General features: G+C 43.7%; 4 protein-coding genes across 6 annotated transcripts in view; 3 read left to right on the plus strand and 1 right to left on the minus strand.

Moving 5' to 3' along the window:
- The first annotated feature begins 376 nt into the window (after positions 1-376).
- On the plus strand, positions 377-4,599 carry LOC123726745 (alanine and arginine rich domain containing protein). The gene is made up of 2 exons (XM_045694629.2): positions 377-958; positions 2,655-4,599. Exons 1-2 carry the CDS (start codon positions 743-745, stop codon positions 2,778-2,780), a joined length of 342 nt encoding a protein of 113 aa, XP_045550585.1. The 5' UTR covers positions 377-742; the 3' UTR covers positions 2,781-4,599.
- A 67-nt stretch (positions 4,600-4,666) lies between these two features.
- Positions 4,667-11,549, minus strand: LOC145860367 (protein FAM167A). The gene is made up of 2 exons (XM_082961105.1): positions 11,052-11,549; positions 4,667-6,529 (listed from the first exon to the last, which is right to left on the minus strand). The coding sequence occupies exons 1-2, from the start codon at positions 11,274-11,276 to the stop codon at positions 6,239-6,241; spliced, it is 516 nt and encodes a 171-aa protein (XP_082817231.1). The 5' UTR covers positions 11,277-11,549; the 3' UTR covers positions 4,667-6,238.
- A 993-nt stretch (positions 11,550-12,542) lies between these two features.
- Positions 12,543-35,668, plus strand: LOC106570053 (proton-coupled zinc antiporter SLC30A8). Of its 3 annotated transcripts, none has more exons than XM_045694631.2 (8): positions 12,543-12,765; positions 26,288-26,454; positions 26,638-26,784; positions 27,416-27,569; positions 28,803-29,160; positions 31,957-32,062; positions 32,350-32,484; positions 32,745-35,668. In XM_045694631.2, exons 2-8 carry the CDS (start codon positions 26,307-26,309, stop codon positions 32,888-32,890), a joined length of 1,194 nt encoding a protein of 397 aa, XP_045550587.1. In that variant the 5' UTR covers positions 12,543-12,765; positions 26,288-26,306; the 3' UTR covers positions 32,891-35,668. The 3 variants fall into 3 exon arrangements, with proteins under 3 accessions (XP_045550587.1, XP_082817232.1, XP_045550586.1); XM_082961106.1 differs by lacking the exon at positions 12,543-12,765 and adding an exon at positions 16,375-16,690; XM_045694630.2 differs by lacking the exon at positions 12,543-12,765 and adding an exon at positions 17,058-17,189.
- Positions 35,669-38,866: 3,198 nt separating this feature from the next.
- Positions 38,867-72,089, plus strand: part of LOC106570051 (mediator of RNA polymerase II transcription subunit 30) — a 48,433-nt gene continuing 15,210 nt past the window's right edge. Inside the window, exons 1-4 of the mRNA XM_014141987.3 lie at positions 38,867-38,951; positions 42,261-42,482; positions 44,275-44,433; positions 48,539-48,649. Of these exons, the coding sequence (XP_013997462.1) occupies positions 42,330-42,482; positions 44,275-44,433; positions 48,539-48,649 (423 nt within the window). The 5' untranslated portion in view covers positions 38,867-38,951; positions 42,261-42,329. The remainder of the gene's footprint in view (positions 38,952-42,260; positions 42,483-44,274; positions 44,434-48,538; positions 48,650-72,089) is intronic.

Below are 72,089 nucleotides of genomic sequence, written 5' to 3' on the forward strand. Positions count from 1 at the left end.
ACTGGACGGCCTTTGTGCCTCTCAATCGGCTACACCAAGCCTATGTCCTTCCCCGGTCCCACCCAACCTGTCTCTTAAGCTGACAAGCAGGTCTTTTAGAGGGGTGAGCAACACTGACACTGAAAAGGTTTAACAGATTTGACACAAGCGCACACACAGGTCTACACATAGACACTGCACACAAGTGAGAGCTCCCCCACACAGCATTTCTCACACTGAAATTGTATGGAGGCGGGAGTGAGGGCGAGTGAGAGAGAAAGGGGGTGGGTGGGGTTGGGGGAGTCCTTTCAGTTCTTTTTGAGGCAACAATGGTCTTTGTCCAAGATCTTCCACCATTCTTATTGGGGTTACCAAAGGGGGGGCGGAGGGAGGGCTGGTTTTCCATAGTAACGGGGACAAAACAAGCCGGTCCCACACAAAGCGGGGAATGGGATGAGTGAGGCAGCTGAACAGAAGCACAGTAACTTCTACTGAGAAACAGAGGGAGGAATCCTGCTCCTGCAGCGAGGGAAGACAAGGAGGAGGACGACTAGATAGGACGAGGAAAACTGAGAGGACAGTGGGTCCAGTCGATTGAGACAAGTGAAGGAGCAAGGGGGGAAAAAGGAGAAAAAACAACAAAAGTAGGACAAAAAAATATATATTGGAGACTGGCGGTGCTGGAAAGAGAGTGCTTGACACGCGGGGCAAAGATACACAGACACATACTCACATCCACATCTGTGCCTCCTTGGAAGGCAGCATGAATCGAGACAGTCAAAGTGAGGACACTTTGTCAACCATGGTTCTGGAGAACATCAAGAACAAACTGATTCACGCATTCAGGACCACTGGTGAACCACGGGATGCCCCAGAGTCTAATACTGGGTCCATTAGCATTGGCAGGAGTTACCAAGCCAATGAGGAACTGCGGAGAGCTAAGATAGATGGAGCCATAACCTGGCTAAGATCTGAACTGGTGAGTTATCTGCATTTGGTAGAATACTGTTGACTCTTCGACAGTGTAGTATGTTGCTGTGCAGCATTGTAGAGTTGTGCATTATTGGATTGTATAGATGTGTAACCCAAAGTTAAGAATTCATTAGTGTTTTATTTATTGTTGCTGTGATTGTGCACTGTTCAGTCATAGTCCCTTTGAGTCATCTAGCCCTCAATGAACCAAATATTTAAACATTTACCTGAAATGTCTGTGTTGCAAAGGTGTGATTCCTCACGAAACTGGGGCAAAAATGTTCACAGGATTTAATCCATAGAAGGGTCCTTCAGAGGAAGATGGACATATATTTGACATTTGTATCTAAAATCATAATTGAAAAATAATGATTCAAAGTTGGCATATTTAGGACATTTTGGCCTTACCCCGGCCTCTTTCAAGACTACATCACGTTTAATCTGTTGGTGAAAAAAAAAGAATTGGTGTCATATGGAGATTTACCACTTGCTCTGTAATATGAGTAGTATTTTGATGTCTGTAACAATTTTCTTACATTCATTTATGAATATTGAAAAATATACTAACAATAAAGAAAATCTACCATTTTTTATTTGGAAATGTTTCAAAATATTCTTGAACATAATATTATCTACAGGCATATCAATTTTTTCAGAGCGGGGCCAAAGACAGTACAGTATGAAGGCTAAAACTGCTTCTCCAATAGAAATCCCTGATCACACTTGTAGACGATGTTATGGCGGCGTTGGCTAGCTAAGCTCATGCGTAGAACACGTCATCGGGTCTAACGGTCATCTCGCGCGGAACTGTGCATGTGCAGGCCATCAAATCAAAGGCACTCCTTCGATATAAAGTTGTTTTTGACAAAAATGAAAACGTTGCAGTTTGTCACTTTCATGAGGTTGGAGTAACAACATGTTCAACTACTTAAGACATTGGCTGGAATCTAGGTTGTGCCTTTAGATTATGAGAAAATTAAAAACTAAGGATGAATTTTTCACTTTTCTCATTGACTTCTCAAACCCCAAACCCCAAACCCCAGCCTAGTTTGTTTGGTCTGTTTCACAAGCGTTCCTGGAAGTCTAGCAATGTTGCGCCTGTTGGTTTAGAAGCTCTGTGATGGTGTCTCTGCTACTTTTAGAGTTATGATGCAATTCATAAGCATTACCAACAGAGTGAATGTGAAAAGGGATTCAAAATGGTCGCCCTGTGCTGGTAATTTGCACAATGTAGAGGAAAAAGAAACGCACACCTATTTAGGCGAGGTGCTGGCTAGCGGAGTGGAAAACTTGAAAATAAAGGAGAGCCACACACTCTAAGAGCTCAGATGCAAAAATGTAATGTCCAACGTTTCGACAGGCAAGCTGTCTTCATCAGGGTGTGATGAAGACAGGTTAGATACAAACTTAGATACAAACGATACAAACGTCTTAGATACAAACGTCAAATATATGTCAACAATCGATCCTCCAAAGTACCATTCGATGGATTAAATCTGATGATAATACCAAAATTCATGGTCTTTTTTTGTCCTGGTTTCATGAGGAATCACTCAAAGGCCTTGTTAAGGTGTGCCAATCTAGTGTAAATAAAGAAACAACATACAAATGAATGAAAGTCTGCCTGTTTTATCAGAATGAACTATGAATGTGTGTGTGTTTGATCTGAAAATATGATCTATTCTCCCATCATTACCATGCAGCTGGAAATGCGCTCTCAGGACCAACAGCTGGCCCAGACCCTGCTGGGTCTCAACAATGAGATCCAGAGACTGAGGCGGGAGAGTATGTCTGGGGCTCTGGAGCCAGAGGGGGATGAACACCACTAACCAACCCCACCCAGTACACCTCTCCTGGGGGAAACAGAGAGTGAGGGTGGAGGTATCCTGCTGGAATTTCCTGGAACCCTGTTTAAATCCATGACCAAACTATGTCTTTTGACATTTCTAAAACAGATATGTGGAAGTGTTATACAAAAGAGACCCTTGGAATGAGGATTCCCTTGTAAAGGTCACATGGCATGTTTGATGTTGGCTGTGAGGGACCCAATGGACTGGATATGATTTGATGAGTAATAGTCATAAGAATGTTTGAAACTTGTGAGGTAGTGTTCAATGTTGCATGCATACATTTTCAGTCCTGTGTCATTCACCAAGTGAGATCCAAAGTGAATATGTTAACTATTATTTAAGACAAAACAATCTGTATTTCATAAGGCCTTATTTTGAGGACCTAGTTTTACCTTAATACAGTGACCTGAAACTCAGGGTTTACAGGTCACATCAGGCCTATAAGTCGCATTATGCTGGTTTGCAAAGTGATGTGGTATTCCTATTGGAATTCTACCAGAATCCAACATTCAGAATTTCTATTCACCCACAAACTGCATTCAGAATGATTGCCAGTGTTAGGAAGACTAAGGGGGTATCACACTGAATTGGCTTGGAGCAGTTTTTCCGAACTCTGGTGCGTTTACCCCCTTAGTTTGGTTTGTTTGAACTGGTGTGAACACTCTAGCTGCACTAAACAACGCACCGTGGTTCGCTCAAAGAGGTTGGTCTCTATGCGATTAATTTCGTACCGCGGTGCAGTTTGCTGCAGGTGAGAACGCAGTCTGGACCAAACACAGGAAAGTAACCAGAGTCACGCAGTATTATTGGTTGTTTGACTGCAAGCATTTTATGAAACGCACGCCACATCATAACTTGACATATCTGAAACATTCTGTGAGTAGCAGCGCATCCGATGCAGATTAGTTGAGACCGGAGCTGTACCGGAGATATATGCTACTGAATGTAGTCTATTAATTTATCCTATTCACGTCACAGTTGGAGCGGCTATTGTGCTGTTTCCTCCCGCATGTTGCTGGAAGACCAAAAGAAAAGTAATATGAAGATTGGGACACACAAGCGATGCTTCATGATAATCATAGATTGATTTAACGTGAGCATTTTTGGCCTATAAACAATTGACTTCAATGGACACATCCCACTGAGCACACACTGGTTGAATCAATGTTGGTTCCACATAATTACATTGAACCAACTTGGAATAGACGTTGAATTTACGTCTGTGGCTAGTGGGGTGGTTTTATTTAGGAATGATAGTTAATTTGACATTTGGAAATGTTAAACCAACCGGACCAAAAAAATAAAAATACTATGTAACAAATAATCAAACTCTGATTCGAACTAAAGCTCAAAACTACTTGTGAAAATACCCAAAGATATGAGACTACCTAAATCATCTAAACTGGAACAACCGTTTTAGTAACGGGTGCAATGAGTAACAGATTGGATTAGTTTAGAAACATTTATGTTATTTATATTTGAGTAGCATAAGATTAATTAATCAATTAGAAAACATAGGTATTGAAACAAACAATAAAAAAAAAATCTAGCTGCAATAGAGCATGCTGGGAAATATGATAATAATGGCCGTGGTTTTGGTTTAACACTGGTTATTAACACCAACACTGGGTTTTTTTTCACCAATGACTGTTAATTTAACGCTTACAGAGGTAATTTAACTCCCTAATCAACACTAGAACTGTTACACTGAAAAATGTAACACTGAGTTACACTAGCCAATTTTCTATGCAGAAGCAACAGATAAAAAAAAAAAAAAGAATAAATCATGAAACTTTAAGTCTTGGTAACAGTTGTGCTTTTGACTTTGATGTTTTCTGATATGACAGAAATATATGTACAGTACATTTCAATTTTTAGATCTTTATTGTTCTGGCATACTATGTACAGTACCTGTCCCAAATGCAGTTACAGTAGCAAGGATAAACACATCCACTTGTCCACTAAACATTGACATAATAAGTGTTGTCACTTTATCACAGATGAACTCCTTTTGAACTCAGTTGAATTGGGAAATTCGGGAAGTATCCTATCTTGTTCACTTTGATGCCCTTTTTTCGAGATTTTTTGTTTTTAACTTGACCGTTCATTATGTTGTATGAGTCTGCTGGATCGGCCAACTTGAACTACTGCAAAAGGCCAACCGGTGTGCCATCAATAAGCACAGACAGATAAACCCAATCTAAGGCGTGTTTTCATTAATTATAATAAGTACATACACTGTATGTTAGTGACATTCATGTTTTAGTCTATTGACATCGGTGTTCAATTACAGCGTTGTACAACAAATCAATATATACGGTACGTGAGTGGATGATAACTGCATATTGATTTGACCTTCGAAAGTACTGTATTTCAGTAATGACAGACATTTTCAAGTAATATGGAAGAGTATTAGAGCTTATTGTCATATTTAAATCGCTCTTATAGTCACTATTACAAGAGTTTTTACAAATCCATTGTTGAGACATCACAGTCAATATGCTACTGTAAGTAATGGTTATTCTCTCTTAAATGTACTATTATACCGTTATGACCTTTGTACAGTGATAGCAGCTGTTGATGTTTCTTCCATCTAGTTAGAGTTGAAAAGTTACACTGCTTACTTAGTAAGTGTAAGCTCTGCAGTCTGTCAATATGCTTATGTGATTTTCTTTGCAAACATGTTGACAACAGAATAGATGATACTGTGGTATATGACTGTGACATTGACCTACACATTGACCACGGTTGGTCCATAAGAGACTACCGTAATTTCCGGACTATTAAGCGCACCTGAATATAAGCGGCACCCACTGAATTAATTTTTTAAATTTATTTTGAACATAAATAAGCCGCACATGTCTATAAGCCGCAGGTGCCTACCGGTACATTGAAACAAATTAACTTTACACAGGCTTTAACGAAACACGGCTTGTAACAAAAAATTTGCAGTAAGCTTTAGTTGTCTTTTTGCACTGAGTCAATTCCTCACGCTGCTGTTTCCAACGTCTTATCATCGACTCATTAAGACCAAGCACCCGTGCAGCAGCTCTATTTCCTTTTCCAACAGCCAGATCAATCGCCTTCAACTTGAAAGCTGAATCATATGCATTTCTCCGTGTCTTTGCCATGATGAGGGTGACAAAATGACTACCGTAATCAGAATGATGGGAAGTTTGAGAGTGCTCGATTTAATCTAAACAGTAAACCAAAAAGTTGTTTGACCTTAACCCGTTCGGCAATTTCGTTGGTCTAATGAAAGCTTCATGCCGCCAAAAAACTGAGCACGTCACAGAATGTGTTTTTTTTTAGAAAACAAAATTGAAAGCGGGAAAAATCCATATATTAGCCGGGTCATTGTTTAAGCCGCGAGGTTCAAAGCTGGGAAAAAAGTTGCGGCTTATAGTCCGGAATTTACGGTACTGTTTGTGATTTTATTAAGGCAAGGAGCTTCTTCTGCTGGAAGTCCTTCTAGGTAGAGATGACCCCAGAGGAGGTGGAGTCATTCTAGTGGACAGGGAAGATATGGAAAAACCCACTTCCCCTGAGCTGGAGTAAACACTACTACCACTGCCCCCTGCCTCACTACCAAAGTCCCAGCTCCCTTCCTCCTCTGTCTCCTCATCCTCCTCCTCTGCTTCAGCACACTCCAGCTTGAGCTCTTGTATTCCTGCGTGAAGGTCCATCAGCTGTCGTATCAAGGCCTGGTCCTGAGATCGCATCTCCATCTGCACAAAAGAGTTAGGATTGTTGAATTAAACAGAGTGACACAGACATAACAAATAAACAAACAAAAAGAGATATGTAGATACATACATAACAATATGAGCAAATAAAAGAGGCAGACAGACGTAACAGACACTGAAACAGACACAACACCATTTCAAAAACAGTTGGTTGGTTGTGACATACTGTCAAAGGTGTCATAAGAATTGGACCAAGGTGCAGCGGGAACGTGTATGCACATCTTCTTTATTAAATAAAAAGAAGGAAAAAACAAACGCAACGAATGACACTTACAGACCTGTCAGGCGAACATACACTAAACAGGCGACAACTACCTACAAATCCCAATACAAAAACACCCCTATACATAGGACCTTCAATCAGAGGTAACGAGGAACAGCTGCCTCCAATTGAAGGTCCATCAAAACCCTAAACATAGAACTAAAAGGACTAGACTAGAACATAGAAATAACTAACATAGAACATAAACCAACAAACCCCGGAACACATAAAGCAAACACCCCTCTACCTAAATACATAGCCCGAACCACATAAAACAAACACCCCCTGCCACGTCCTGACCAAACTACAATAACAAATAACCCCTTTACTGGTCAGGACGTGACACATACGGTATTCATATGCAAATATTAACTACTACAAAGAAACAAATGGCTATCAAAAATAAGACTAGATAGCAGTTACAACTGTCAAGTAGTATAGAAAAATAGCTCAAAACACAGAACCAAATGTTACGTAACAAAAAGAACCAGTGCAAGCTACTCGAGGCTACTAAGTTATAGGCCTAAATCTGTCTTTTGGAACTGCTCTGCAGCTTCCTTTAGTCTCTTTTAGATGATGAAGTTCATGTCTTTTCCCTGACATAACCTGGTTAAACCATTTCAGTTGAGCGCTGCCTCTTTCAGATGCAAATGCTTTTCTCTCTTTCTTTCTCTCTCTTTCTTCTCAATTTATGAGAGCCAGTCTAATTGCCCTCATTTTGAGAATAGAATACACAGAATTCCACCAAATTCGCCAAGTCCAAGTTTGTCCCAGTGAGAGGAATGTTCGAACAAAAACCAATCATGACCAGATCTGCATTTCTTTCTCTGTTAATTACAGCGTCAGACTGGGATTGGGCTCCGACAGAAAGAATGTGATGTGGCTTTAAAAGTTTTGTTTCAAAGAGGGAAAAAGGAAGAAACATCAACTTTCCTTTGTGTGAAGTTTGAGCAGTGGGCTTCCTGGGGGGGATATCCCCTCTTGATGTGTGTTTGTGTGTGTGTTCTGTCTGTATGTCCTTTGCCCAGCCATTGCAACAGATCGAACTATGTCTAATGTACCATGGTGGACAGTAAACAAGCGCTTGTTCTTGCTGGAGTTCTTGCTTTCTCTTTTATGAGAACAACTGAATACTGGGCCATGAGACTTGATAAGAGACGATGCTTCTAATTGGTGGAAGTCACTTCTATTTGTGCTGCGTTGTAGCTATGTTTGTCTGAATACTGGACAAAGAGACTGGACCTGGGAAGGTTCCCACTGCATCTGCACAAACCCACGTCTCATGACATCAAAGGCCAGCAATCTTTGGTCACTGGGAAGTGTAATAATTGGATAGAGTTTACATGGGTGTCTTTTATGTTGGAGGTTCGAGAATGAGAGAGGACGGAGACCTGCTGATAGTGTAGATGGTTTTATAACATGTCTCTTATGGACCAGTGGATCTATATGAAACATTTTGGCCATAGGGCAGCAGGTACAGTACCAGTCAACATTTTAGACACACCAAACTGTTAGGTCTACCAAGCGCAAACCAGATGGGATGGGTATGTCTGCAGAATGCTGTGGTAGCCATGCTGGTTAAGTGTGCCTTGAACTCTAAATAAATCACTGACAGTGTCACCAGCAAAGCCACCTTACACCATCACACCTCCTTTTCCATGCTTCACGGTGGGAACCACACATGTGGAGATCATCCGTTCACCCACTCTGAGTCGCACAAAGACACGGCTGTTGGAACCAAAAATCTAAAAATTGGACTCATCAGACCAAAGGACAGATTTCCACAGGTCTAATGTCTATTCCTCCTGTTTCTTGGCCCAAGCAAGTCTCTTCTTCTTATTGGTGTCCTTAAGTAGTGGTTTCTTTGTAGCAATTTGACCAGGAAGGCCTGATTCACGTGGTCTCCTCTGAACAGTTGATGTTGAGATGTGTCTGTTACTTGAACTCCATGAAGAATGTATTTGGGCTGCAATTTCTGAGGCTGGTAACTCTAATGAACTTATCCTCTGCAGCAGAGGTAACTCTGGGTCTTCTTTTCCTGTGGCGGTCCTCATGAGAGCCAGTTTTATCATAGCACTTGATGGTTTTTGTGACTGTACTTGAAGAAACTTTTAAAGTTCTTGAAATGTTCCGTATTGACTGACCTTCATGGCTTAAAGTAATGATGGACTGTCGTTTCTCTTTGCTTATTTGAGCTGTTCTTGCCATAATATGTACTTGGTCTTTTACCAAATAGGGCTATCTTCTGTATACCACCCCTACCTTGTCACAACACAACTGATTGACTCAAACGGATTAAGAACAAAATAAATTCCACAACTTAACATTTAACAAGGCACACCTGTTGATTGAAATGCATTCCAGGTGACTACCTCATGAAGCTGGTTGAGAGAATGCCAAGAGTGTGCAAAGCTGTCATCAAGGCAAAGGGTGGCTACATTGAAGAATCTCAAATATAAAATATATTTTACTTTTTTGGTTACTACATGATTCCATATGTGTTATTTCATAGTTTTGATGTCTTCACTATTATTCTACAAGGTAGAACATAGTAAAAATAAAGAAAAACCCTGGAATGAGTAGGTGTGTCCAAACTTTAAACTGGTACAGTAGCATAGCGGTTAAAAGCATTGGACCAGTAGCCGAAAGGTTGATGGTTTGAATCCCAGAGCCGACTAGGTTAAAAATCTGTCGATGTGCCCTTGAGCAAGGCACTTCACCCGAATTGCTCATGTAAGTCGCTCTGGATACAGTACTGTAAGTTTTCAAGGGTTCCCCCATGTAGTCCAACGCCTATAGTGTATGACTTAGATTACTTTAGTTGTTGTTGTTGGTTTGACAATGACCCTGTCTCTCTAGCTTACACAGCGTTCTCTAAGATAAGTCAAAATTAGAACACATTCAACTATTCGATTCTATTGAGCCAACTAAACCAGAGCTATACCAGTAAAGTAACCTATAGTCTCCAGTTTGCCTCTGTATCTCCGTCCCATCTGAGGTTTGGTGGGTTTTGTGTGCTCGTGACACTTGGTTTCCATGACGAGGCGCCGGGCGAAGACTAAATGCCAAGCGATATATTAATCATTGACAATAGGCCTTCTTTGAATTTCTAACCAACTAGGCCAATATGGAAAAGATATAGAATAATTTAACAATATGTTCTACCTGTAATTTGTAAGTAATACATATAGCAGCAAATAAACTTACAGGATTCATAGACGATTCTTGTAACATCTGCCTTGTATGGGTGATTAACGTTTAGACATAACAGAAATGTTGCATCATATAATTATATAAATAACATTCAAGAGACATGTCAGCTAAGCCTTATGAGGTCTCACATACCTGTTCATAGGACAAATTCATTTCAAAGCACTTGGATCATAGTAATAACAAGCTGTTGCATGTATTGTATAAAAAAAACATATGAGAGACATGTAAGCTAAGCCTTCTATGGTCTCACATACATGGGCCATACAAATTTCAAAGCAATTGCGTACCACTGTCTGACGTTACTGACGCATGCAATGTGACACACTGGAATCAAAGTCCGCCGCGAGGAGGAGCAGGAGGAGGGTTTTTGTACAAATAATCTTCTTCTGCCATACAAGATTCTTATTTGATTTTCATGATTATTTTCCATATGGGAAAGGGGGGGATTGAATTGAAGCTGGAAGGGTGACATCGTAACATCGCCTGCCGTCCGCACATCTCAATTACAAGAATGCAATAACGGGACAGTCCCACACACTAACAATTTGAATGACCAAGAAGGTAATTTCATTGGGTGACAGATGGCTTGACCTTAGCCCTAATAGCCAATAAAAATGTCTCCCTTTCCACAGAGCCAGAAGACCACACACAGGTCATTATTTTGGGGGCTTGAGTATTCATCTCCAGCATAGAATAATTTTAACATGTCATCTTTCTCTACAAATAGAAAGTAATGAAAGACAAGATAACCCTTCAGTCTCACAGTAACTCACAGTAAAAGTGATAAATAATTGCAATCCAATTTCCATTATCATCTGTTAACATACAGGAAAGATGAAATTGTCCTCTTTACAATATTCAAATACAAATGTGTATTTCTGTTGCAAATACAAAACACATCAATACATTCAAATACAGTAAATGTTGCCGAGTATCTTTTTACTCAAGCCCATAGACAGATTACACATTTGATCAGTTCTAGAGAGACTTCATCACAACCAAAGACTTTAGTCATTTGTCCAGTCTTACCAGTTCCCTGCGCAGCCAGGCCAGTGCACTCTCAATGTCAAGTTTGTAGGTGCTGCTGCCTTCTACTCCGGCCATGCAGCCCGCCATCCGGAGCCCTTCCTCTGGGCAGGGGTCTCTGATGGTCCGTGGGTCCCTGGACACAACGGGCCCGGTTGACTTACAGGCATCAAAGGTGGCGTCCTTAGAGGAGAAGTCTCTCAGTCTAGTCAGGACCACTTCCATCATGATAGGCTTCAAGTTATACAACCTGGGCTGAAAATCAATCAGTGTTCTTATAGAATCTATGTTTGGTCTAAGTTTCTCTCGGCTGTAGCAAGATACAGCGTTGTCTGGAGAATCCTTCTCGTTCTGCTTCACTACTCCCACTTCCTCGTGTCCTCTCTCATGTCAGTGGTAGTTCTGCACTGGACTGGAAACTTAAGAGTTTCTCCTCTGTTTTCCTCAACCCCCTCCTCTGTGGGACAGTGGAGTGGCGTCAGTCATGTGTTAGTGTGATGCAGCAGGAGTGATGTCAGCTCTTTGCCATTGTCTGAATGCCCGACCCGAGCTTGTTTACCATTTTGGGGTCTCTTTTTAACACACACACTCCCCCTATGGAGAAGGAAGAGGGAAGAGGAGGAAAAGAAGGAACGGAGAAGAAGGACAGTTGCCCAGGTTACCTCCATTGTGCTCTTGAGGATAACGGGGTAGTCTGTGGAATGTTCTTGGCTCGTTGTCATGTCACCCCTGTTAACAAGGACATAATTTAGTGTGGACTGCTTGTTCCTCAAAGCCCTAAAGCTGTCCCCCTTCAATACTCAGACAGACAGACAGACAGACAGACAGACAGACAGACAGACAGACAGACAGACAGACAGACAGACAGACAGACAGACAGACAGACAGACAGACAGACAGACAGACAGACAGACAGACAGACAGACAGACAGACAGACAGACAGACAGACAGACAGACAGACAGACAGACAGACAGACAGACAGACAGACAGACACAAACACCCTCTGTCTTAGCTGTCTGAGCTGCACCTAGCAACCCCTACAAACAAAGCTGCAGATCCAGACAAATTGACTAAAATAGCTTTGACACGTTTGCATCTATACTTAGAATTGCAGAAACAAAGGCATCTCCAGACTGAAAAATAAATACAAATATTGTGAGTGACATGAGGCAAATGTGCTTTTTTTTGTATACGAGATGATAGACCATCCCACTCCTGATACATGTACTGTAGCTCGACCGGGTTCGAACCCGGGATACCTGTGACTGTCAGTCTAACATATTTTAGCCATTACACCAAGAGGCAACAACCTCTTGATAAGGTGTTGTACTAATGTCACTGCAATGTGAATGTGAGATAACCAGTGACATATTGCGTAATATGAGGAACTAAGCTATTGCAAGTCACTGAACCACATTGAAACCCACCCCCATGCCCTCAAATGAGTGGAATGTGTTAGGCCACATGAGTTGCCAGCATCATTTGTTGCTTAACTCTGTTCTGGACTCTTACAGAACAAATACAGTTTAACGTGATAGCCTACAGTTTTACAGGATATAAGGGATTCTGTTTGACTAAACTAAAGCTGTGGTCCTGCACTGGTGAACAAGATCTAGTGAACTGTTAAGAAGACGCCGGTTCTCCAGCTGATCTGACAGAAATTACCAGGATCTTGAGGAGAAGAGTCCTGCTGCAGACAGCAGAACACTGGCTTGGTGAGATTACTGAAGAGTCTTATCACCACCTTTTGGTCATTTCTTGCTTTACACGCTGGAAAAGAACAGTTCTGGTCCCACTTCATTAAACTAACTTCAATTTATAAAGGCTTTATATATCATACATTACCAATAACAGGGTAGGTTAGCATGTCTTGGGAGTATGATCTTTGACCCCCTTTGACCCTGTAACTTTCTCACTCATCATTATTTATGATTAATTAAAAATTATCTGTAATCATGGTAGCATCCACATTAAAGTGTTTGGAAACATATTCTATTCTTATTTACAATAAAAGTGTCTCCAAAATGGCACAATACTATATTTACCATTCATTTCTTAAGACACAAAATAATCTTAAACACAAGCAAAACGAACTGCAATGCATCCAACAAGTGTGTAGAGTCACACGCTTCATGTAGTCATTGCGTGCTAGGAATATGGGACCAAAATACTAAACGTTTGACTAATTTATTGATGAGAATCTTGAAGGGTGTCAATAAGTTTCACCCCTACATTTTTGAGATTTTTTTGTTGTAATTGTTAAACAAAATCTCTTTCTCTGAGCAATTGCATTAGTATAAAATAGTATAATTTCCCAAAGTTTTCTTTTGCATACAATATAGCTCATTATTTGATTTATTTATTTTATACAGTCATTATTGCTCATCAGGGTGTCAATCACTTCGGACCCTACAGTATATACAGATGCTTTGAAAATGATCTATAAGCTTATGTCATACTTTCTTGTTTGTAATGACTCGTTATTATAACACTGTACTTACAGCAGTAATCTTAACCCTAGCTTCGTGTCCGCGACCCAGTTCAACCCTAACTCTAACACTATCCCTAACCCTAGCTTCATGTCCACATCCCTATGCAAACCTAACCCAAGCATTAACCACAACCCTAACCCCAGGTTCATGTCCACATCCCGGTTCAACCCTAACCATGGGGAAATTCTCCATTGGGCAAGAATCTGTCCTCTCCTCGACTCTTCCATCCTCCTCTCCTCCGTGACCCGGAAGTGGTTGCCATATGTAGGAGAAATCTGTCCCGTATGATGCATTTTGGATCATTTGAGGCTGCGTTTTGCATCATATGATTCAAAACACATCATAGGGGCCAAATTTCTATATTTTGAAAGTTACATATCTTGAAAACTTGATTGCTGACATGCAAAACGTTTTTGGACTATATCAACAATGGACAATTGAAACAAATTCAGAAAGAAATCACAATATTATCTTAGAGGAGCTATAACAGAACATCCACAGGCGCCATTTTGTCAAAAGTTATTATATTGGCTAGTCTAGCTTAGCAGCAAACCCATTCATCTCTATGGTTAGATCGCTAACCCTTTTCACTCGATAAATTTCCACATTTGAATTTTACAATTTCCACATAAAAGGTAAGCAGCACTCAGATAACCATTTCAAGTGTAATATTTCAAATCAAATTTTATTTGTCATATGCTTTGCAAACAACAGTGCCACGCTTACGGGAAGAGAGATTTTTTTTGGAAATAATAGAAAAATAATCTCACAAGGAATACAGTGCATTCGGAAAGTATTCGGACCCTTCGACTTGTCCCAAAGCCACTCCTGTGTTGTCTTGGCTGTGTGCTTAGGGTCGTTGTTCTTGGAAGATGAAGCTTCCCCCCCCCCCCCCAGTCTGAGGTCCTGATCGCTCTACAGAATGTTTTCATTAAGGATCTTTCTGTACTTTGCTTCGTTCATCTGTCACTCGTTCTTGACAAGTCTACCAGTACCTGCTGCTGAAAAACATCCCCACAGCATGATGCTGCGACCACCATGCTTCACCATAAGGAGGGTGCCAGGTTTCCTCCAGACGTGAAGCTTGGCATTCAGGCCAAAGAGTTAAATCTTGGTGTCATCAGACCAGAGAATCTTGTTTCTTATGGTCTGAGAGTCTTTAGGTGCCCTTTGACAAACTCCAAGCGGGCAGTCATGTGCCTTTTACAGAGGAGTGGCTTCCGTCTGGCCACTCTACCACAAAGGCCTGATTGGTGGAGTGCTGCAGAGATGGTTGTCATTCTGAAAGATTCTCCCATCTCCAAAGAGGAACTCTGGAGCTCTGTCAGAGTGACCATCAGGTTCTTGGTCACCTCCCTGACCAAGGCCCTTCTCCCCCGATTGCTCAGTTTGGCTGGGCAGCCAGCTCTCGGAAGTGTCTTGGTGATTGGAAAATGTCAGTGAGGACATTTGCTAGCTCTAGCTGGTCAGCGCATGCTCTATGTACACATCCTGGTAATCCGTCTGGCCCCGCTGCCTTGTGAATGTTAACTTGTTTAAAGGTCTTACTCACATCAGCTACGGAGAGCGAGATCACACAGTTGGCCGGAACAGCTGGTGCTCTCATGCATGGTTCAGTGTTGCTTGCCTCAAAGTGAGCATAGAAGGAGTTTAGCTTGCCTGGTAGGCTTGTGTCACTGGGCAGCTTGCGGCTGGGTTTCCCTTTGTAATCCGTGATAGTTTGCAAGCCCTGCCACATCTGACGAGCTTCAGAGCCAGCTTAGTAAGATTCAATCTTAGTCCTGTATTGATGTATTGACTGTGATTGCTCGTCGGAGGTCGTAGCAGGATTTCTTATAAGTGTCCGGATTAGTGTCTTGCTCTTTGAAAGCGGCAAGTCTAGCCTTTAGTTCATTGCAGATGTTGCCTGTAATCCATGGCTTCTGGTTGGGATATGTACACACGGTCACTGTGAGGACGATGTCGTTGATGCACTTAATGAAGCCAGTGACTGATGTGGTAAACTCCTCAATGTTATCGGATGAATCCAGGAACATATTCTAGTCTGTGCCAACGCTCCTGTGGCTTAGCATCCTCTTCATCGGACCACTTCCATATTGAGTGCGTCACTGGTACTTCCTGTTTGAGTTTTAGCTTGTAAGCAGGAATCAAGGGGATAGAGATAATTATGGTCAGACTTGCCAAATGGAGGGTGAGTATTGTTTTGTACCTTTTACCCCTTTTTTTACCCCTAATTTCATGATATCCAATCCGTCATTACAGTCTTGTCCCATTGCTGCAACTACTGTACGGACTCGGGAGAGGCAAAGGTCAATAGCCATACGTCCTCTGAAACATGTCTCTGCCAAGCCGCACAGCTCCCTTAACCAGCCACACCAATGTGAAGGAGGAAACACCATACAACTGGCGACCAAAGTCAGCGTTCATGCGCCTGGCCCGCCACAGGGAGTTGCTAGAGCGCAATGGGACAAGGACATCCTGCTGGCCAAACCCTCCCCTAACCCGGATGACTCGTAGGTTTCCCGGTCGCGGCCGGCTGCAACACAGCCTGGGATCGAACCCGGGTCTGCCTTAGAACGCTGTGCCACTCGGGAGGCTAAATGCGAAAGCTGAGGATTTGGTTGTAATAAAATAATCCATATTTTCCTTCATGTTCAATATGGGCGGCCTACATTCCTAAGATTAGAAGCAAACCTTATTTTTAAGGAATATTACTTTTTCGAAACAGAAGCTCCCACCCTCTCCCTGAATAAAAAACTTTTGCCCAAAGGTGCTGCAAGCGGCTAAATTTGCACACGGAGCGTGGTCACAAGGCTTCAAATACTAACACTGCTTGCATAGTCACTCAAACAATGATTAGTGGAACTTACCCTCTTTTGTGAGAGGATATCTATTTAGATGATGATAACGCTGGAAACATATAGTTTACATTAGTCCATTTAAAAAATATATATATTTTTGAGTGCATTTTTATTTTGTCTTCTGTTTTAATTTCTCCGTCTAGATATATTGGCTGGGGGTTAATAGTGTAACTAGTTTTATTTTGTTTACTGTCATCCCTGAAGCACGAAATCATGTTCAGAAAGGATTCAGAGAAAACTCAACTGGTCACCGAGAAAGGCACCATGTATAGCATCACCATGGGAAGGTAACGTATCCCGCTTATTTATTGTCTGAAAGTGTCAGGCTGTTGTTTTCAATGTTGTAATTTACATTTATGATATCTGAAAACAACTTGAGCAACTTGATGATGCGTTGATGTTTCTTTCACTTGAAGCATATCCACACGAATAGGACGGTATTATTATTTTATTGTGCTAATGAACGATTAGTCCTAGTTATCACATTTCATACGCAGTCACATTTATTTTGGCAGTTTGTTTTATAATGTTTTATATACAGCAGACAGCCTTGAGTTCACATTTTTAGGCGTTCTCTGTACTCAAACTCAGCCTGGGCTCCTGCTAGGCTGGCTGGTTTACAGTCTACAAAATTTTACACACGGGTCTAGTTCTGTGTTAGCTGTAGTGGTGAACAAAATTGGAGGGTTGAGAACACGAGAATCCCCCTCTCTTGAAACTTGTGACGTTGGAAAATAAAGTTTGGATGATGTCAATGGTGAACGAGGAGGGCGTTGAGCGCCCATGGTGAGTTTCGTTGACATATTATTTGAATTGTTCATTTATAGAATAAAACGTCGTATTTTGATCATCTAAAATAGCCTATTACCATTTGCTCCAGTCATGCGTAAAAAACATTTTGCGCACGGGTTCCAATTTTAGGTTTGCAATTGCTCTGCAGTAAGGATGACAGGAGTACAGCAGTCAGTTCACGCTCCTTCTGCGACGTTAAACTTAATTTAGGGCTAATTGTCATGCTTAGCGTGCACGGCATCTTTAGTTATTTAATAGCATCCACACCAAATCTGGCGTTATCACTCCCACAGTGTAGATTCTTGAAGAATATCATTTATAAATGCCTAATGAGCTTAGTTCAACTGTCACACCGCATCATAATCCAATATATAAGCTTGTTTTACTCCAATGTTTGTAAACAAAGTAAATGAAAAACAAACACTACATAGCCTCAAATCATGGTTAAAGCTATCATTTTGATATCATTGATGGTCAGTCCTGAATTTGAGAGTGTTTACATTTCTCCAGCCTCAACCTTCAGCTTTTTACCATATCAGGGGCGAGGAATAAGCTTTTTTAATTGTTTCTACTGCTGATTGCTAAAGTAACTTTGAAAAGGTAGTTCACCACACCCAAACTAATTTGTGATAAATTATCATATCTACATCTGATATGTCATAGACAAGAAATGGCAAGATTACTCTGGAGTCAGATGTGAACAGAATGTGTAATTTGGCCTATTAAACACAAAAACGATGTTTCAAGTGAAAATTGGGTAGGTCTGTTGCCCAAAAAGAAAGTAAATTCTTACCTACTTCACACATATTTTTTTGCATATTTTAGTTTAAAAAAAATGGTGTCTAGTTCTGGTAGTTAGCTAGACTGCTACATGGCAAATAAGTCATTTACTATTTAAAACACTACCAAGATTTGAATTAAGTTCAACTACTGCCAAGCTACTGCAAAATGTGTTTCGATTACTAGTTGAACTACATGTACTGTAGTTCACTACTCTCCCATCACATCCATGATCTGGTCCCTGGGTGGGGGATTTAAAGGAAGGATAGTCCTGGAGCTACAAGGTTGAACAAAGTCAGTTAGCCTAACAGATGCAACTGGTTCAGTGTTCAGTACTTAGTGGTGCAACGGATCACAAAACTCACGGTTCGGATCACGGTTTTGAGTCACGGATCGGATCATTTTTCAGATTAGCAAAAGAAAAAGGGAGAGAAATATAACTTTGCTTTCCATTTTTATTACTTAAAGAACACTTAAAGCAAGGAACTTTTCAATGTTTAAATAAAATCTTAAAATAAAATATTCAATACTCAATTGTTAAATTAAAGTGCAATATGAGGCATGATACCTTCTTCTTTTGAACAATAGTGAATGAAAAAATAGCCTGTGTCCACATCATCAAAAAAATGTAAAAAAAGGAAAAAAGCAAAGCAGACCTGAGCTTATAACTTCAAATTATTTTCCAAAAAGATGAGGATGTCTACATTGTCTGGGGAGAGGGTAGACCTCTTTGCGGTCACTATGTCCTCTGCCGTGGAGAACACCCTCTCGCTAGGAACTGAAGTGCCAGGCACAGCCAGGTAGCATCTTGCCATCATGGCAATGTGAGGGTATTCACACTCATTGCTTTTCCACCATGCCAGTGGATCACCATCCACTGGAATGCCACTTGCTGCCTTGTAGGATGCCACCTCCTCTTTGATGGTGTTGGCAAACTTTTGTCCCCGAAAAGCTCCTTCATGGACAAATTATTTTGTGGAGGAGATGCCTCTGAGTCTGCCCCCTGTCGGCTCTGTGGCTTGACCCTGCAGAAAAAAACTACTTGATCTATTAAACTAACTAATTATTTATTTTCATATTTCATAGAACTATAATTGTGGCAACAACATTTAATAAAAGCCATTATTATTCCAAATCAAAAATGGATGATTCTAATAGCAATAGCATAGACTAAGATTAGACTGCACTATATTTATTATTTAAGTAATTCACTCTTTCTTTGTTTTACCTCTTCAGTGGCCACAATCTCAGTGGTGAGATCACTCTATGTCCAACGGCATAGTGCAGGGTCTAGGTGAGACAGGGACTTGAACCTTGGATCCAGTGCAGTAGAACTATGAAGGTAGTCCTGTACATTAGGGGGTATCTGGGGTTCAGGTCCTCTCTAATGGCAGCCTTGACATCTCTAGTGATGGTGCCGTCTTCCTCACTTGGGACCATAGATTGTAGAATCTGTTTTCAGAGGTAGGATCATGGACAAAGACGGTGCAGTTTCAGTGCTCAATAGAGTTGTAACCGTTTTGAAGGGTTTGAGCACCTGGAGGACCTCCTCTGCCACGTCATCATCAGACAAGGTGACGATGTCTTTATTTTTTTGGACGGTCTTGTCTGTCAGGGCAGAGTATACAGCTGCCTGCTGCTCAAGATAGCTCTCCAACATGTCATAAGTGGAGTTCCATCTTGTTGTGACATTGTGTATGAGCTTGTGGGTCAGTAGCTGTAACATTTCTTGCTTGGTCTTAAGCACATGAGCGGCTGTTGTGCTTCGGTGGAAAAAGGAAACCACCCTCCTGATCCTCCCAAGGAGCTGGTTCACTGAGATTCCCCTTTAGGATGCTAAATTGATCACATGCACAAAGCAAGCTATGTGTGGCCCCAGTCCATCTTCTATCACTGCGTTTACTTGGTTCTTGGCATTATCTGTGGTGATTGGGATATTGCTATTGGGCCTCTCTAGCTTCCACTCTGCTACTGCTCCTAGCAGTACCTGCTTCAGATTTGTGCCTGTGAGACTCTCATAGAGGGGGCATGTCTGTAGCACCGGACTTCGTATCTCCCACTCCTCTGTGGTGTAGTGAGCAGTCACATAGCTTTCCGGTGCTCTGGAGGTCCACCCATCTGTGATGAGGGCAACAGAGGATGCCTTGGATAATTTGTCGACAATTTTGATACTGTTCATAAAGACCTGGCACGATCTTCATACTGAAGTGGGTGCGCCAGGGGATTTCGTAGCGTGGCTCAAGCACTTTCACCATATTTTTAAACCCTTTGTTTTCCACAACAGAGTATAGCCTCATGTTTGCAGCGATAAACATTCCAATAGATTTGGTGATGGCTTTAACCCGGTCTGATTCTGTAACAAAGGGCTGCTTAAATGCCGCGGTGAGAAGTTGTTGTCTCTTGGCTGAGTTGACTCCCGTCACTGACACACCAGGGTGATGACGCTTTAAATGTGTGGCCATGCTCCATGTATTTCCATGATCATACGGCTTTCTTGTGGCACAATGCCTACGCACCGTAATGGTGTTGTCCACTACCCTTCTTCCGTCATCATATTTGACAGGGAAGCCAACATGCTCCCATACATGAGACTTAAATGAAGCGGGAGGCTTTTTCAGTTCTTCAGCTCCTCCGCTAGCCATGGCTGTCACTGCTCTTTTTTCTTCTTTGCTTTTTGCAACGTGAGCATCCAGGATTGATTCGCTGGGATTCAACATGCTCCGTTCTCGTGAACAGTACACACAACTGCTTTTAAAAAATAATAAAATCAACCTTCAGGCTTCAGAGTAAAACAGAGCACGCATCTGTCTGGTCTTTATCTTTTCACTGCGACTCTGCATCGAGATTTAGGGAATTATTACTTTAAAAAGTTACAGCGTCAGTAAAACTGTATTTCACACTATGATGGTTAAACTTTGCAATTGATCCACGGTTCACATGCGTGCCGAACCGTGGGGGGGGGGGGGGGGGGGGGTGATCCGTACGGATCACGGATCAACTACGGTCCGTTACACCACTAACAGTAGTATATGGATCAAGCAAAATAAAAGTCCCCAATGTACCAATTTATGTCTCTCATAAGGCCTCTAGTTATAGATATAACCCAGATAATGTAAATTGTCGACATTGGCGCTTATAAGGCCCCCTACCAACCTGGTTTTCCTGAGGGGTGTCCTTTCATGTACCAAACAGGCTCTGAAATGGAGGTGGACTGTATATGCTACTGACTGTATTTGGTGACCGTATTTGGTGACTCTATTTGGGTAGTATTCGCCCTGGGGTGTTGGAAAGAAGGGGTCAACAGTTGACTTTATGGCAGACAGTAAAAACACTTGAGGCACTGGGAATGCTACGGCTTGTAACCACAACATACAACATTATTACAGTTTTAACGACTGTAATGAGGTCTGTGTGTAGCTTGTGTAAGGGAGTCAGGCGCAGGACAGCAGATATGAGTAAATAAACGTAATTTACTCAAAATAGGCAAATACACTACAATAAAGCAAGCCCACATAACAGACCGTATAACATACAAACAATCACTCACAAAAAAACATGGGGGAACAGAGGGTTAAATAATGAACAAGTAATTGGGGAAGTGAAACCAGGTGTGTAAAACAAAGACAAAACAAATGGAAAATGAAAAGTGGATCGGCGATGGCTAGAAGGCCGGTGACGTCGACCGCTGAACGCCGCCCGAACAAGGAGAGGGACCGACTTCGGCGGAAGTTGTGACAGTACCCCCCCCCCCCCTTGACGCGCGGCTCCAGCAGCGCGCCAACACCAACCTTTGGGACGACCCAGAGGACGAGGCGCAGGGCGATCCGGGTGGAGACGGTGGAACTACCGCAGCAACGAAGGGTCCAGGACGTCCTCCACTGGCACCCAGCATCTCTCCTCCGGACCGTACCCCTCCCACTCCACAAGGTACTGAAGGTCCCTCGCCCGACGCCTCGAGTCCAGGATGGCTCGAACAACATACGTCGGGGCCCCCTCAATGTCCAGAGGGGGTGGAGGAACCTCCCGCACCTCAGATTCCTGGAGTGGACCATCCACCACCGGCCTGAGGAGAGACACATGGAACGAGGGATTAATACGGTAATCTGGGGGAAGCTGTAACCTGTAGCATACCTCGTTCAGTCTCCTTGGGACTTTGAATGGCCCCGCAAACCACGGACCCAGCTTCCGGCAGGGCAGGCGGAGGGGCAGGTTTCGGGTCGAGAGCCAGACCCGGTCCCCCGGTGCGAACACCGGGTTCTCACTGCGGTGGCGGTCGGCGCTCGCCTTCTGTCGCCTCACGGCCCGTTGCAGATGCACATGAGCAGCGTCCCAGGTCTCCTCCGAGCGCTTAAACCATTCGTCCACCGCAGGAGCTTTGATCTGGCTCTGATGCCAAGGTGCCAGAACCGACTGATGCCCCAGTACACACTGGAAAGGGGAGAGGTTAGTGGAGGAGTGGCGGAGTGAGTTTTGGGCCATCTCTGCCCAGGGGATGAACGCCGCCCACTCCCCCAGCTGGTCGTGGTAATATGACCGCAGAAACCTACCCACCTACCCACATCCTGGTTTACTCTCTCCACCTGCCCGTTACTCTCGGGGTGAAAACCTGAGGTGAGGCTGACCGAGACCCCCAGACGTTCCATGAACGCCCTCCATATTCTGGACGTGAACTGGGGATCCCGATCAGAGACTATGTCCTCAGGCACCCCGTAGTGCCGGAAGACGTGAGTGAACAGGGCCTCTGCAGTCTGTAGGGCCGTCGGGAGACCGGGCAAAGGGAGGAGACGGCAGGACTTAGAAAACCGATCCACAATGACCAGGATCGTGGTGTTGCCCTGTGAGGGAGGAAGATCCGTCAGGAAGTCCACCGACAGGTGCGACCACGGCCGTTGTGGAACGGGGAGGGGTTGTAACTTCCCTCTGGGCAGGTGCCTGGGAGCCTTGCACTGGGTGCACACCGAGCAGGAGGAAACATAAACCCTCATGTCCTTGGCTAAGGGGGACCACCAGTACTTCCCACTAAGGCAACGCACCGTCCGACCGATGCCAGGATGACCAGAGGAGGGTGACGTGTGGGCCCAATAGATCAAACGGTCATGGACAGCAGATGGAACGTACAGACGCCCAGCTGGACACTGGGGAGGAGAGGGCTCTGTGCGTAACGCCCGCTCGATGTCCGCGTCCAACTCCCACACCACCGGTGCCACCAGGCAAGAGGCCGGAAGTATGGGAGTATGATCCATGGACCGCTCCTCTGTGTCATACATCCGGGACAGTGCGTCTGCCTTAGCGTTCTGAGAACCTGGTTGGTAGGACAGAGTGAAAACAAAACGGGTAAAGAATATGGCCCACCTTGCCTGGCGAGGGTTCAGTTTCCTCGCCGCCCGGATGTACTCCAGATTGCGGTGGTCAGTCTAGATGAGAAAAGGGTGTTTAGCCCCCTCAAGCCAATGTCTCCACGCCTTCAGAGCCTTGACAACAGCCAACAGCTCCCGGTCCCCTACCTCATAGTTATGCTCCGCCGGGCTGAGCTTCTTCGAAAAGAAAGCACAGGGGCGGAGCTTCGGTGGCGTGCCCGAGCGCTTAGAGAGCACGGCTCCGATCCCCGCCTCGGACGCGTCCACCTCCACTATGAACGCCAAAGAGGGATCCGGATGAGCCAGCACGGGAGCCGAGGTAAATAGAGCCTTCAGGTGACCAAAAGCTCTGTCCGCCTCAGCTGTCCACTGCAGTCGTACTTCAGCAGTGAGGTAATGGGAGCCGCTACCTGACCAAAACCCCGGATTAACCTCCGGTAGTAGTTGGCAAACCCTAGAAACCGCTGCACTTCCTTTACCGTGGTGGGAGTCGGCCAATTACGCACAGCTGAAATGCGGTCACTCTCCACCCCTGAAGTGGAAATGCGGAACCCTAGGAAGGAGACGGACTGTTGGAAGAACAGACATTTCTCAGCCTTGACATACAGGTCATGCTCCAACAGTCTACCAAGCACCCTGCGCACCAGGGACACATGCTCGGCGCGTGTAGCGGAGTATATCAGAATGTCGTCGATATACACCACTACACCCTGCCTGTGCAGGTCCCAGAAAATCTCGTCTACAAAGGCCTGGAAGACTGATGGAGCATTCATCAACCCGTACGGCATGACGAGGTACTCACAGTGTCCTGAGGTGGTACTAAATGCCGTCTTCCACTCGTCCCCCTCCCGGATACGCACCAGGTTATAAGCGCTCCTGAGATCCAATTTTGTGAAGAAGCGCGCCCCGTGCATTGACTCGATCGCACTGGCGATAAGAGGCAGCGGGTAGCTGTACCTCACAGTGATCTGATTGATACCCCGATAGTCAATACATGGGCGCAGACCTCCATCCTTCTTCTTCACAAAAAATAAACTTGAGGAGGCAGGTGAAGTGGAGGGCCGAATGTATCCCTGCCCCAGGGAATCGGAGACATATGTTTCCATAGCCGCCGTCTCCTCCTGTGACAGAGGATACACGTGACTCCTGGGAAGTGCTGCATCTACCAGGAGATTTATCGCACAATTCCCCCGTCGATGGGGTGGTAATTGAGTCACCTTCTTCTTACAGAAGGCGAGAGCCAAATCGGAAAATATTCTGAGGGGATGCGCACGTTGGAGACCTGGTCATACTTTCCACCGTAGTCGCACCGATGGAAACCCCTACACACCTCCCTGAGCACTCTCGTGACCCCCCCTTGAGAGCCCTCTGTTGCCACGAAATAGTGGGGTCATGACAGGCCAACCAGGGTAGGCCCAGCACCATGGGAAACGCAGGAGAACCAATAAGGAAGAGACTGATTCTTTCCTTGTGACCCTCCTGCGTAACCATGTCTAGTGGAGCGGTGGCCTCCCTAATCCGCCCTGACCCTAATGGTCGACTATCTAGGGCGTGCACAGGGAAGGGCATATCCACAGGAACCAGGGGAATCCCTAAACTATGGGCAAAAGAACGGTCAATAAAATTCCCAGCTGCGCCTGAAACTGGCCCCTCCTCCGGTCGCCCTAAGTGCAGCACCTCCCAGCTCCATGGGCGTCGGAGCAGAGGTGCTGGAACTGACAGGCCCCGATCCGGACGTCCGCGTGCAGTCAGCAGGTTGTCCAGCCGAATGGACAGGTCCACCAGCTGGTCCAACGTCAGGGTGGTGTCTCTTCAGGCCAACTCCCGACGGACGTCCTCGCGCAGACCGCACTGGTAGTGATCGATCAGGGCCCTGTTGTTCCATCCCGCGCTGGCGGCCAGGATCCGGAAGTCCAATGCAAAATCCTCCTCGTCCCCTGCCTCAGGTGGAACAGTCGTTCACCCGCCGCTCGACCCTCAGGCGGGTGGTCAAAAACTGCCCGAAAGTGGCGGGTGAACTCTGCATAATGGTCCAACGCCACATCTCCTTCACTCCATACGGCGTTGGCCCACTCTAGGGCTTTGCCTGAGAGGCAGGAGACGAGGGCCGACACTCTCTCACGTCCCGAAGGAGCCGGGTAGACGATCACCAGGTAGAGCTCCAGCTGTAGTAGGAATCCCTGGCATCCGGCAGCCGTCCCATCATACTCCCTCGGGAGCGTGAGCCGAATCCCGCTGGGACTGGGTGAAGGAGGGGTGGACAGTGGGGTTGACGGTAGTGGGGCTGGTGGAGGCGGTGCCCAGACGATCCATGGCGGTGCCCAGACGTTGCAACATGGTCATGGCGTTTTTTTCGCTCTGCCTCATGGCAACGTGTGGAATAGCAGGAAATTAGCTTTAAATCAGCAACATTTTCTCTCAGCCTCATGGCAAAATGTGTAGAATAGCATGAGATTAGCTATAAAACTGCAAATGTTTCTCTTTGCCCCAATGGCAAAATGTGTAGAATTGTAGGAAGTTTTTCTTTGCGACTGCCTGAGCGCCAATACTGAGAATTAATTCTGGTCTGTGAAAGTGCCCGAATGCGCAGCTGAGTGCAACAAGTAATGGCACACATAAGGCATGAGAGGGCCATCCTTTCATACAAACTCAGCCTCAGTCTTTCTCTCTTCTTTCCATTCCCCCTCCTCCTCCTCCTAATTCTTGGATGACTTTCATGACATCCATCTCACTTGTCTGGTCTTTCTGGGCACAACACGAGAGGGACAGCCATTCTTACAGGCTCTACCTCAGTCTCTGCGTTCTGTCCTTCTCCTCCTCTCTCTTGGACGAATTTCACGACGTCCATCTCTCTTGTCTTCCCGCCCATTCCCCTTTTCATCCCCCTCTCCTCCTCCTTTTTGGATAACCCATATGCCTGTTGTCTTCTTTTCCTGTCCCCCCCCTCCCCCACAGTGTGTCCACAGATGAGATAATGCAGAAGGAGAAGGACAGCAACATCAAGCATTGCCATGACAACAGCCAAGCTACGGAGGACAGGGAGCGGGAGAAGCAGTTGGCCAGGAAGAGGCTCTACGTGGTCTCGGCTGTCTGCCTGGTCTTCATGATCGGAGAGATCCTGGGTGAGGGGTCAAATGATACATGACTATTGGCTAGCCTGTCAATTAGTTAGTCAGTGAGTCTATGTGTCTCTCAGTCAGGCAGTCAACAGTCAGTCAGTTAGTTGGTTAGTCGTAAGTGACATACTCCTCGCTCTCTCGCGCTCTCTCTCACTCCTCTCTCGCTCTCTCTTTCTCTGCCTGTAGGTGGTTACTTTGCGGGGAGTCTGGCGGTGATGACAGACGCCGCCCACCTGCTGGTAGACTTCGCCAGCTTCATCATCAGCCTGGTGTCTCTGTGGCTCTCGTCCAGACCCGCCACACGCACACTCAGCTATGGCTGGCATCGTGCAGGTGAGATCATCATCATCATCATTGTTGTCATTATTTGTCTTTATCATTGTCATCATCACCTTCATCTTAATCATCATTATCATAAAATGCTCATCCTCATCATCACTGCCATCTTCATCAATAATCAATACATGATGTATCCCAATATCATGAGCCACTTAATGCGTGTGCTTTCTACTCTTTCTCGAACAAATAAGTTGAAGTGGAGTAATTTAATGTGTTTATAGAATAGCATTCCTAATGGTTGTTTTAGCGTTGTGATTTATGTATCATGGCCTTTACAATAGGAACCTGACAATAGATACTTAAAAAAATCAGATACCATTAGATGCATCAATTCCCTTTCAAGTGAATATTTGTGCATAGGACAATGGTTCATTTTTGAACTGGAGTTTTGTAAAACTAGGCTACCTGTCTCTTATTGGAGACCTTTCCTCTTGGCACTCACGATGTGGTACGTCTGGCACCGCATGGCTGTGCCGGGCACTGCTGGCAATATCAAATGGGTTTTTCTGCAGCTCTTTACTGTAATATATCTGTCCATCATTTCTATCATTATGGCCTCTGATTAAAAGATCACGTGTTCTCTTTCTCTCCTCTCCTGTGTGTGTCCTCTCCCGCTATCCTCTAGAGATCTTGGGTGCTCTCCTCTCGGTGGTGACCATCTGGCTGGTGACAGGTGTGCTGGTTTACCTGGCTGTGCAGCGCCTCATCAGCGATAATTATGAGATCGAGGGGACCATCATGCTCATTACTTCAGGCTGCGCTGTGCTGGCAAACATCATGTGAGTTCCACCGACGCCAAACGCAGCCCATTCGTTCGGCTGTCACGGTCAACAGGGCTGGGGTTACTTCCTTTTCAATGCAGTGGCTGAGCTGAAATTCACTCACTTCCTGAATTGAAGTTCACAATATCTGAATTGAAATATAATTTCATTTTAATAGAATTTTTTATTCAATTAAATTCCATTCATGAATTGACTTCATCTTTGGAATTGAAGTAGTCTGCTGTAACCATGACTAATGTAGTGTTTACAATTGACGACTACTGATGACAGACAAGCTGAGAAAGTGACGTGGATTTCCGTGGGCTTTAGTCCCTGTAAGTAGTATTTCTGGGTTGTTAATGGTTCCCCCTTAGGGCTAGATATTGGTGGATCGCAAGTGAAAATCAAACCACAGTAGGTCACACTTTATTTGGATAGTTTAGATTTTCCATCTGTAGATGCTCTACAGATGGTCATACTATCAACAAACTGTCTGTTATTAAGCAACTGCTTGCTAAGGTTACGGTTAGGGTTAGGTTTAGAATAAGGGCAAGGATTAACATTAGGGTTAGAGCTAGGGTTATGGTTAGTAGATAGTTAGTTGAAATGTTACTGATAGTCTGTAGAGCAGTGTTTGTCATAGGTGTCGTTGGGTAGAGAGGACCAAGGCGCAGCGGGTTGCGTGCTCATCATTATAATTGATTAAATAAATGTGAACACGGAAAACAAGAAAACAAACCGACAGTTTTACAGGCTGAATACTAGCAGTGCAAAATCAACTACCCACAAACAAACAGGTGAACACAAGCTCTTAAATATGGCTCTCAATCAGGAACAACGACGAACAGCTATTCCTGATCGAGAGCCACACGGACCAACAAAGAAATACACACACTAGAAAAACCTAGAATACAAAAACCAGAACATACACCAAAACCCCGGAATACATAAATAAAACACCCTCTACAATACACATAACCCCCGAACCACATAAAACAAATACCCTCTGCCACGTCCTGACCAACCTACAAATACAAATAACCCCTATACTGGTCAGGACGTGACAGTGTCACTCAACAGTAGCAAGTAGATATACAGGTATTGTCATGTAAACAGCCTACAGACATCTTCAACAGCAGGAGGCATCCATGTATAATGCTTCATAACTTGTTGTAAGCATATATGAGCATTTATAATGCCTAATAACAAGGCTTTTAATATGTTATGTCTTTCTGAATGTCCTGTGGGCAGTATGGCTTTCACCCTGCACCAGTCTGGGCATGGGCACAGCCACGGGGGCCTCAGCAGTGGGCACGGCCACAGCCACGGCACTAACGACAAGAGCAACCATGGGCACAGCCACGCGGCGGGCAATGGGCATGGGCACAGCCACAAGAGAAACCACTCGCACAGTAACGGTAACCAAGAAAACCATTCCCATGGAAATGGCGACGTGGAGCAGCACAATGGGGTAGACTGTCAGCAGCAGAAGTCGGCGGGGTCACGACCTCAGGCCAACGCCAGCGTGCGTGCCGCCTTCGTGCATGTCGTGGGAGACCTGCTCCAGAGCATCAGCGTGCTGGTCAGCGCCATCATCATCTTCTTCAAGGTCAGTGGTCAGAGGTCAACTGGGGTGACGTGGGAGATGGTGATCAACTGGGGTGACGGGGGAGGTAGTGGTCAACTGGGGTCATGTGGGAGGTAGTGGTCAACTGGGGTCATATGGGATGTAGTGGTCAACTGGGGTGATGGGGGAGATAGTGGTCAACTGGGGTGATGGGGGAGGTAGTGGTCAACTGGGGTGATGGGGGAGGTAGTGGTCAACTGGGGTCATGGGGGAGGTAGTGGTCAACTGGGGTCATGTGGGAGGTAGTGGTCAACTGGGGTGATGGGGGAGGTAGTGGTCAACTGGTGTCATGTGGGAGGTAGTGGTCAACTGGGGTGATGGGGGAGGTAGTGGTCAACTGGGGTGATGGGGGAGGTAGTGGTCAACTGGGGTGATCGGGGAGGTAGTGGTCAACTGGGGTAGAGAGTGCGATGAGGTGAGAAGATTAGGACTGAAGCAAAATGGTCATGTTAGATAAGGATGAGGCGGATGTTCGTGTTGACACACTCTTCCTGGCTTTCGTAAGATGTCCTTTTGATCTGGTCATTTAGATAGCTGAATACTCATTGCATTAGAATGAATCATACAGTATGTCACTGATACTGAAAGAGTGGACCAAATAGAGCCCCGACAACATTAGGTTATTAGTCTAATTTCATAGATTAAGTTAACCTCTTACATCTAGACGTTCCGCTAGCGGAACACCTGCTCCAATATCCAATGATAGGCGTGGCGCGAATTACAAATTCCTCAAAAATACAAAAACTTCCATTTTTCAAACATATGACTATTTCACAGCATTTTAAAGACAAGACTCTCCTTTATCTAACCACACTGTCTGATTTCAAAAAGGCTTTACAGCGAAAGCAAAACATTAGATTATGTCAGCAGAGTACCCAGCCAGAAATAATCAGACACCCATTTTTCAAGCTAGCATATAATGTCACAAAAAACAAAACCACAGCTAAATGCAGCACTAACCTTTGATGATCTTCATCAGATGACACACCTAGGACAATATGTTATACAATACATGCATGTTTTGTTCAATCAAGTTCATATTTATATCAAAAACCAGCTTTTTACATTAGCATGTGACGTTCAGAACTAGCATACCCCCCGCAAACTTCCGGTGAATTTACTAAATTACTCACGATAAACGTTCACAAAAAACATAACAATTATTTTAAGAATTATAGATACAGAACTCCTTTGTGCAATCGAGGTGTCTGATTTTAAAATAGCTTTTCGGTGAAAGCACATTTTGCAATATTCTGAGTAGATAGCCCAGCCATCACGGCTAGCTATTTAGACACCCACCAAGTTTAGCCCTGACCAAACTCCGATTTACTATTACAAAAGTTGATTACCTTTGGTGTTCTTCGTCAGAATGCACTCCCAGGACTGCTACTTCAATAACAAATGTTGGTTTGGTTCAAAATAATCCATTGTTATATCCAAATAGCGGCGTTTTGTTCGTGCGTTCAAGACACTATCCGAAGTGTAAATAAGGGTCACGAGCATGGCGCATTTCGTGACAAAAGATTTCTAAATATTCCATTACCGTACTTCGAAGCATGTCAACCGCTGTTTAAAATCAATTTTTATGCCATTTTTCTCGTAAAAAAACAATAATATTCCGACCGGGAATCTGCGTTTAGGTAAACAGATGAAAGAAAATAAAGCACGGGGTCGACTCGGGCACGAGCCTGAGTCTCACAGTACTGTAACCAGCCACTACCCAAACGCGCTACTTTTTTTCAGCCAGAGCCTGCAAAGCCACGATTCAGCTTTTTGCCGCCTTCTGAGAGCCCATGGGAGCCGTAGGAAGTGTCACGTAACAGCAGAGATCCCCTGTAATGGATAGAGATAATCAAGAAGGGCAAGAAATTGTCAGACAGGGCACTTCCTGCATGGAATCTTCTCAGGTTTTGGCCTGCCAAATGAGTTCTGTTATACTCACAGACACCATTCAAACAATTTTAGAAACTTTGGAGTGTTTTCTATCCAAAGCTAATAATTATATGCATATTCTAGTTTCTGGGCAGGAGTAATAATCAGATTAAATCGGGTACGTTTTTTATCCGGCCGTGAAAATACTGCCCCCTAGCCATAACAGGTTAAAGTATTTTTGAATTTGCATAAATTGTACATAAATACTATTGAAAACTCTCAGCAAAACACAATGGGATTTAAATAATTGAAAGAATCAATCAGTAATTGATGGAAGATGCATATAACCTCTAGTTAGTGGCAATTTACTGTATTATAAATTGTTGACTTTATCCACTTTGGGATTTATTGGCTTGTGCCCCATGCCGAGGCCGCAAAAATGACACTCTCGACAAATTAATTAAGTAGCATTGCAGTACACAATGGACCGCTCTGTTCCAGTACTTTACTGATAATTTCACAGTAAGCCCAGTGTGACTTTTAGACTCTTCCCCCTCTTCCTTCCTGTGTGTGATAATCTCTCAAAATCTTCATGTGCTGAGCATGCTCCTCCGTAGGCACTGAAATCTACTGCGTCATGTTCTCAAAGGTAACTCCAAAACTAGAGATTGATGTATTTTTTTACTGATATTGCTAGCAGGCAATTCTCAATAGAATGATCCCTTTTGTGATGCTGCACAAGCACAAACTTTCATGTGTTTCTAACGTGAGATAGAGATGTCCCCTGTATGTTTACCACAAGTATGTCTTTTAACTGAAGTTAAATATATTGGGTGGAAAATAGATAATGTAATGACAATGTAATGATTACGGTCCTTACGCTCTCTTTCTCTTTGTTTCCCACAGCCTGAGTATAAGATAGCTGACCCTATCTGTACGTTCCTGTTCTCCATATTTGTCCTGGGAACCACCATCACCATTATGAGAGACATCCTGCTTGTCCTCATGGAAGGTAATACAGGGTGTTTTCTCTATCGTCCCTGTTTCGGGATTATGTCAAAGTAGACGTCTTATTGTAGACTAGGAATAATTTATAGGGATGACAGCCGCAAGGATAGGATTTGTGCAACAGTTGACGATTGCAACATGTCTAAAACATTTATGATCACAAAAGTTGCCCAAGTTGCCCAACTTTTGTGCCCAGTCCCTCCTCTCTGTGTGCGTTTGCGTGTAATGAAATCCATATCTCTCTCTCTCTCTCTCTCTCTTTCCCTCCCTCCCTCTCTTATTTCTCCCCAGGTACCCCAGCTGGAGTGAAGCACGGTGAGGTGAGGGATCGGCTGCTGGCAGTGAAGGGGGTGAAGTCTGTCCATAGCCTCCATATCTGGGCCCTAACTATGAACCAGACGGTGCTGTCAGCACACGTGGCTATAGGTGAGTGTAGCTGGACCAGGCTGTCAGTAATCTACTGTTATGTTGCAACTCCCATATGTAATGATGATGGCTTTATTGTATCCACGACACTTTTTGTTTTGCTTGTCATGCATCCGAGAATGAAACATCCTGTGGAAATGCCACTGCTGTTTCCACTATATGTGTGCACTGCTTGTGACTTGACTTGATCAGACCGTAGTGACTTGCGAAATTGTCAGTTGGTCAGTGTCATCATAGTTGCATTTCCTTTCCCTCCACAGATGACGTAGTGGATGCCCAGCCAGTCCTAAGGGAGATGACCCAAACCTGTTTCTCCAACTACAACTTTCATTCAGTCACCTTACAGCTGGAACAGCAGGCCGACCAGAAGCCTGGGTGTAGCCTGTGTGAGGACCCCAAAATGTAGACACCCGTTTAAGCCCATGGGAGAGGCCAGGAGCACAGAGGAATAAGGCTAAGTTAAGCTACCTAACCAGGATTTAGTTGTAGCCTGGACATAGTCTTTTGGCCAGTGCTTGACTTGACCAGGAACATATTGGTTCCTGCACCTTTTATAAAATCTGGCCTTAAAATATTGCGGCATTCCGTCACCTTAATATAAACAGCCCTCCAAATAGAATAGAACGCAACTTTTTTGACTATATGTTACAGCAAACAACTTGCAGTGCAGTGTCTCTGGATGAGTACTGGCACATATTTCAGTCCACTTCAAGCTCTGCTTTTGGCTGATCAATCATGGATATTGGACCAGAGGGGTATACTACAAAGCAGGTTCAATGTTTTAGGGCTCTAAAACATTACTTTGCAATTTCATCATGTGAAAACTGGCATTTTCCTGCCCTAACGCCAGGTTTGGCAATTTACCTGTCTAACATCAGCATGCTTACGCATGATCCAAAGTACTAATTTTAGGCAGCACTGGTAGGGATATTTAAGACCAATCAAAAGCTGGTTTTAATGGTAACGCAGTTGGTTATGGTATGAATTTTGACAGCTGAAACACAGCCTATCCAGCCGTGACGCACACTGCCCACTTGAACATGGAACAAGATGTGATTTGGTGCCTGTATACTTCGTATTTAGAAACATAAAACATTTTTCCCCCATTTCATTTTATTTGATTAAAAACCAAGCATAGCCTCCCCTCTCAATGAAGGCTGTTTTCTTTTTGTCCTGCCCAATGTAATCAAGTAGGCTAGACAAGACCGTCGATAAAGGGTTTGGCTCGTGAGACTGCTTGGAAATAAATCCTAATCACCCAAGCTTTATTAAAATACTGTATCAAGTTTGAGAGGAGCAAAACAGTGAGCTGACATTCCCTTTTTATCTGTGTATTGTAGACAGGCGTAGATTATTTTAGCCATGCTTTGGACATGCGTAAGACTCCCTCCATGATATAGGTTACATGTCTCCGTGCCCATCGTGAAAGGAGAGATGAGAACCTCTGTGAATACCGGTGAACCTCGTATTTAGAAGTTATTTTCATGTAACAATTGCTTGTTTTCCATTTCATATTTTTTTATAAATCCAAGCCTTCCACAGACTACCCTTACCCTAGGACAACTATAGCGAAGGCTGCTTCAACAGCAATGCATTGTGTTTTTTTTTATGATGGTGATTTTATGATATCATGACATTTTACATGCATTTATTGTTGTTGAATTTTTTTTTTTAGCAAAGATGGGATAGGTCTACATTTAGTTATTTGTTTCTGTAAGCTGTTTAACAAACTATAGTGGACTAACATTAGAATTTGAGTTGATCCCAAGGTAATATATACAAGACTGTATATACACAACTTGAAGCAACCACATATTTAGCCATGGAGCATGTTCTGATTGGTCAGCGAGGGGGTCAAGCCTCAACACACCCACAATGTCATGGCTGTGATAAGGAGTGGACCAAGATGCAGCGTTTTGTGTTCCACATATTTATTATATTCGTGAAACTTAATGCAAATACAGAAAACTTGAAATACCAAAACAACAAACCGTGACGCAGCGAGGGGAAAAAACACACTACTCAAAATATAAATCACCCACAACGACATGTGGGACAAACATCAACTTAAATATGGCCTCCAATTAGAGACAACGACAACCAGCTGCCTCTAATTGGAGGTCATGCCAAACAACGACCAACATTAAAATACAAAAACTAGAACTGAACATAGACATACAAAAACAGATAAACACCCCCTGTCACGCCCTGACCACTCTACCATAGAAAATAACAACTTATTATGGTCAGGACGTGACACACAACTTATTTATTCATCAAATCCCAGCCCTTTCGAGCGCCAGCAACTGCGCAGATAATTGTGGTTGTAAAAATAGCATAAATATTTTGGACACACCCTTGAACCTATAGCGCTACTGCCAACGCTTAGATTGACTATTGCGTTAGGTTTGTTAAGATAGAGCCCTTAGAGTTAATTTCCTGCAATTCTACACATTCTGCCATGGGGTGCAGAGAAGATTTAGCAATTGTATAACACATTTCTTGCAATTCTACTCATTTTGTCATGGGGTGGAGAGAAAATGTAGCAGTTTTACAGCAGATTTCCTGCAATTCAACACATTTTGCTATAGGGTGGAGAGTTTTTAATAATTTGACCATGATTACAAGTTTTGATAAATGGCTAGACTAATTTAACCCCCTCCCCAATTCCTGGTCCAATTGACTCAACAACCAAAAACACATATCTAAGTTTACATTTCTTAATGAACCAGAAAATCAAGACGTTATTTGGGGTTGCTTATCAAAGATAGCTGGCTAACTCACTGATCCTGCTTTGTAGTTTACCCGTTTGTTGTGTGGTTAGTTTGTTTATCTCTGAAAGGTGAGGTGGTCATTCTACAGTCACAAGAAAGTGCCTCTGTGCCAACATTCCCAAAGAAGTAAAGATTGAAGAGATCAGGGATGGGGTGCCATAGCTGATCACAGGCTCGAAAGTGATGCACCATGTATTTTATTTATATATGTTTTAACTTACTGTAAGTCCACATTTTAAAATGTAATTTGAGTCCTTAATGGTTTAAGTGTCTATATTGAAATGCTGGTCACTGTATTGTTTAAAGAAAATTAGATGAAACAGCACGGTGTTAGATGCTAATAATTAAGAGAACAAAACTGTCCTTGTATTTACAATACTGATTTGAATAAAATCTACTGTTGTCAATAATCATGTTTGCCCTTTTGCCATCTGCTATAGTTCTTGATAAGGGTTGCTCAGCAACACAGCACTCAGTGGATCCATTGTCTCTTTGCACACCTTGATCCCTTTTAATTTCCCTGTCCCCTCCTCGACCTTCAGCCAGTCTGGTAGGCCAACAATGCCAACAATGTCAATGGATCAGTCATCTTGGGTCTCAAGGGTCCCTTAGTGTTACTGACCCAGTATCATATACACATCTCTGGTTTGGCCTCACCCTCCCTTAAAGGGAGACTTCAATCAGTCTGTCGAAAATCAGACCCTGATAACATTAATCGATCAAATGTACACAGGGAGAAGGTTCAGTTTGTGTACTGAAAGCTATTAGGGGGGTATTTGAAACATGTAGAATAAGTCAATTAAGGAAGGTAGAGTCAGTGATTAAGTATGCATTTTGTTTTTTGTTGTTTATGATTTCACAGCTAACTTGTTTTGTTGTAGCAAACAATTTCAGCAAGGCTATCACAAGCTCTCTAGAATGTGTGAGTGGATCAACATTTAACCTCTGCATTTGCACTCCACTCTGGGCTGTGTGAGCATGACTCGGCAGATTAGAGCAGCGTGTGTGTTTAACATCTGATTGATGGATTGTGTTTCCCTGAAACCAGCTGACCCCTGGCAGTATCCCATCTCCTGTGCACCCCATCCTCTTTGCACCCTGCTTTTGTCTGCTCTACATTTCTCTCTCTCTCTCTCTCTCTCTCTCTCTCTCTCTCTCTCTCTCTCTCTCTCTCTCTCTCTCTCTCTCTCTCTCTCTCTCTCACACTCTCTCACACACACACACACACACACACACACACACACACACACACACACACACACACACGCTTTGCACCCCACCCTAGTCAGCTCACACACACATAGAGACTTACACACAGAGAAAGTTAAGCCCTTTATCCAACTGCTGCTCTGGCAGTCACTGTAGGGCTGAAATTCGCACAAGATTCCACATGAGGCAGAGGGGCACAGAACCGTGCAATTTAGCCCTACTCCTATATTATCTCTCTCCTTGTCTGTAGCTTGGTCCATTCTCTCTTTTAATCCTCTTCAACGTGAGACACGGTCCTGGTTGAAGTGGGAGAGCAGACTATTGTGCACTCTGCCCCTCCCGAACCCAACCCTGGAGGAACAAGATCAGAGTGTTTTTAATTAAAGCACGAGACGGCTGAGTATGGTAGATAATCCGATTTAGCCTGATATCCCTCAGCAGTCATTATATGGTTCATGTTTCCTCTCCCCTCACTGGGAGTTTTCCCTTCCAACACTCTGGGGCCTTCAATCTCGCCATTGTTGAGGCTCTCTGCTGGTTTGGTGGAGGTGATATTGTCCAATACTGTACTGTACACCCTGAAATCACACCAAGGTCATCAATGTCAGTGATCTTAAATTTAAGAAGCTTCTAAGTGGTTAGTATATATGTCATAGAGCAAATCTCTCTTCTTAAATACAGTAGCCTATTTATTAAATGTTTGTATAATTCATGGTAATTAAACAGTATTTGAGAAGACTTCTGTATCAACTATGTGCTTTATCTCTGTCTGTGCTTGTGGGTGTTAAGGTAAGGTATGGTCATTGGAAACATATATTACGCATCTGATACAGAATCTATACTTAATTTGTCTTCATTTTTATGGACTTTGGATATTCATAATTCTGTTATAGAAGACTTAAACACTACAGGCACGACACAACAGAACCAGAATTGTGTCTACATATTTTGTGCAAATGCCTCAAAATAGAGCCACAGTCACAGCAGGCCTCAGTTATTCAATATTCATATGTGGGAAACAGATCCTAATTTCCTAGGTTATAATTTAACAACCTGTGACGAGCCAGATTTGAACTCATTCATCGAGGTGAACTAAACGGCACTCTTTTTCGCAATTAATAAGTTGTCAGCAGCCAAGTGAACTGACATGGCGTTTCTGTGTCAGTTTCTGTTTCAGCAGCTTACACAGAGGGCTTTAGAGAGAAGAAAATAAAACCTGTCTCAAGGTTTACAATTACCCAACTCAGCCTCCCACACTAGATAAATTGACATTTAAATCCATCCTGTAGCCGTATAACCCCACATTTGAATGAATAATGGAACAGGCATTATTTTCAAACTTCAGCTTCACTCAAGCCTGAAGCCTGAAGAAGCCTTTCATTTTTTCAATAAAACCCTCTCTTATTCTCCTTGTCACTCAGAGCAGCAATTTAGCACGGCAGGGCGCACAGGATGAGTAAGTCTCTATTTCAGGAACATCTTGTGTTTGATACTTTAATTTTAATAAAGATAACTCGTAACAGATTGCTTTGTGAGCTATGAATGGAAACCTAGCAAAAGGTGGTCCTCTCTTTGCAGAGAATTCTAGTTTTTGTCCATTCTAATCATTAATAACATAGGATTAGGGGCTCACACAAGTTTGAATGGTGTTTTTTTTATCCAAAGAGGGAGATTATGATGACACGTAACACGTTAGGGATGATCCCAGCTAAATCGTATACAAATACAGTAAGCCTTTTCGCCAAAAAGTTAAAATAGACCAGAGGGTTCAAAGATAAATTATCCAGGGCAGTGTTGAACGCAGAATGACCACCAGGTGTCGCTTTCACACAGGTGAACTTGCAGTGGCGCTCTGCTCTACCGTAACATCATGAGTGGGGTATTAAACACCTATATTTGATGTACATACCGTATCTTCTGTAAGATAATGCTAATGCATTTTTTGTGTTAGAGTTGGTGTTATATTCATAGTTGTCAATATATTTCAGTGCAATCAATGGCAGCAACAACAATCCACATTTTAAAAGCTGGAATCCTTAATTGAAACAATAACAAAGTGTCACATCGCCTGTGTTTTGATAGAAAGCTGATGAATATGGGCCTGGAGAAATTGTACTTTAGAGCTCTGTATGCAAGGACTGACCATCCATGATATCAAAAGTATAGTTTTAACCATGTTTTGAGGCTATACAGTGTTTGTTTACAAACATTGGAGTATAACAAGCTTATTATATTTTGGGTTCTGATGGGGTACGACAGTTAAACTAAGCTCATTAGGCATGTATAAGTTATATTCTTCAATAATCAACGGGTATAAGTGATGTAGCTAGCAACTGAGGAGTATAGCTTTAAATAAACGCTCATATTTCATGCTTTACGGTTAAGATACTCAACTTAAGGTCTCGCGATGTTTGACACTAATGAGATCCTGGAGAAAAAGGACACATGTCAACAAAACATATAAATTAATACTAGCTAGCACAGGTAAGTTTACGTCTTGCGTGTTTAGTCAGTTGGACAATATGAAAAACTCCAAAGTGAACTTTTTGTTTTGTATAGCAAAAGGGCAAATGCATCTTAAAACTATTTGAAATAACTATCGTCTCGTTTGCTAACAGCTTGCTAGCTATTAGTTAACCTACTGTCTGTCGCCAGCAACGTTAGCCATTTAGCTAAATAAACCGTTATTACGTTAACTGTGGCGTGTAAAGTTGGGGTGCAACGTTGCAGATACAATGCATAGAGCAGTCCGTTTACACTGATGTAAGTGTTCATGCCTTCCAGAAATGTACTGTACTGTATAGTTAATTAGCCAGGCTATTCTAGTGCATGTGAAATGGTATGTTATTGAAGGGTGGAGCCTTTTTTACAAAGGCTCCAAAAACACCGAAATACGTCCTTTTAGAAATGGCAAAGCTCTCGGTATAGTGATCCGGGGCTTTAGATGTGCATATGAAATGATGTCCTTCCGAACTTTATCTGCAACGTTATATTCCCTTTTGTGCGACTAGAGCCGTCTCCCCTGTCACTATACGGAGAGCTTAGCCATTTCTAAAAAAAGTTAGTGTTTGAGTCTTTTTATTATTATTTTATTTTTCAAAAATAGATTGTTGTAAAAATCAGAACGTGTCATTCCACTTCAGTTGCACCTTCTACAGTAGCTGCACCTTGATTGTTATTATTAATCCCATCATGATTTACAATTCACTAGAGCCTCAGATTGTAGATTTATGCCATGAACCAATGGTTACTAGTAAAAAAAAAAGTGTTGGGTCTCTTCTACCCCTACCCAAGTCTGCATGGGGAAAGGAGGCTGATCCGTACTCTGATAGGAGTCTACTGGCCCTTTGCTATTTTCCCCATGTGCGTAGAAGAGTTATGTTGCGCCCTACCTTCAGCACCATGGGGGAGTAGCAAAGATGAGGCGCAGACCGCAACTGTGGCCTCCCCCCTGAGAGATGAACTTGGCAATGTGAAAGAGACTGCCTCAAAGCCTGAGCTGCAAGGCTTAGGCTGACAAAGGCAAAGGTCTCAACCTGGAAGAGGTTTCGCAGCTACCTGAGTAAGGTGAGATCTTCCTCAGTGAACCTCCAGGGTGGAGGCCTGGGAAAACTGTTGCCTGCCTTATTTTCAATAAAAATTAATAATTTTAATGACCACTCCTGTGTTTCTTTTACATTAGTTAAGATAAGAAAGATATACAGTGCCTTTGGGAAAGTATTCAGACCCCTTCACTTCTTTCACATTTTGTTAAAACCTTGTTCTAAAATGGATTAAAAAATGTTGTTTTTTTTTTTAAATCCTCAGCAATCTACACACAGTACCCCATAATGACAAAGCGAAAATGGGTTTTTATACTTTTGAAAATGTATAAAAAATAAAAGTACCTTATTTAGACCCTTTTCTATGAGACTTGAAATTGAGCTCAGGTGCATCCTGTTTCCATTGATCCTCCTTGATGTTTCTACAACTTTGATTGGAGTCCACCTGTGGTAAATTCAACTGATTGGACATGATTTGGAAAGGCACACACCTATATAGGTCCCACAGTTGACAGTGTATGTCAGGGCATAAACCAAGCCCTGAGGTCGACGGAATTGTCCGTAGAGCGCCGAGACAGGATTGTGTCGAGACACAGAGCTGGGGAAGGGTACCAAAAAATATCTGCAGCATTGAAGGTCCCCAAGATTAATGTAGTGTTGTCTTTCTTGTCGTGGTGTGTATTTTGTCTTGTATTTTATTTTTAATCCCAGCCCCTGTCCCCCCCAGAAGATTTTTTACCTTCTGGTAGGCCATAATTGAAAATAAGAATTTGTTCTTAACTGACTTGCCTTTTTAAATAAAGGTAAAATAAATGAACACAGTGGGCTCCGTTCTTCAATGAAAGAAGTTTGGTACCACCAAGACAATTCCTAGAGCTGGCCGCCCAGCCAAACTGAGCAAATCGGGAGAATGGCCTTGGTCACTCTGACAGAGCTCTAGAGTTCCTCTGTGGAGATGGAAGAACCTTCCAGAAGGACAACTATCTGCAGCACTCCACCAATCAGGCCTTTATGGTAAAGTGGCCAGATGGAATGACAGCCCGCTTGGAGTTTGCCAAAAGGCACCTAAAGACTCTTAGACCATGATGAAACCAAGATTGAACTCTTTGGGCTGAATGCCAAGCGTCACTTCTGGAGAAAACCTAGCACCATCCCTACGGTGAAGCGTGGTGGTGGCAGCATCATGCTGTAGGGATGTTTTTCAGTGGCAGGGACTGGGAGACTTGTCAGGATTGAGCCAAAGATGAACAGAGCAAAGTACATAGAGATCCTTGATGAAAACCTGCTCCAGAGCGCTCAGGACCTCAGACTGGGGGCGAAGGTTCACCTTCCAACAGGACGACCCTAAGCACACAGCCAGGGCAATGCAGGAGGGGCTTTGGGACAAGTCTCAATGTCCTTCAGTGACCCAGCCAGAGCCCAGACTTGAACCCAATCAAACATCTCGGGAGAGACCCTAAAATAGCTGTGCAGCAACACTCCCCATCCAACCTGTCAGAGCTTGAGAGGATCTGCAGAGAAGAATGTGAGAAACTCTCCAAATACAGGTGTGCCAAGCTTGTAGTGTCACCCAAGAAGACTCAAGGCTGCAATCGCTGCCGAAGGTGCCTCAAAGTACTGAGTAAAGGGTCTGACAACTTGTAAATGGGATATTTCCAAAAATGTCTAAAATCCTGTTTTTTCATTATTGTGTGTAGATTGATGAGGAAAAAAACACATTCAATCAATTTTAGAGTAAGGCTGTAACCTACCAAAATGTGGAAAAAGTCAAGGGCTCTGAATACTTTCCGAAGGCACTGTAGCTGGGTAAGTTCTAGGGTTTCAGCAGGTGATCGCACACAAACCATTAACTTACACACACAAAAAAAAAGGAAAAACCAAAGAGACCGAGATGCAAAAATATTTCTAATTTAGTTCCATAAATAAGAAATAAAATAATTTTTGTTTAGCACATTATTTCACTCTATACTGCCACTTTTTCCTTTTGAGTATGGAACTGGCTGATGCACTATATAAGGGTTAAGGGGAAGCTTGGACATAAATAGCTTGCAATTGTTTTGGGATAAATGAATTATTGTCCCATAAGGAAATTTGTCTGGCAACAATGTTTATTTATTTATTAATTAATTAATTAATCAACTCATCATTGGGAATGTAAAATCAAGAAATTAACCAGTCTGTTTCTTTTTCCCTGTGTCCCCTGCTCTCCCCAACCCTTCCCTTTTCCATCCTTCCAATATCATATGACTAGGCATGCCAAGGTGTGCCAGTGTAGAATAGGCTGACCCATCGCTGCACCTACAGGTCCTCTGCTGTCCACATGACCACCCCTCCCATGGTGGCGTTCGTTGGGCAGCAGTCTCAGGCTGCCCGTGATGTCAACACGGCGTCGCTCTGTCGCATCGGCCAGGAGACGGTGCAGGATATTGTCTTACGCACCATGGAGATCTTTCAGCTGTTGAGGAACATGCAGGTGAGTGTTTCTTGTGACTTTTTGTATTGGGGTGGTGTACACGCTGAACCAAGTTCATGGTTTGCCTTTGATTGTGGATGGTGCTGGTCTGTCAACCACCTTTATTACACGCAAAGCATTCAGCCTTATTTGACCCCAGACCGACAGCATTACATAAACTGAGAGCACAACATTGATTGACTAGAGAGAGAGGTAAAAATCATGTGGCACTGGTTGGAGTCTGTGGAACCAAATAAATAACCCTCTCTCTCCTCACAGTTATATCAAATAACATTAACACAATATGACATGCATTGTCCCTCTGTTTTATGGTGAAAATGGATGGATATGGGCCGATGAGCAGAAAGCTAGGCCAGCTAAGCCAGCTTTTATTATTGCCCTAGGAAGGCATGTCTCCCGAGTGGCGCAGTGGTCTAAGGCACTGCATTTCAGTGCTATAGGCGTCACCACAGACCCTGGTTTGATTCCAGGCTGTATCACAACCGGCTGTGATTGGGAGTCCCATAGGGCGGTGCACAATTGGCCAAGCGTCGTTAGGGTTTGGCCGGGGTAGGCAGTCATTGTAAATAAGAATTTGTTCTTAACTGACTTGCCTAGTTAAATACAAATACATGTCCCAATCCTGTTTCACACTAGTTTTTACATTTACATTTTACATTTTAGTCATTTAGCAGACGCTCTTATCCAGAGCGACTTACAAATTGGTGCATTCACCTATAATATCCAGTGGAACAACCACTTTACAATAGTGCATCTAAATCTTTTAAGGGGGGGGTTAGAAGGATTACTTTATCCTATCCCAGGTATTCCTTGAAGAGGTGGGGTTTCAGGTGTCTCCGGAAGGTGGTGATTGACTCCGCTGTCCTGGCGTCGTGAGGGAGCTTGTTCCACCATTGGGGTGCCAGAGCAGCGAACAGTTTTGACTGGGCTGAGCGGGAACTGTGCTTCCTCAGAGGTAGGGGGGCCAGCAGGCCAGAGGTGGATGAACGCAGGGCCCTTGTTTGGGTGTAGGGCCTGATCAGAGCCTGAAGGTGCCTGAAGCCCTTTTAAACATGGAGGATGATATAATTGGGTATGAAAAGGTCTCCATTTTATCATTAGACAGTCACCATCTGTTTATACCTCTTCTCGTCCTTCTGTTGAGACATTGGAAAGATCAGACGGTGCCCTGGAGATGAGTTCAGGACAGGTTGTCTGCATCCTAAATGGCACCCTATTCCCTATGTAGTTCACTACTTTTGACCAGGGCCCATACTAGGACTCTGGTCAAAAGTAGTGCACTATATAAGGACTAGGGTGCCATTTGGGACATCGTCTCTCTCTCTCTGTGTCTCAGAGAAGATCCTTCTGCAGCTCATTAAAACAACGACGAGAAACTCAAAGACAAAAGAAGAATGCATTACCACCACAATACATGCCGCGCTTCCTCGCCACAGAATGCACAAACAGCACTGTTGTGACTTGTTTCACAGATCAGACTCTTGTGTGAAAAAAGATCACTCTGGTAGGCATGTATACAGGTATACACCTCACCTACCCTCATGCAGGGAATCATTTCAGGCTGTACAGGATGTTTACGATCGGTTAAAAGCACCTAAAGCTAGTTAGCATTAAAGCTCTCACTTCAGCTACCACCATGAACATGAGTAATCACACGCTGATTACCAGTAGTCAAGAAGGTGCTAGTCAAGGAGTAAATAGGAGGCCTTGTATTGGCCCGTAGCAATTATTAAAATGTTATTACATTACTAAAATACTATATAACACTTCTTTCCTATGTCATCTCCCCCAGCTGCCAAATGGAGTGACGTACCACCCCAGCACCCACCAGGACAGGCTGGGCAAACTGCAGGAGCACCTGCGTATGCTCTCTGTACTCTTCCGTAAGCTGCGCCTCGTCTATGACAAATGCAATGAAAACTGCACCGGTCTGGACCCCGTACCCCCAGAGGTGAGTGGCCACTGTCCCAGGACCACTCTGTGTATCACAATCAATATCTAACTAGTTTGAACTGGACATCATTTACTTGGTGCCTGTGATTCTTATCTCTCCCACTCTGTCAGGTCTACCTCGGCACACCCTATTGCCTATATAGTGCACTACTTTTGACCAGGCTCTGGTCAAAATTAGTGCGCTATACAAGGAATTTGTATCCATTTGAGACACAGCCCTCGGCTCAGCTCCACATTCAATTAAATTGCGCTCTGTGTTTGTCCCTAGGGCCTCCTTGGTGGCTGTTATGGACACCCACCCACCTCTAAAAACCCACCACTTTATTTTACTGAGTTACTGGGGTGGCTGTTTCAGACCTCATGCTGGGCGATTCCACTGTTTTTATTTGTAATTTTATTGTTGCAGTCTTTTCTCCTATTGGTTTGGAGCCAATTGGTTTTAAACCAATGTTTTAGAACTGACTGCATGCACACGTTTAATTAGGCTTTTCTTACATCTGACGGAGGCATTTTGCATTAAACATGTACATTACCACTCAAGTTTGGATACAGCTACTCAGCTACTCATGTTTTTACTTCATTTTTTAAAACTATTTTCTACATTGTGGAATAATAGTGAAGACATCAAAACTATGAAATAACACATGTAGTAAACCAAACAATGTTAAACAAATCTAAATATATTTTAGATTCTTCAAAGTAGCCACCCTTTGCCTTGATGACAGCTTTGTACACGCTTGGCATTCTCTCAACCAGCTTCACCTGGAATGCTTTTCCAACAGTCTTGAAAGAGTTCTCATACATGCTGAGCACTTATTGGCTGCTTTTCCTTCACTCTGCGGTCCAACTCATCCCAAACCATCTCATTTGGGTTGAGTTCGGGGGATTGTGGAGGCCAGGTCATTTGATGCAGCACTCCATCACTCTTCTTCTTGGTCAAATAGCCCTTACACTGCCTGGAGATGTGTTGGGTCACAAATGATAGTCCCACTAACTGCAAACCAGATGGGATGGCGTATCGCTGCAGAATGCTGTGGTAGCCATGCTGGTTAAGTGTGCTTGAATTCTAAATCAGCGACAGTGGCACCAGCAAAGCACCATCACACCTCCTCCTCCATGCTTCATGGTGGGAACCACACATGCAGAGATCATCCGTTGATGATACTCTGCATCTCACAAAGACACGGTTGGAACCAATAATCTCAAATGTGGACTGATCAGATTTCCACCAGTCTAATGTCCATTCTTCATGTTTCTTGGCCCAAGCAAGTCTCTTCTTCTTATTGGTGTCCTTTTAGTAGTGGTTTCTTTGCAGCAATTCAACCATGAAGGCCTGATTCACTCAGTCCCTCTGAACAGTTGATGTTGAGATGTATCTGTTACTTGAACTCTGTGAAGCATCTATTTGGGCTGCAATCTGTGGTGCAGTTAACTCTAATGAACTTATCCTCTGCAGCAGAGGTAACTCTGGGTCTTCCTTTCCTGTGGCTGTCCTCATGAGAGCCAGTTTCATCATAGCACTTAATGGTTTTTACGACTACACTTGAAGAAACTTTCAAAGTAATGATGGACTGTCGTTTCTCTTTGCCTCAGGAGGCTGAAGAAATTTGCCGTGTGACCTAAAACCCTCAAACCTTTACAGATGCACAATTGAGAGCATCCTCTAGGGCTGTATCACTGCCTGGTACGGCAACTGCACCGCCCACAACCGCAGGGCTCTCCAGAGGGTGGTGCGAACTGCACAACGCATCACCAGGGGCAAACGTTTGACTGGTTCTGTACATTACATTTGTTTGTTTTATACATGGGCAATTCCATGGTAACGGAATTACGGTGAGACTCAGATTTTTCACTTGAAAATGTATATCAAACAAAAACTATGTTTAACAAAAACACATTTACAGGAAGATCTGTGCAGATACAATTTTGTTTCTAAACTTTTCATCTGCACAGTTTTTACAGTAAATGTTTTATTTTGTAAATTATTCAAAGTAGTCCTTGTTAAACTTTGAAGTCAATGGTTTTTCTTTGGCATACATTTTCATGTGAAAAATATGCACCTCAGCATAATTCCGTGAAGGTGGAATTTCCCATATGGCATACCGGCGTGCTGTATTTCTCTCCCTCTGAAGTTACACTTTTTATATAAACCTCACTGTCCATTTACACTCCACAGTTGTACCACTTAATTTAAAATGTTTACATATTCCCAGAGGCTGTGAAAACGACTTATCGTGCTGACCAACCAATAACTCACCATACCATGTTGGTTGGAGGAAGTTGATTTTGGCCCTCCACACACCGCTATTTATCATCCCCTAAAACTCAAGTGGCTGACAAGCCTGCTATTGGCCGGCCACAGTCCTGACAGTTGTGCTATTGGCTGACTGAGCTTTCCCCAAACAGGAAGTGGAATCAATGACTCAGCCAGCATGACCTCATTGCGTTCCTAATTAGCAGCGGGCCTGGTAATGAACAGCTGGCGAAGGCTGTCCACGTCAGCGGTTTTCTGTTTTCTCCCCACGCCAGGCAATCAACTGAGCCCTTGTCATTCTTTGGCATTTCCTGCACTGTGAGCGGCCATGTCATTTAATTTACTTATCCTCCACGGCATTCTTTTTTTTCTCCTTTCTTCTCCCTATTTTGTTCCCCCTTTCTAAGTAAGGCAACCTGGAGAACTTAATTACCCCCATTCTTCTCTGTCAACAGGCAAACCACATCCATCCTAGTGTGGCGGAGAGAGACGGGTTATGACTCACACACACACAGTCACAGAGACACACACACACATGCTTTCTCTCTCTCTCGCCTTCTCTCTCTACCCCCGCACATTTTCCCCCTTCCGACTGCCAAAAACAGCTCCTACCTTTAAATTCAAAATGCATTTGGCTTATAGCTGGAATTATGGAAGTAGAGCGTTTTTTCCTCTCTGATTCTACAGCCGTAACAATTACAGAGTTGGCCTAATATAATATCCAGCACGTCTTCTGTCTTCTCTCTAATACGAATCAGACAGCTTTGGGTTTGGCATCGGTCTCTGACTGACTAGAGAACTGCCATAGCTGTCTCGTGTTTCTCATTTGATTCTCTCCCTGCCTCTGTCTCTGTCTGTCTTTTGGCCCTATCCAGCCCCGTTCAGCCCTGCAGTAATGCTTTGGTCACAGCCTGCATCAATCAGTGTCTACTCTTGGCCTCTGCCAGTTGCTAAACCTCAGGTCACTGACTGCAATGAAACGCAATCAACTACTAGGCTTTTCAGAATGTAGAATAGCACTCAGCCTCAGATTTGTTTTGGACTTCACTGTGTTTTCACACCTGCTAAGGCTTTTGGTTGGCCGGTAATCGTTATTCCCCTTGTACCTAATCTTATGCTTTTCTCTTGTACCCAATCTTATGCTTTTCTCAAATCATTACCTCGTTCCTACATAACCGTTTAAGCAATCTCACCTCACACAGCCATGTATGATAATAGGAACCCAGTAGACGATAGTGTAACGCTAGTATAATGGTACTATTTAAGATAAACCCGTTGGTCTTGATGCAGTGCAATAAATAACAATGTGTTCCATACGGCACTGCTCGTTATCCTGCAGACCAGCAGGTGTCAGTATGATTTAAAACAGGAGGAACAGCCAGGCAGAGGGAGGGAGGGAGGGAGGGAAAGAAAGACCTCAGCATTCTGAGAGGGTTTTCAGCACAGCAGTCGGTATAGTGTCAGCCAGACAACGTCAAGCACAGAGAGTGCTTATAAATTAATTAAGAGCTTGGGTATGGACGGTGGAGAAGTCCTAATTCAGAAATGTCGGTGGTGGTATGGAACTGTTTGTAGATTAGTGTTTTGGTCATCTACACACAATCCCCATTTTATTTATTTTGTTTGAGAGACAAGCCAATGAACCTTATTTATTTTTCATGTTTAATTTATACTTTATATAACCAGGCGAGACCCATTTGAAATGGTAATCTCTTTTGCAATGGAGCCACAGACAAGAGACAATAAATGTATTTTCCAAGCCAAAGTACCAAACTACTATCAGTTTAACATCCCCCTCACTGAACACCGGTGGTCATTGTTTATTTTGATATACCCTCCCCCCACACAGCAACTCATCCCGTATGTGGAGGACGACGGCAGCTCCAGACACAATGAACGCTCGGCCAGCCAGGCCCGCCCGGCAACAGAAGAGAGGAGGGAGATCCTGGAGGTTAACAAGGTGAGCTGCCCACTGGGGCTTTAGCGATGTAAATGTACAGTAGACTGGGCTTTAGAGCCCACAGCCCTGTATATAAAAAGGTAACCCCAATAGGGATTCCAGGGGGAGAGAGAACAGATTCTACGAAGAGAAAAAAAGAAATGGAAAAATATAGTGTGAAGACAAGCTACATATTGTGCACAATACTCTCAGTACTCTGTACTGTAATCTACCTGAAGTAGTAATAGTCTCTCTTTGACTGTTGAAAATAGTTTTTGATAAACCGCAACATGCATTATTTGGCAGTGTTGCAGCTTTTATTAGCTCCCCAGTCATGGTGTGTGTGCGTGCCTGTGTGCGTGCTTGCCTGTCTTGTGTGCTGAATCATAATGGAGCAAGGTCATGGATGAGTATTGGTTATTTTTAAGAGCATTAGCTCCCTCGCTGCTGTTAAAGGTACCTACTACTGTAAAACATGGGCGTGAGCGCTGAGCTTAACACAACTTAGGCAGATAGCAAACAAATTGTGGATCCACTGCAAGTACACAAACCTTCCATAAGCATCAATATCAGCATTCTAGCTGACCATATTGCTATGAAGCATACCAACACTGAAAGGAGAGCAAACACGCACATCCAAACAATAACACCGGCTGAAAATATACTGAACAAAAATATAAACGCAAAATGTAAAGTGTTGGTTCGCATGTTTCATGAGCTGAAACAAAAGATCTCAGACGTTTTCCATTTTCATCCCTGTTAGTATTTCTCCATTGCCAAGATAATCCATCCACCTGACAGGTTGTCAATTTTGTCACACAATACAATGCCACAGATGTCTCCCAAGTTGAGGGAGCATGCAATTGGCATGATGACCGCAGGAATGTCCACCAGAGCTGTTGCCAGAGAATGTAATGTTCATTTCTCTACCATAAGACCGCTGCTCCCGAGTTGCGCAGTGGTCTAAGGCACTGCATCTCAGTACTAGAGGCGTCACTATAGTCCCTGGTTCAAATCCAGGCTGTATCACATCCGGCCGTGATTGGGAGTCCTGTAGGGCGGCACACAATTGACCCAGCATCGTCCGGGTTTGGCCGGGGTAGGCCGTCATTGTAAATAAGAATTTGTTCTTAACTGACTTGCCTAGTTAAATTAAAATTTGTTTAAAAAAATCCAACGTAATTTTTAAGAATTTGGCAGTACGTCCAACCGTCTCACAACTGCAGACTACACCATCCCAGGACCTCCACATCAGGATTATTCACCTGCGGTATAGTCTGAGACTAGCCACCCAGACAGCTGATGAAACTGAGGAGTATTTTTTACATTTATTTTTTAACCCCCTTTTCTCTACAATTTTGATCTTGCTGCAATGAGACAACTCCCCAATGGGCTCGGGAGGCAAAGGTTGAGTAATGTGTCCATTGAGGAGTATTTTTGTCTTTAACAAAGCCTTTTTGTGGGGAAAAACGAATTCTGATTGGCTGGGCCTGGCTCCCCAGTGGGTGGGCCTATGCCCTCCCAGGTCCACCCATGGCTGCGCCTCTGCCCAGTCATGTGAAATCCATAAATTAGGGCCTAAGGAATTTATTTTAATTGACTGATTTTCCTTATATGAACTGTAAAATTGTTGAAATTGTTGCATGTTGCGTTTATACATTGAATGCAGAGTAACTACGGATGTTCAAATGTAGCCCAGGAGCTAGATGAAAATATAGCTACGAAAACAATGAAAAGACTCATTTAAATTTGGGAGCACTGAGCAAACAGTGAAGTGGACAATCAAACATTTACTGCTCATAGAAGAAAAAAAAGGATAACGGGAAGGTAGGCTTCACTTGCATGTCTGCAGCAGCCATCCCCTTTCCACTCCACACTGCTCTGCCCAGAGCCCAAATGCCCAGCTGAATATTAAAACTGCGATGAGAAGAACTTCTTTTGGGGAGTTAGAGGTTAACTCATCAGGACCGTAGTGATGCGGCAGAATGCGGAAAACAGATGTTTAGGAGGCTCAGCTGCATCTGCCTCAACGACCTGAGCCAGATACACCAGATTCCACAAGGAAAAGAGATTGAGGGAAAGAGATGGGAAACGAGAGTTGACATGTAACCGGATGGGATAGATGGGAAGATTTGAGTGTGAAGACAGGCCACATATTGAGCCAAATACCGGATTTCACAGGACGAGAGAGAAAAGACAGTCTACAGAGAGAGAGAAAATAAAGATGGATGGATAACCGGACTGCATGGATAAAGAGGAGATTTTAGTGTGAAGACATACTGTACATATTGAGCCAGATAACATTCCAGAGAAAGTGAAACGGGCTGAAGATTTTAATGGAGATTTTAGTGGGTAGACATATTGAGACGGATAGGATTCCAGTCATTCCAGAGGAGGAGAGAAAAAAGGGAAATGAAAGAATACTGAGAGTGAAAAAAATATAGAAGACAAATAGATGACCGGATGGACAGATATGTAGACAAATGGAAGATGTAGGAGGGAAAGTCTCCATATGGTGTCAGAGAGGATTTTCAATTAGAAGAGAGAGAGGAAAAAGATGAGACACTTGATGGAAAGACTAGAACAGACAGATACACTATATATACAAAAAGTATGTGGACACCCCTTCAAATTAGTGGATTTGGTTATTTCACCCACACCCGTTGCTGACAGGTGTATAAAATCTAGCGCACAGCCATGCAATCCCCATAGACCAACATTGACATTAGGAAGGCCTTAATGAAGAACTCAGTGACTTTCAACATGGCAAAGTGAGTTTGTCAAATTTCTGCCCTGCTAGAGCTGCCCCGGTCAACTGAAGTGCTGTTATGGTGAAGTGTAAATGTCTAGGAGTATGTCGTGACTTTACTTTCATTAATCCGATGACTGTTATTTATCTAATCAACTAACTATGTTTAATTGTTACCCAAAATTAATCATGTAACGAATAACTCATTAGGATTTGGGGCACTACGAGAGCAGTTTTTTAAAGGAGTTACCATCTCCCTAATTAAACTCTAAAGCTCTACCTATTACATCCATAAACAGTCAATTTATTAATCATAACCTCGTATAATATTCTGAACAGTCGTAACCGCCTTGCATCTGCAAAAACCAGAGCCTTATGATTCAGTACTACACATTGGTTTAATTATTTATTCACTAGCTAACTAAATGGTAACACAGGATAAACATTCAAACTTAATACATCAGAAACAGGTCCCTAGCGGACTCACAACAATATGGCGGGGCTTGTTAAAAAAGACATGGCGAGGGCGAGAGATACGGAGACAATTAACGTTGGTACATTTTGAAACTACTCTCACTTATACTTCGCACACGAACCACCTCCCGCTTGGAGTAAGAAATCATGAATGTATTTAGGTGGAAATGTCTTGGTTCTTGGTGTATTTCTGTCAGAGCCAGGTCTTCTTGGAAAGGGTGTTGGGCCTTTTTGTTCGGCACACTTGTAAGGCTCTGATTGTCCAAAAGGGCTCCCCACCCGTCTTCCACTGCTGTTGTCCGGTATCCGGTGACTTGTGAAGTCCTGAACAGAACTACAGAGTTTATTCTACCTCCATTCACTCTGGAAGATGCTTATTCGAAGACAGGCTAGCCAGCCTTGTCAATGGTTCTCAGTGGGGTGATGAGAGTAGCGTACTACAGTGATTTGAGAAGAGTGGTAGAATGGTCCCACTTAAATTTGCTTTTCTAGATACTTTACTTAGGACAGCTAATCAGCCGTACCAGTGATTGTCCGGGAGGTGACTTTATCATCTGTACCTCGTGTTGAGATTTCAGAGTTCGACTCACTTTGGACGTGAGCTGCAGCTTAACGTCTCTCTGGTCTGATATGTTAATTCTTAATCCATTGTTTTATACAGTTTGTTCAAAAGGGGCGGTTCCATCAGGTTTACATGCTCTCTGACCTCACTCAAGGGGGCGGTGACTACTTACTTGTACAAAGTTATAGAAACAATTTTCTCTTATAGTTACTAAGATCACATCCCTCTCTTAACAAAAAAACTCATAATTTTTTATATTTCATGCACAACGCATCGGATGGACACTTCACACAGTGGGTATACTTTCCAAGTTACAGTATTTCCTTTATAAAATGTTTAATGACATCACAAAATAGCAACCAAACTGACATTAGTGTTCTTTTAGGTCACCTCTGCCCATTCCCCACGTTCTATGTTAGAAATATTGTTCCAGTATTCACTTTAGAACATGTTACAGTTTCGGAAGGTAAAGTGTGTTGAAACAAAGGCACATTCCTTGGGTGAATTTGGACAGGGAGATAGCTGAATGTTCTGTCCTTGATTTACAATGGGGCGTGAGCTGTCAGCCCCCCGCCAGTTCCCTTCTACCCCTCTGCGGGTGAGAAGGGGTCCGGTTGAAGTTATTTATTGCAAGCTGATCTGACCTATTCAGACTCATCCTCCCAGGACAGTCATGACAAGCAACAACGGGACGGCCGAGGGCTGAGGTGCGTAGCGTGTAAAAATCGTCTGTCCTCGGTTGTGCTCACTACTGCGTTCCAAACTGCCCCCGGAAGTAAAATCAGCACAAAACCTGTTAGTCGGGAGCTTCATGAAATGGGTTTCCATGGCAGAGCAGCCGCACACAATGCCAAACATCGCTGGAGTGGTGTAAAGCTTGCTGTCATTGGACTCTGGAGCAGTGGAAACGCATTCTCTGGAGTGATGAATCACGCTTTACCATCTAGCAGTCCGACGGACTAATCTGCGTTTGGTGGATGCCAGGAGAACGCTACCTGCCCCAATGCATAGTGCCAACTGTAAAGTTTGGTTGAGGAGTAATAATGGTCTGGGGCTGTTTTTCATAGTTCGGGCTAGGCCCCATAGTTCCAGTGAAGGGAAATCTTAACGCTACAGCATACAATGACATTCTAGACAATTCTATTCTTCCAACTTTATGGAAAGTCCTTTCATGTTTCAGCATGACAATGCCCCCGTGCACAAAGCGAGGTCCATACAGAAATCGTTTGTCGAGATCAGTGTGGAAGAACTTGATTGGCCTGCACAGTGCCCTGACCTCAACCCCATCAAACACCTTTGGCATGAATTGGAATGCCGACTGCGATCCCGGCCTAATCGCCCATCATTAGTGCCCGACTTCATTAATGCTCTTGTGGCTGAATGTAAGCAAGTCCCCGCAGCAATGTTCCAACATCTAGTGGGAAGCCTGAGCTGTTCGGCATAGTAGGAAAGGTAGGTAAAGAGTAGAGTATTTTAAGGTATAGGAGGTACACTGGAGGAGCTCCAAAATAAATGACTCCTCCATGGTAATGTCTTGCTGCTTTATGGGCCGTCCTGTGTGTGAGTGATAGCCTGCTCTCGTTATCTGTCGATTGAGAGAGAGCGATGCATTAGCCATAATTCATTGCCACCTAATGGTCTGCGATTGCTCAATCTCTGAGCTGCAGACCTTTTGTACAGCAGATTGTGATTGTACATATCAATTCCGCTTTCCTCTCCTCTGCTCCAACGAGACACACAAACTCTGAAGCGCCCAAGTGACCACAAATTAGATCCTTAATGAATGCCTTGCATTAGTGCTCGCACGCCAATTAATGAGAGAAAACAATGAATAGGAAAACAGACCAATTGAAATGAAATTCTGAAGATGTCTGGCAGACAGACATTTTCGTCCCATCTGTCTCCTTTTCTGTCCAAGAAGGACCCCTGAATGACTGCGTTTTCTGCAGAACGGATAATGATTCACTGGGCTCTCAAGAGTACTTGATAATCATTCCATCTGGGATATGAGGCTGCTGCCCTGTCATCTCCCCATCACTCTTTCCCTTCCCTCTTCCTGCTACGCCCTCCTCTACCCTCCTTCCTTTCCTCCATCTTTCCTTCTCTTCTCCCCCCCACGGATCCTAACTGATGACCAGTTCCTACGGGGGTGTCACAGTTAGTACCCGGGACCATCCCCAGTGCCTCTCCATTGCAGCCCTGCCATCACCACTCGGCCAGCCTTTGATTTAATACCAGCCTAAGTGTGAATAAATTCCTGTCATAGCCCATTAAGGGGGCCTTGGAGAGATCTGGCCTGTTATTAATTCTCCACAGCTCCTCTCTTTCTCTCTTTCCGTCTCTCCTCCTCTCTCGCCTTCCTCCTTCCCTCACTCTGTCCCTCGCTCGTACACATTCCCTTGCTTTTCTTAATATCCTGTTAATTACAGCGTCCGTCCTCTTTATTCAAATGAGAAGGTGAGAAATTAAATGCAAAGGATATTTGTAATTCCAAATAGGGGAAGGGTGAGGGGGGTTGGGGGGTGGGGGAGCTGTTGTGGATAATGAATTCCAGTGGTATTGGCAGGTTAGCAGCGTTATCTGAAGAGCAGGCCGGGATCTGTGGAGGCCTGATGATAAACAAACAGACCTGGATGGTAATGAGACTCACTCGGAGAGAGATACAGTTGAAGTTGGAAGTTTACATACACCTTAGCCAAATACATTTAAACTCAGTTTTTCACAATTCCTGAAATTTAATCCTAGTAAAAATTCCCTGTCTTAGGTCAGTTAGGATCACCACTTTATTTTAGAATGTGAAATGTCAGAATAATAGTAGAGAGAATTATTTCTTTCAGCTTTTATTTCTTTCATCACTTTCCCAGTGGGTCAGAAGTTTACATACACTCAAATAGTATTTGGTAGAATTGCCTTTAAATTGTTTAACTTGCGTCAAACGTTTCAGGTAGCCTTCCACAAGCTTCCCACAATAAGTTTGGTGAATTTTGGCCCATTCCTCCTGACAGAGCTGGTGTAACTGAGTCAGGTTTGTAGTCCTCCTTGCTTGCACACGCTTTTTCAGTTCTGCCCACAAATTTTCTATAGGATTTTGAGGTCAGGGCTTTGTGATGGCCACTCCAAGACCTTGACTTTATAGTCCTTAAGCCATTTTGCCACAACTTTGGAAGTATGCTGGGGGTCATTGTACATTTGGAAGACCCATTTGCGACCAATCTTTAAATTCCTGACTGATGTCTTGAGATATTGCTTCAATATATCCACATAATTTTCCTTTCTCAGGATGCCATCTATTTTGTGAAGCGCACCAGTCCCTCCTGCAGCAAAGCACCCCCGCAACATGATGCTGCCACCCCTGTGCTTCACTGTTGGGATGGTGTTCTTTGGCTTGCAAGCCTCCCCCTTTTTCCTCCAAACATAACAATGGTTATTATGGCCAGATAGTTCTATTTTTGTTTCATCAGACCAGAGGACATTTCTCCAAAAGTACTATCTTTGTCCCCATGTGCAGTTCCAAACCATAGTCTGGCTTTTTTATGGCGGTTTTGGAGCAGTAGCTTCTTCCTTGCTGAGCGCCTTTCAGGTTATGTTGATGTCGGACTCGTTTTACTGTGGATATAGATACTTTTGTACCCGTTTCCTCCAGCATCTTCACAAGGTCCTTTGCTGTTGTTCTGGGATTGATTTGCACTTTTCGCACCAAAGTACGTTCATCTCTAGGAGACAGAACGTGTCTCCTTCCTGAGCGGTGTGACAGCTGCGTGGTCCCAAGGTGTTTATACTTGCGTACTATTGTTTGTACACATGAACGTGGTACCTTCAGGCGCTTGGAAATTGCTCCCAAGGATGAACCAGACTTGTGGAGGTCTACAATTTGTTTTCTGAGGTCTTGGCTGATTTCTTTTGATTTTCCTATGATGACAATCAAAGAGGCACTGAGTTTGAAGGTCGGCCTTGAAATACATCCACAGGTACACCTCCAATTTCTCAAGTTATGTCAATTAGCCTATCAGAAGCTTCTAAAGCCATGACATTTTCTGGAATTTTCCAAGCTGTTTAAAGGCACAGTCAACTTAGTGTATGTAAACTTCTGACCCACTGGAATTGTGATACAGTGAATTATAAGTGAAATAATCTGTCTGTAAACAATTGTTGGAAAAATTACTTGTGTCATGCACAAAGTAGATGTCCTAACCGACTTTCCAAAACTATAGTTTGTTAACAATTTGTGGAGTGATTGAAAAACTAGTTTTAATGACTCCAACCTAAGTGTATGTAAACTTCCGACTTCAACTGTATATGGATGGCTTCTGTCTCTCAACTAATCCCTCTCTCAACTACTCTCTCTCAACTACTCTCTCTCAACTAATCCCTCTCAACTACTCTCTCTCTCAACTACTCTCTCTCAACTACTCTCTCTCTCTCAACTACTCTCTCTCTCTCTCAACTACTCTCTCTCTCTCAACTACTCTCCAATTTGCACCAATTTGTAAGTCGCTCTGGATAAGAGCGTCTGCTAAATGACTTAAATGTAAATGTACTCTCTCTCTCTCTCTCAACTACTCTCCCAACTACTCTCTCAACTACTCTCTCTCAACTACTCTCCCAACTACTCTCTCAACTACTCTCTCTCACAACTACTCAACTACTCTCCCTCTCTCAACTACTCTCTCAACTACTCCCTCTCTCAACTACTCTCCCTCTCTCAACTACTCTCCCTCTCTCAACTACTCTCCCTCTCTCAACTACTCTCCCTCTCTCAACTACTCCCTCTCTCAACTACTCCCTCTCTCAACTACTCTCTCTCTCAACTACTCTCTCAACTACTCCCTCTCTCAACTACTCTCTCTCTCAACTACTCTCTCAACTACTCTCTCTCTCTCAACTACTCTCTCAACTACTCTCCCTCTCTCAACTACTCCCTCTCTCAACTACTATCCCTCTCTCAACTACTCCCTCAACTACTCTCCCTCTCTCAACTACTCCCTCAACTACTCTCCCTCCCTCAACTACTCTCCCAACTACTCCCTCAACTACTCTCCCTCTCTCAACTACTCTCCCTCTCTCAACTACTCTCCCTCTCTCAACTACACTCCCTCTCTCAACTACTCTCTCAACTACTCCCTCTCTCAACTACTCTCTCAACTACTCCCTCTCTCAACTACTCTCTCAACTACTCTCCCTCTCTCAACTACTCTCTCAACTACTCTCTCAACTACTCCCTCTCTCAACTACTCCCTCTCTCAACTACTCTCTCAACTACTCTCCCTCTCTCAACTACTCCCTCAACTACTCTCCCTCTCTCAACTACTCCCTCAACTACTCTCCCTCTCTCAACTACTCTCCCAACTACTCCCTCAACTACTCTCCCTCTCTCAACTACTCTCCCTCAACTACTCTCCCAACTACTCCCTCAACTACTCTCCCTCTCTCAACTACTCCCTCAACTACTCTCCCTCTCTCAACTACTCTCCCTCTCTCAACTACTCTCCCTCTCTCAACTACTCTCTCTCTCTCAACTACTCCCTCTCTCAACTACTCCCTCTCTCAACTACTCCCTCTCTCAACTACTCCCTCTCTCAACTACTCCCTCTCTCAACTACTCTCTCTCTCTCCCTCAACTACTCTCCCTCTCTCCCTCAACTACTCTCCCTCTCTCAACTACTCCCTCAACTACTCTCTCTCTCTCTCAACTACTCTCCCTCTCTCAACTACTCTCCCTCTCTCAACTACTCTCCCAACTACTCCCTCTCTCAACTACTCTCCCTCTCTCAACTACTCCCTCTCTCAACTACTCCCTCAACTACTCTCCCTCTCTCAACTACTCCCTCAACTACTCTCCCTCTCTCAACTACTCTCCCAACTACTCCCTCAACTACTCTCCCTCTCTCAACTACTCTCCCTCAACTACTCTCCCAACTACTCCCTCAACTACTCTCCCTCTCTCAACTACTCCCTCAACTACTCTCCCTCTCTCAACTACTCTCCCTCTCTCAACTACTCTCTCTCTCAACTACTCCCTCTCTCAACTACTCCCTCTCTCAACTACTCCCTCTCTCAACTACTCTCTCTCTCTCCCTCAACTACTCTCCCTCTCTCCCTCAACTACTCTCCCTCTCTCAACTACTCCCTCAACTACTCTCTCTCTCTCAACTACTCTCCCTCTCAACTACTCTCCCTCTCTCAACTACTCTCCCAACTACTCCCTCTCTCAACTACTCTCCCTCTCTCAACTACTCCCTCTCTCAACTACTCCCTCTCTCAACTACTCCCTCTCTCAACTACTCCCTCTCTCAACTACTTTCCCTCTCTCAACTACTCTCAACTACTCTCCCTCTCTCAACTACTCTCTCTCTCAACTACTCAACTACTCTCCCTCTCTCAACTACTCTCCCTCTCTCAACTACTCTCCCTCTCTCAACTACTCTCCCTCTCTCAACTACTCTCCCTCTCTCAACTACTCTCCCTCTCTCAACTACTCTCCCTCTCTCAACTACTCTCCCTCTCTCAACTACTCTCTCAACTACTCCCTCTCTCAACTACTCTCTCAACTACTCTCCCTCTCTCAACTACTCCCTCTCTCAACTACTCCCTCTCTCAACTACTATCCCTCTCTCAACTACTCCCTCAACTACTCTCCCTCTCTCAACTACTCTCCCTCAACTACTCTCCCAACTACTCCCTCAACTACTCTCCCTCTCTCAACTACTCTCCCTCTCTCAACTACTCTCTCTCTCAACTACTCTCTCTCTCAACTACTCTCTCCCTCAACTACTCTCCCAACTACTCCCTCAACTACTCTCCCTCTCTCAACTACTCTCCCTCTCTCAACTACTCTCCCAACTACTCCCTCTCTCAACTACTCTCCCTCTCTCAACTACTCTCCCTCTCTCAACTACTCCCTCTCTCAACTACTCCCTCTCTCAACTACTCCCTCTCTCAACTACTCTCTCTCTCTCAACTACTCCCTCTCTCAACTACTCCCTCTCTCAACTACTCCCTCTCTCAACTACTCTCTCTCTCTCTCTCAACTACTCTCTCTCTCTCCCTCAACTACTCTCCCTCTCTCAACTACTCTCCCTCTCAACTACTCTCCCTCTCTCAACTACTCTCCCAACTACTCCCTCTCTCAACTACTCTCCCTCTCTCAACTACTCCCTCTCTCAACTACTCCCTCTCTCAACTACTCCCTCTCTCAACTACTCTCCCTCTCTCAACTACTCTCCCTCTCTCAACTACTCTCTCTCTCAACTACTCAACTACTCTCCCTCTCTCAACTACTCTCCCTCTCTCAACTACTCTCCCTCTCTCAACTACTCTCCCTCTCTCAACTACTCTCCCTCTCTCAACTACTCTCTCAACTACTCTCCCTCTCTCAACTACTCTCCCTCTCTCAACTACTCTCTCAACTACTCCCTCTCTCAACTACTCTCTCAACTACTCCCTCTCTCAACTACTCTCTCAACTACTCCCTCTCTCAACTACTCTCTCAACTACTCTCCCTCTCTCAACTACTCCCTCTCTCAACTACTCTCCCTCTCTCAACTACTATCCCTCTCTCAACTACTCCCTCAACTACTCTCCCTCTCTCAACTACTCTCCCTCAACTACTCTCCCAACTACTCCCTCAACTACTCTCCCAACTACTCCCTCAACTACTCTCCCTCTCTCAACTACTCTCTCTCTCAACTACTCTCTCTCTCAACTACTCTCTCTCTCAACTACTCTCTCCCTCAACTACTCTCCCAACTACTCCCTCAACTACTCTCTCTCTCAACTACTCTCTCTCTCAACTACTCTCTCTCTCTCAACTACTCTCTCTCTCTCAACTACTCTCTCTCTCTCAACTACTCTCTCTCTCTCTCAACTACTCTCTCTCTCAACTACTCTCTCTCTCAACTACTCTCTCCCTCAACTACTCTCCCAACTACTCCCTCAACTACTCTCCCTCTCTCAACTACTCTCCCTCTCTCAACTACTCTCCCAACTACTCCCTCTCTCAACTACTCTCCCTCTCTCAACTACTCCCTCTCTCAACTACTCCCTCTCTCAACTACTCTCCCTCTCTCAACTACTCTCAACTACTCTCTCAACTACTCTCCCTCTCTCAACTACTCTCCCTCTCTCAACTACTCTCCCTCTCTCAACTACTCTCCCTCTCTCAACTACTCTCCCTCTCTCAACTACTCTCCCTCTCTCAACTACTCTCCCTCTCTCAACTACTCTCTCTCTCAACTACTCTCTCTCTCAACTACTCTCTCTCTCAACTACTCTCTCTCTCAACTACTCTCTCTCTCAACTACTCCCTCAACTACTCTCTCTCTCAACTACTCTCTCTCTCAACTACTCTCTCTCTCTCAACTACTCTCTCTCTCTCAACTACTCTCTCTCAACTACTCTCTCTCTCAACTACTCCCTCTCTCAACTACTCCCTCTCTCAACTACTCCCTCTCTCAACTACTCCCTCTCTCAACTACTCTCCCTCTCTCAACTACTCCCTCAACTACTCTCTCTCAACTACTCTCTCTCTCAACTACTCTCTCTCTCAACTACTCTCTCTCTCTCAACTACTCTCTCTCTCTCAACTACTCTCTCTCTCAACTACTCTCTCTCTCTCAACTACTCTCTCTCTCTGAACTACTCCCTCTCTCAACTACTCCCTCTCTCAACTACTCCCTCTCTCAACTACTCCCTCTCTCAACTACTCCCTCTCTCAACTACTCCCTCTCTCAACTACTCCCTCTCTCAACTACTCAACTACTCTCTCTCTCTCCCTCAACTACTCTCTCTCTCTCTCAACTACTCCCTCTCTCAACTACTCCCTCTCTCAACTACTCCCTCTCTCAACTACTCCCTCTCTCAACTACTCTCCCTCTCTCAACTACTCTCCCTCTCTCAACTACTCTCAACTACTCTCCCTCTCTCAACTACTCTCTCAACTACTCAACTACTCTCCCTCTCTCAACTACTCTCCCTCTCTCAACTACTCTCCCTCTCTCAACTACTCTCCCTCTCTCAACTACTCTCCCTCTCTCAACTACTCTCCCTCTCTCAACTACTCTCCCTCTCTCAACTACTCTCCCTCTCTCAACTACTCTCCCTCTCTCAACTACTCTCTCTCTCTCAACTACTCTCTCTCTCTCAACTACTCTCTCTCTCTCTCAACTACTCTCTCTCTCTCAACTACTCTCTCTCTCTCAACTACTCCCTCTCTCAACTACTCCCTCTCTCAACTACTCTCTCTCTCTCAACTACTCTCCCTCTCTCAACTACTCTCCCTCTCTCAACTACTCTCCCTCTCTCAACTACTCTCCCTCTCTCAACTACTCTCCCTCTCTCAACTACTCTCCCTCTCTCAACTACTCTCTCTCTCTCAACTACTCTCCCTCTCTCAACTACTCTCCCTCTCTCAACTACTCTCCCTCTCTCAACTACTCTCCCTCTCTCAACTACTCTCCCTCTCTCAACTACTCTCCCTCTCTCAACTACTCTCTCTCTCTCAACTACTCTCCCTCTCTCAACTCCTCCCTCAACTACTCTCTCAACTACTCTCCCTCTCTCAACTACTCTCTGTCTCAACTACTCTCTCAACTACTCAACTACTCTCCCTCTCTCAACTACTCTCCCTCTCTCAACTACTCTCCCTCTCTCAACTACTCTCCCTCTCTCAACTACTCCCTCAACTACTCCCTCAACTACTCTCTCAACTACTCTCTCTCAACTACTCTCCCTCTCTCAACTACTCTCCCTCTCTCAACTACTCTCCCTCTCTCAACTACTCCCTCAACTACTCCCTCAACTACTCTCCCTCTCTCAACTACTCCCTCAACTACTCTCCCTCTCTCAACTACTCTCTCTCTCTCAACTACTCTCTCTCTCTCTCTCAACTACTCTCTCTCTCTCTCTCAACTACTCTCTCTCTCTCAACTACTCTCCCTCTCTCAACTACTCTCCCTCTCTCAACTACTCTCTCTCTCTCAACTACTCTCTCTCTCAACTACTCTCTCTCTCTCAACTACTCTCTCTCTCAACTACTCTCCCTCTCTCAACTACTCCCTCTCTCAACTACTCCCTCTCTCAACTACTCCCTCTCTCAACTACTCTCTCTCTCAACTACTCTCTCTCAACTACTCTCTCTCTCTCAACTACTCCCTCTCTCAACTACTCCCTCTCTCAACTACTCCCTCTCTCAACTACTCCCTCTCTCAACTACTCCCTCTCTCAACTACTCTCCCTCTCTCAACTACTCTCCCTCTCTCAACTACTCTCCCTCTCTCAACTACTCTCTCAACTACTCTCTCTCTCAACTACTCTCTCTCAACTACTCTCCCTCTCTCAACTACTCTCTCTCTCCCTCTCAACTACTCTCCCAACTACTCTCCCTCTCTCAACTACTCCCTCAACTACTCTCTCTCTCTCAACTACTCTCTCTCTCTCAACTACTCTCTCTCTCTCAACTACTCTCTCTCTCTCAACTACTCTCTCTCTCTCAACTACTCTCTCTCTCAACTACTCTCTCTCTCTCAACTACTCTCTCTCTCTCAACTACTCTCTCTCTCTCAACTACTCTCTCTCAACTACTCTCCCTCTCTCAACTACTCTCCCTCTCTCAACTACTCTCCCTCTCAACTACTCTCTCTCTCTCAACTACTCTCTCAACTACTCAACTACTCTCTCAACTACTCAACTACTCTCCCTCTCAACTACTCTCCCTCTCAACTACAACCTCTCTCTCTCCCTCTCAACTACAGCTACTCTCCCTCTCAACTACAACTACTCTCCCTCTCAACTACAACTACTCTCCCTCTCAACTACAACTACTCTCCCTCTCAACTACAACTACTCTCCCTCTCAACTACAACTACTCTCTCTCTCAACTACTCTCTCTCTCAACTACTCTCTCTCTCAACTACTCTCTCTCCCAACTACTCTCTCCCTCAACTACTCTCCCTCTCTCAACTACTCTCCCTCTCTCAACTACTCTCTCAACTACTCTCTCTCTCAAATTCAAATTCAAGCTGTTTTATTGGCATGAAAAACATTGTCAATATTGCCAAAGCAACAATGTATATGTCAGGCCCTACACCCAAACAAGGGCACTGCGTTCATCCACCTCTGGCCTGCTCGCCTCCCTACCTCTGAGGAAGCACAGTTCCCGCTCAGCCCAGTCAAAACTGTTCGCTGCTCTGGCACCCCAATGGTGGAACAAGCTCCCTCACGACGCCAGGACAGCGGAGGCAATCACCACCTTCCGGAGACACCTGAAACCCCACCTCTTTAAGGAATACCTAGGATAGAATAAAGTAATCCTTCTAACCCCCCCCCCCCCCCCCCCTTAAAAGATTTAGATGCACTATTGTAAAGTGGCTGTTCCACTGGATATCATAAGGTGAATCCACCAATTTGTAAGTCGCTCTGGATAAGAGCGTCTGCTAAATGACTTAAATGTAAATGTATACAATATACATTGTAATACATTTATAAACAATAACAATTAATAATATAATGGTAGTAAATAATAATACAAAATGAAATACAAAAATAATAACAATATAGTAGAAATGTAATAAATATAAAAGCTAAACATGGAAAATGAAACTAACTAAATAAGGCTATGGCAGGCAAATACATATTTGGCTGCAAGAGGAGCCATTGCTCCTTTGCCCATGAGCATTTTTAGTTTTTCCTCTGGCTTTATAATTCAAAATTTTGAATAAATGTAGTCATTTCTGTGAATAATGAATCTATTGGTGAGGAATATTTCTCACAGTAAAGGAGAAAGTGCATCTTTGTTTCTACCTCCCCTGTCGTGCAATGACCACATACACACTCCTCTTTGGGTAGCCATGTCTTTTTATGTCCACCGGTTTCTATTGCCAATCGGTGGTCACTCAGCCTGTACTTGGTAAGGATCTGTCTCTGCTTCGTATCTCTGACAGAGTAGAGATAATCAGCCAATTCATATTCTCTGTTTAGGGTCAGATAGCAATTTAGTCGGCTTTGGGATTTTGTTTCGTTTTTCCAATGTTGTAAATATGAGTCCTTTTGATTGGTTCATGATTTTGTTTATTGGAATTCTTTCTTTTGAAGCAGTGCTGGTGTCAGATTGGTTGGTTAGGTCCAACACCAGCTGACTGAGACGGCTCGTTTCTGGGCTCAGCTCTTGGGTTTGAAGTGCTTTAAATTGCAGACTTAAATTCGGACTTGAATTTAGATGTAGCCCAAAATGTTATGATCTTTTCTGTATTTTCATTACTACTGGAAATATGCCTAATTCTGCCCTACATGCATTGGTGTATTTCTCTGAATTATTTGACAGAATTCTGCATGTAGGGCTTCAATTGGATGTTTGTCCCACATATTAAAGTCCAGTTTGAGTGGCCCCCAAACCTCACTTCCGTAAAGAGCTATTGGTAGGATTACGCTTTTTCTTTGAGTGCATTCACTGCCATATTAAAGTTTCCTGATGCAGATATGGTCAGACCAAGGTATGTGTACTTTTTAGTGTGTTCAATTATGGTGTTGTTCAGGGTGAATTTGTGTTTCTGACATCTGTTTTTTGGGGGGGAAATCATGATTTTATTTTTTTAATGTACTGCCAGGGCCCAATTATGGCAATATTGCTCTAGAATATTAATGTTCTGTTGAAGACCTTCTTTGGTTGGTGATAGAAGTACCAAGTCATCAGCATATAGCAGGTATTTTACCTCTGTGTCAAATAGTGTGAGTCCTGGGTCTGGAGAATGGTCAATAAAGCAAGCAAAGATTTTGCCCTCTTTTTTTTGGTGGACGTGTTTATTAATTCATGTGTGTAAGGTGTATACAGTGCCTTGCGAAAGTATTCGGCCCCCTTGAACTTTTCGACCTTTTGCCACATTTCAGGCTTCAAACATAAAGATATAAAACTGTAATTTTATGTGAAGAATCAACAACAAGTGGGACACAATCATGAAGTGGAACGAAATTTATTGGATATTTCAAACTTTTTTAACAAATAAAAAACTGAAAAATTGGGCGTGCAAAAATATTCAGCCCGTTACTTTCAGTGCAGCAAACTCTCTCCAGAAGTTCAGTGAGGATCTCTGAATGATCCAATGTTGACCTAAATGACTAATGATGATAAATAGAATCCACCTGTGTGTAATCAAGTCTCCGTATAAATGCACCTGCTCTGTGATAGTCTCAGAGGTCCGTTTAAAGCGCAGAGAGCATCATGAAGAACAAGGAACACACCAGGCAGGTCCGAGATACTGATAAAAGATTTCCCAAGCTTTAAACATCCCAAGGAGCACTGTGCAAGCGATAATATTGAAATGGAAGGAGTATCAGACCACTGCAAATCTACGAAGACCCGGCCGTCCCTCTAAACTTTCAGCTCATACAAGGAGAAGACTGATCAGAGATGCAGCCAAGAGGCCCATGATCACTCTGGATGAACTGCAGATATCTACAGCTGAGGTGGGAGACTCTGTCCATAGGACAACAATCAGTCGTATACTGCACAAATCTGGCCTTTATGGAAGAGTGGCAAGAAGAAAGCCATTTCTTAAAGATATCCATAAAAAGTGTCATTTAAAGTTTGCCACTAGCCACCTGGGAGACACACCAAACATGTGGAAGAAGGTGCTCTGGTCAGATGAAACCAAAATCGAACTTTTTGGCAACAATGCAAAACGTTATGTTTGGCGTAAAAGCAACACAGCTCCATCACCCTGAACACACCATCCCCACTGTCAAACATGGTGGTGGCAGCATCATGGTTTGGGCCTGCTTTTCTTCAGCAGGGGCAGGGAAGATGGTTAAAATTGATGGGAAGATGGATGGAGCCAAATACAGGACCATTCTGGAAGAAAACCTGATGGAGTCTGCAAAAGACCTGAGACTGGGACGGAGATTTGTCTTCCAACAAGACAATGATCCAAAACATAAAGCAAAATCTACAATGGAATGGTTCACAAATAAACATATCCAGGTGTTAGAATGGCCAAATCAAAGTCCAGACCTGAATCCAATCGAGAATCTGTGGAAAGAACTGAAAACTGCTGTTCACAAACGCTCTCCATCCAACCTCACTGAGCTCGAGCTGTTTTGCAAGGAGGAATGGGCAAAAATGTCAGTCTCTCGATGTGCAAAACTGATAGAGACATACCCCAAGCGACTTACAGCTGTAATCGCAGCAAAAGGTGGCGCTACAAAGTATTAACTTAAGGGGGCTGAATAATTTTGCACGGCCAATTTTTCAGTTTTTTATTTGTTAAAAAAGTTTGAAATATCCAATAAATTTCGTTCCACTTCATAATTGTGTCCCACTTGTTGTTGATTCTTCACAAAAAAATACAGTTTTATATCTTTGTTTGAAGCCTGAAATGTGGCAAAAGGTCGAAAAGTTCAAGGGGGCCGAATACTTTCGCAAGGCACTGTATATGGTCAGTAGTGCGACGGTTGGGGAGAAGGCCAATTTGACATTTACTTATTACATTTTTTTCTTGAAGAAAGGTTTGAATTCTTGTATTCAAAATGCTACAGAAAACCTTTCCAAGTTGCAGTTTATGCAAATTCCCCTATAATTATTGGGGTCTGATTTGTCTCCACTTTTGTAGAAAGGGGAGATGAGCCCTTGGTTCCAGACATCAGGGAAGCAGCCAGAAGTTAAAACCATGTTGAACAATTTAAGCACAGCATTTTGAAACTCAGGTGTGCTGTTTTTCAGCATTTCTTTTCTGATGTTGTCTAGACCACAAGCCATCTTTGATTTAATAGATTTGAGCTTTTCATTTAGTTCTTGTTGGGTTATTGGGTAATCTAATGGATTTTGGTTGTTTTTAATGACTGATTCAAGGATGTTCAATTTTTCTTGAATTTGTAATTGGTTCTGTTGTAAGTCTTTTTGTAGGATGTTTTTGTATAGATTATCAAAATAATTTCCCCAAATCCCTCCATCTTGTATGGCTAATTATTGTGGCTTTGTCGTGCTTAAATTGTTCCACATGTCCCAGAACTGATTTTGGTCAATTGCGTTTTCAATTTCATCAAGTGTCTTGTTGGTATAATTCAGTTTCTTGCGTTTCAGTGTATGTTTATACTGTTTCAAAGTATTCATATCGTAGCTCTGGGTTGTTTTGATGCTTATGTTTTTCATTTGACATTCGTCTTAGGTGTTTTTTCATTGTTTACATTCGTTATCAAATCATTTTTCAGAAACATTTTGTTTTTTGTTTTCTCAAATTTGCTTTCGATGCTGCTTTTTGGAATATGCAATTGATGTTTTGAGTAGCCGAATTGACACCTTTATTGTTTTGGTATTATGAGTTATTGAACTGTATAGAATTCATCATTTCATTTGAGTTCAATGTTTCAATGAATCTCTCTGAACTGTTTGGAGCCCATCTGTACGATTGGTTTATGTTGTAGAGTTTATTGGGCTGTTTTTTTGAATGAGTATTGCTGGATAATTTCTTCAGAAACACGTTGATCTGACTGTGATCTGACAATGGTGTCTGTGTTCTGACAGTGAATGCACTAATGGAGGAGGGGTCAATGTCAGTGATGGCATAATCGACTACACTTGTCCCAAGAGCTGGGCAGTAAGTAAACTGACCTAAAGAGTCCCCTCTCATTCTACCATTAAGCATGTACAGGCCTAAGGCTCGACAGAGATGCACTAACTCCTTCCCATTTTTGTTCAGTATTTGGTCAGGGCTGTTTCTATTATTTATAATAGGGCTACTGTACAAGGAGGGGTGTCCAAATATGTGGTGGTTACCTCCCGCATCAGTGTAGTCAGGCTCAGAACCTGTTCTTGCATTGAAATCTCCACAAAGAAGCACTTTACCCTCTGCCTGAAATGGAATGATTTCTATATGGAGATTGTCAAAAAACTGATCATCATAATATGGTGAATCTGAAGGAGGAGCTCAAGCTGCACATATATATACATCATTGTCACAGTAGATTGTACCTTTGTTAAGTTTTATCCAAATGTGACTGGTACCTTTTTTCATTTCAAGTCCTGCTTATGCCAAATGATGATTCCACCTGAGTCCTGGCCCCGTTTAACATTTTTATGTTTGATTGACGGTAGTAAACTTTCTCTATAGCCTGAGGGACACTGAGTATCTATGTCTCCACGACACCATGTTTCCAGTAGGATTATGATGTCCTGTCCCTTGATGTTTTTAATCAATTCTGGATTTGTTGTTTTATAACCAAAATGTGAAGAGTATAGGCCCTGGATATTCCAAGAGCTGATAGTTAATGATCTCATTTATAATAAGTGATATTCACGGTTTGAGTAAAGTACATTGAAAAAAAAAAATATATATATATATACATACATACATTATTATAATACCGGCGCCAATAAAATTAAGAATAGTTGTAAATAAATGAATAAGAATGGAATAAGATTGCACAAAAAATAAGTACAATGCTGCAACCCTGTGTGTGTGTGTGAGAGAGAGAGATAATTAAAGGGTCTGTATCTCAGTAGTCTGCATATTCGTTGCAGTAGTTGGAGCACCTCTCTAATCTCTGATTGTTCTAGGTGTCTTTTGCCTGAGGTTACCTCAGCATATGTAGGCTGATGATGTGAATGATACATGCTGTGGACTGCATCATGTGGTGTACTTCTCTGAAGGACAGTGTTCTGTACGACCCTGGAGTAGTGATCAGAGCTGTGTTGAGAGCTGTGCTCTCCCCCCTCTCCTACTCACCCTCTCTCTCTCCTACTCCCCCTCTCACTCCCCCTCTTTCTCTACCTCTCTATACCTCTCAACTACTCTCTCCCCTCCTCTCTCTCTCTTACTCTCTCCCCCCTCCTCTCTCCTACTCCCCTCCTCTCTCTCCCTCTTTCCTACTCCCCCCTCTCTCTCTCTCCCCTCCTCTCTCTCTCCTACTCCCTCCTCTACTCTCTCCCCCTCTCTCTCTCTCCTACTCCCTCCTCTACTCTCTCCCCCTCTCTCTCTCCCCTCCTCTCTCTCTCCTACTCCCCCCCCTCTCTCCCCTCCTCTCTCTCCCCCTCTCTCTACCTTTCAACTACTCCCTCTCTCTCAACCACTCCCTCGCTCTCAACCTCTACACTTCTCTCATTCAACCTCTCAACTACTCCCTCCCTCTCTCAACTACTCCCTCCCTCTCTCTCAACTACTCCCTCCCTCTCTCTCAACTACTCCCTCTCTCGCGGAAGACACGTTTCAGTTGAATGCATTCAGTTGTACAACTGACTAGGCATCACACTTTCTATCTCTCTCTCTCGCTACATACTCCAGCATTAGCAGGCTGTTCACAGGAGGCGCACAAACCTCCATGTTCTTACCAGGCTCATATGTAGCCCATTAGAGCAGCCAGGGGCTTTTTAATTGGTGAACAGGAGGTCAGAGGGGAAACACAGTGCATCGCTTGTTGTTGGAGGATTGGGGTGCTGTGTTTGGAATGAGAAGGTTTTCCAGCAGTTTCTAGTGCTATTAATGTCAAGTGAATTCCACAATTTTATTTTAAATTTTGTTAAACTGTTTAAGGAATTTGTAACCAAGTTGACTAGAGTTTTTCTCTTCTCAAATTGTGTTTGGATTCGTTAACTACAGCAAGGCCGGCTGAAAGTCTTACTGGTTAGAAAGAGGAAGAACTAGGCGTACAACTGTTCATCTATCTTGACCTTGGTGACGCCACCAGGTTGACAGGTTCAACTGCCGGACGACCGTGATTCCCACCTCTTAATAAATGGATCCTGTGAACTTTGCGAAGGTCTGTTGTTGCGAAGAGTAAATCGGGCCAACGACTGGAACCTTCTGGGCCGACAAAACAAAAAGGGACACTTTGCCACTCTCCCCAAACCCTGTTCTCGTTTCCCTTGCATAAGAGGAGCTAAAATAACATCTCCAGTCGGTTGAGACTTTAAAGTAGAATTACACCGCCTTTTCATCTTCCCAGATTTCCGCCTGCCTCCTTTTTTTCTCTTCACGGTTGCGTATAAGATCTAGCCCAGATGCCGTAAGCCCCTGACAGCTGAGGCAGAGATGAAAGAGCCCGGCTCGTTGGCACTGAGGGGGGGGGGGGCATTACCGAGCAAATGCCAGCCTAAAGCCCCCTACACCTGAGAGCTCTCCAAGCAAACCCTCTACATTTTTACATTTGTCATTTAGCAGATGCTGTTATGCAGAGCGACGTACAGTTAGTGCATTCATCTTAAGATAGCTAGGTGGGACAATCACGTTCCACAGGCATAGTGAGTACACTTTTCCTCAAAGTAGTTATCGGCAGTCAGAGCTGGGGGGGGGTTATTGTCATGCTAAAGTCTGTAATTGACATTTTACATCTCCAGGCCTCCACTCATACTAGTTGCTGATGCGCGCCTTTTAGAACGTCTACAGTTCAAAAATAATAGTAGAACAAATCAATTTAATATACACCATCACAATAAATCCATTATTTATTTTAGGCAGGACTAAAGGAAAATTATGATATGAAGAAAATGTATTTCAGAAGAACAGAATGTGACGTGGCCTACTCCGTGTTATCTGGCTAAGCGCCTTGCCATAGGCTGTAGGCTCGTTCATTTAGCAGACAAGATATGCTAATAAGTCCCATGCCATTATTTTAGATGATTTTATAGTAAGAAGAATATAATTTAACTCACTGCTCTTGTGGCTGAATGGAAGGAAGTCCCCACAGCAATGTTCCAACATCTCGTGGAAAGCCTTCACAGAAGAGTGGAGGCCAACTCCATATTAATGCCCATGATTTTGGAATGAGATGTTCGATGAGCTAGTGTCCACATACTTTTGGTCATGTGGTGTATGTTCTTTTGCAACTCTGACTCTGCCGTAAGAGGGTTACTCCAGATGGGAAAGTTCCTTCCATTTTATTCATATTGTTTCCTTACTGGGATTTTCGAAACCTATGATCTCTCTCTACTCTTCTCCCAATATCATTCGAAGAGATGATGGGGAGGGAAACTATTCAGTTATCAAGTTTATCAAACTCAAATGAGAATGGATGTTTAATAATTCTCCTCGTAGGCTCTGAATTAAAAAACAACAACTTTGATTTGAAGGCATCATCTGTATCATCGAAAGTCTTCGCTTCCCTTGTCTGCTCCCTCATGTCTCCACTGTCCCTCGTGTCTACTTTTCTAAACTGCCCGATCACCGTGCAAATGCTTTTATGTGAAGGAAGTTGTCGTGGGCGCTTGGAATTGAACCGACAACTTTTGGGGATTCTAGGTTTCTAGCACAATTCTCAGACCATCTGAACCCTGTATACAAGCTAATCATCTCACAGGCCCCCAATCGCAACAGGGCAGGTTTCCTCTTGTGCTTCTAATTTAATTATTGCTTATCAATTCACGCCCCGGGCGCACAACCTACACTCTACCCTCATCAGCCTACTCTAGCTTTGAATCCTAAACACTGCTTTCAAGATGGGATGAACGTTTCAACTCTGGGATTACACATTTTCTGTACTGAAAATACATGTATGCCCCTTTGACTGTAAAGTAACTTAAACGCTGATGTGAGAGTGGATCCCCTGGTTTTAAAGCGAATATTTTGTGTTTTCCAAAGAACGCATTCATAGTACAAGTGCTTAGGTCAGACGAAATGGGCCTACTCGCTGTTGTTCTGTGATTCACGTTATCCAGCGCAAAAACAGTTATACATCATATGCAATGGGCTGTGTTTGGC

The sequence above is a fragment of the Salmo salar genome, chromosome 14 (assembly GCF_965601325.2).
Source record: "Salmo salar chromosome 14, fSalSal1, whole genome shotgun sequence".
Lineage (NCBI taxonomy): Eukaryota > Metazoa > Chordata > Actinopteri > Salmoniformes > Salmonidae > Salmo > Salmo salar.

Coding starts and splice junctions, on each gene's coding strand:
- LOC145860367 (XM_082961105.1), bottom strand. CDS start 11,276: ATGATGGAAGTGGTCCTGACTAGACTGAGAGACTTCTCCTCTAAGGAC. Junction 6,530..11,051: donor CCTGGCTGCGCAGGGAACTG/GTAAGACTGGAC, acceptor TCTTTTGTGCAG/ATGGAGATGCGATCTCAGGA.
- LOC106570053 (XM_082961106.1), top strand. CDS start 16,617: ATGTTCAGAAAGGATTCAGAGAAAACTCAACTGGTCACCGAGAAAGGC. Junction 16,691..26,287: donor TATAGCATCACCATGGGAAG/GTAACGTATCCC, acceptor CCTCCCCCACAG/TGTGTCCACAGATGAGATAA. Junction 32,063..32,349: donor CCTGCTTGTCCTCATGGAAG/GTAATACAGGGT, acceptor ATTTCTCCCCAG/GTACCCCAGCTGGAGTGAAG.
- LOC123726745 (XM_045694629.2), top strand. CDS start 743: ATGAATCGAGACAGTCAAAGTGAGGACACTTTGTCAACCATGGTTCTG. Junction 959..2,654: donor CCTGGCTAAGATCTGAACTG/GTGAGTTATCTG, acceptor ATTACCATGCAG/CTGGAAATGCGCTCTCAGGA.